The sequence below is a fragment of the Sinohyriopsis cumingii genome, chromosome 15 (genome assembly GCF_028554795.1).
Source record: "Sinohyriopsis cumingii isolate HCF-2022 chromosome 15, ASM2855479v2, whole genome shotgun sequence".
In the NCBI taxonomy this organism is placed as follows: Eukaryota; Metazoa; Mollusca; class Bivalvia; order Unionida; family Unionidae; genus Sinohyriopsis; species Sinohyriopsis cumingii.
The window spans coordinates 114,285,136-114,357,224 of NC_142975.1; the positions used below are offsets into that span (position 1 = coordinate 114,285,136).

A 72,089-nucleotide genomic window follows, 5' to 3' on the forward strand; every position below is an offset into this window, starting at 1 on the left:
AATGATGAATCTGACAGAAAAAACATGAGGTGGACCCACAAGCTCCATGTACAATGAGGTCTAGTGCAGTGATGTACCAAGAGATACGAGCGGTGATGCGACTGCGACAGCAGCGATGCAGCACAATCTTGATGTTGTACTATTAAAAGGGGTACTGTTTGTGTGTCCACACGCACAAATAATTATTGGTACCACATAGCAATGTATGAGAAGTTGGTCATTATTTTATAGACATTGAAAGGGAAGAACTGATAGACCGCATGTTTTCTTTCCCATCGTGCCATATAATGCTATCCGAAAAGCTTGAGCCCATACACAAGGGGGAAAAGCTACAAGTAAAACAAGGGTCATAACTCACTTAGACATAGTGTAAGAAAGGACAATGTATCGACCAACGACTTCACGGTATGTGTTGAATCTAGATATGCTACACAGTATCACTTGCATTGTTTAGCAAAAGTCATCAGACTATTGCAAATATTTTAAGAGAACTGTGGGTTTTTTTAAATAGTTTAACGTTCATGACATGCTTACAAAAAAGAAAGTGATACAGAGTTAAGGACTTTAACGAGTATCTCTGTTTGGTCTAGCATATTATTTTTACGTAAATATTAGCACATTCTTTTATTGTATAACAGATGAATATTCCACAATTTTTCTAAACCATAGTATTGCCATTATTGAGAATTTTGAAGGAGACACAGTTCTTACTCGCTGACTTGATTGTTTAAAAGCAGAGAAGTTGATACAAAACTATATAAGAGTCTGATGTTTTCCTTCTTTATGTGCTTGTTGGCATGTTGTCTTTAGAGAGAAAGCAAAACCCAGTGTAAATAATCATCCAATAATCATCCAAAATAAGGAGGAAAACAAGTTGGATTATCGTATTTATTCAAGATATGATTTGCATCAGGGTTAATAATTGTATGCCAGTGATAAATTAATCGGATAATTTTTAAAACAAAAGGTTAATTGAACTGTATTTTTTTCTTCTAACTAGTCGCATTCTGATATTATTGTTGTTGGAAAAGTCCGTTAGTTATGGATTGTCATGTACAACAGTTACATTCTTTTGTTTTACAAAATAATGCATTAACAAGTTTGTCGTGAATATACGTATACTAATTATTACAATATATGCACACAAAAAACGATGGCGGGTTAGAAGGTGACTGCAGCAAACAATAGCAGCAACTACAAAAGGTATGAGCGAGAACAATAACATCAATATAAAGGTGTCAGTAAATGTGGTGGCTGTCATGGTCAGACCAATTATAATCGCAGTCTTCTTATAATATGTAGATCTGACAGGCACATATATAGATTCATGTTCAGCTGACCTTTGTAATCCCAATCCACCTATTGTTAGTAACCAATCAGAAAAAGTGTTGCATTTCGCGCTGGGAGCAGTATCGTTTGAAACGATATATTTCAAATAAAAATTTTAACTTTAATAAATTTGAAAGCTGTAATTTGATTCGAAAAAGGAACGACCAACATATCATGACCTAATATAAGTGTCCATCACATCTCCGTGATGTTGGAGATCTGGGTTTCAATGATGCTTGAGCACTTGTCAGAACAAAAAGAAGCTGTACAAGTACAGTCTTAATCACGAATGTATATGGTATAAAATCTAATTATATGTGTATACATGAATAGTCTTAATTACGAAACTATATGACATAGAATCTACGTATGTGCATATACAAGTGCAGTATTAATAACAAAACTACGTGTGTATGCAGGAACAGTCTTAATCACGAAACTCTACGGAATAAGATCCAGATACGTGTGTATGCATGAACAGTCTTAATCACGAAACTCTATGGAATAAGATCCAGATACGTGTGTATGCAGGAACATTCTTAATAACGGAACTGCATGTTATAAAATCTACAAATGTGTCTATACAAGCACAGACTTAATCCCTAAACATTGTGATGTAAAATTTTGATCCAATTTAATTATTATATATTATATGCAGTAGGTAGTGGGGAAAATATCTGCATATACATGTATATTCCAATTTATTATTCAGACCTAGACTTATCAGTTTTCCTCATGGCTATACGATTCAGTGTACGAAAGATAATTGCCATATTTTTGTCCATTTCTAACTCACGCCATTGAGTACATTTGTCTTCAACTTTAAATCGAAGTTAAGCTTATTTACCGTTATGACTCAGTACTATATGAACTTGATGGAACTTATCTGAGAACAAAAACAAAGGCAAATATTTGATAGATATTAAGTTAACATTTTCCTCATATGTCAAGTCGATGAACGAACGCAGTATCAGTACAAAGGAGCTGATCAAATTTCAACACTGATGTGGTTGAACATTTTTAACGGCATACAAAACAAGAATTACGAAGGTAGGCCCACTAGTCCTATTTCTAACTCTCGTATTTGTTCAAAATTCTGTGAAAAATGAAATGCTTAAATGTAACTTTTGAATTTAGCTTCTTCATTTATTTGAAAAATTGATTCGATATAAAATAAAGTCAATAACTGCAAATTAGTAAAACATAAATATATCTAGATATATGCAAGCGTAATGAATCCAAATTATATATATATATATATATATATATATATATATATATATATATATATATATATATATATATATATATATATATAAACAGCATATTTACTTTACTTTTAATTACATTAGTTTATCATTATTCGAAACTTTAAATTGCTAACTGCCTTGCTAACTGCCTTGCTAACTGCCTTGCTAACTGCCTTGCTATGAGTGCTTTTCATGCAATTTATTTAGAAAGTTTTACTTCGTAACCGCAGGATACCAAGGTTATTAATTATTAGTTTTCAGTGTTGCAAAGATTATAGTATAAGTCCAGTTATCATGGAACAGAGTCTGTCTTAGACATAACGTTCCTTAAAATATAATTTTAGTTTATTTTATCCATTGCCTCAGAAGAAAAGGTTGCATGACCTGCTTCCGGAACAGGACATCACCAAACTTTGTATCAACATCTAAGGTCATGAAACTATTGGGTAAATACTCAATACGTGAAATACATCGTTATTTGACAATTCCATTAAAAAAAAAATGTAATTGATGTTTTGTATGTTCTTCCTGCTAATGTTTCAAATCTAATGCCATGTAACAACTTTTCATTTGCTCAGCACGTCTGTAAAACTTCCCAAATATGACATCACATCAGTACATCAAGCCAAAACAATTATTTAAAGTGATCTGGCTTGGTTTAGGATGCCATCGCTTTATAACGCTAAGTTCGAAAGGTCTCTGTTTTAAATTTTATCAGAGAAAAGAAGGGAGAATCAGAAGCCCAATCTTTCCAAGATTTTAGGAAACAAAAGAAAATGTTACGTTTTAGTGAGTTTATAAATAAGTATTACATACCTAATCAATCACACCTTTAAACAAACAGGTTCACACCAAATTAATTTACCTACGAAAATGGGTGATTTATTTTCATCAATGTTTTCCGACAGTGAAAAGATTTTTTTTACAGTGCATCTGAAGTGGTTACATTTATAAGAAATATATTTAGGCTAAAAGTTATTAATGTTCGACCTAACCGAAACTGAAACAAATGCAATTTAAATTAACAAATATAATATCTAATTTTAAATGAAAATGACCCATGCTACTACCAATGCTTTTTGAAACAGTATGTATTATTGAGGAACGAGGTTCTCTGCATTTAAGAAACATCAATACGTCTATTGAAACAACAACATATTAAAGGAAAAGAATATACATAATAATAACGTACACCTTAAATCAAAGTACAATTATCAAAATTAATCACCTGGAAAAACACAAGACAAATTTTAAAAATTGAAAGTAACAAATTTGACATAAGTATAAAAAACTACGAGCTATTTAAGTAACATTTGCAACGACGCAAGACAAGTCACATTGTAATAACGCAAAACAAGGCACATTGTAATGTTACAAGACAAGCACATTGTAATGATGTAAGTTATATTGTAATAATGCGAGACAAGTTACATTGTAATGACGCAAGACAAGTCACATTGTAATAACGCAAGACAAGTCACATTGTAATAACGCAAGATAAGTCATATTGTAATAACGCAAGATAAGTCATATTGCAATGATGCAAGGTAAATAACATTTGCAATGATGCAAGACAAATTACATTGTAATGACGCACGACAAGTCACATTGTAATATATCTGACCAGAATTGTAAAATACTTATCATTTCGAATATAACTGGACTTTCTGTTACCAGATGCATCATAATAGCTCAAGTCTTCGTCCAGTCCGAGTCTAGGGTTTGGTTTCTGGACTGTTTTATAATTGGGTTATAGTCTAAATTTGGCTTTAGACTGTCGTGATGGTGTTATATTCTCAATGTGGCTTTGGACTGTGTCATAATGGGGTTATAGTCTCAATTTGGCTTTGGGCTGTGTAATATTGGTGTTATAGTCTCAGTTTGGCTTTGGACTGCGTCCTAATGGGGTTATAGTCTCAATGTGACCTTGGACTGAGTCATAATGGGATTATAGTCTCAGATTGGCTTTGGACTGCGTCCTAATGGGGTTATATTCTCAATGTGGCTTTGGACTGTGTCATAATGGGGTTATAGTCTCAATTTGGCTTTGGACTGTGTAATATTGGTGTTATAGTCTCAATGTGGCCTTGGACTGAGTCATAATGGGATTATATTCTCAGTTTGGCTTTGGACTGCGTCCTAATGGGGTTATAGTCTCAATGTGACCTTGGACTGAGTCATAATGGGATTATAGTCTCAGATTGGCTTTGGACTGCGTCCTAATGGGGTTATATTCTCAATGTGGCTTTGGACTGTGTCATAATGGGGTTATAGTCTCAATTTGGCTTTGGACTGTGTAATATTGGTGTTATAGTCTCAATGTGGCCTTGGACTGAGTCATAATGGGATTATAGTCTCAGTTTGGCTTTGGACTGCGTCCTAATGGGGTTATAGTCTCAATTTGGCTTTGGACTGTGTCATAATGGGGTTATAGTCTCAATAAGGCTTTGGTCTGTGTAATATTGGTGTTATAGTCTCAATGTGGCCTTGGACTGAGTCATAATGGGATTATAGTCTCAGTTTGGCTTTGGACTGCGTCCTAATGGGGTTATAGTCTCAATTTGGCTTTGGACTGTGTCATCATGGGATTATAGTCTCAATTTGCTTTGAATTGTGTCATAATGGGGTTATAGTCGTAAGATGATTAGTAGGTAAATCATTCTCGAAGAATCCATTGATTTGTTGGTTTTGTTTTCGTACTGATAAAAATGACATAAATAAAAATAAAAGAATTTTACACGAGTGCCTACTTCAAATGAAATTATGAAAGTCATTAAATAAATTTTATATTTTGCGTGCCTTGGCAATCAGAATATTGAAATTATTTGATAAGTTTCATACATTTTATTTGAAATGAGCACTAATAAGAGATTTTATTTATCGCAAACAGAAATACTCCTTTAATTTGACCAAGTTGCATAATAGTGTTGTGATGTGGCTTTGAAATAAATTCAGATGCCTCGGTCCTTAGGTCTTTGTCTGCATGACGTAATGACATAATTTGTGACCTCATGATGTGTTATTACACGTGTTACATATATAAAAGATTAAAGTAAATAACACAGTAGTAATATTATCAACTGGTATAAGTGAACAAAGATGATTATGTACAATTCAGTTGTAATGTGTTTGTTTATAGTCACATTTTATCCTAACAATAACTCACTTGTTAGCTGAAACAAAATCTAGCTGTTCCGGAAGGGTAGTGTGAAGCTGGTGCTTGGGGTAAAATCCGTGCAAGTTGTCTAAAAGCCAATGGTTAAGTTTCATTGATACACAATAATACTGGTATAACAGAATAATAGGGATGAGAGAAAAAAAATCTGGTTTGAGCAGCAATGTCAGTAGTGAGTGTGTGTGTGTGTGTGTGTGTGTGTGTGTGTGTGTGATTAGGATTTTTAACGTAGCTTTAACAATTTTTCAGTCATATCGCTACGGTGTCTGCAGTGTTGCAGTTTATAGAGATGTCTAGCACTGGGGCATTATGCCGCAGACATGTAGCATGATGTCCCACTCAGTCACATTATCCTGACACCAGGCCGACCAGTCCTAACACAAACCTCTTAATGCTGAGCGCCAAGCGAGGAACTGTTAGTACCATTTTTGTAAGTTTTTGGTATGACTCGGCCGGGGATCGAACCCACAACCTCCCGCTTCCGAGGCGGACGCTCTAACCACTAGGCCACCGGAGCGGTTCAATGTCAGTAGTAAAATATTGAACCTGCTGGAAGAATATGAAACGTATGACGTGGACAGTTATTATCCTTTCATATTTGTTTGATTGATGTGTGACAGTATAAACAAGTGTCAATCTGACAGAATGTATGTACTGTATAAAGATACATTGCAGAAATAAATTTATAATGGATGGAAAATACATGGCGTATATTTTAAAACATTATCGGAACATGACTTTTCTTTGTTATATATATATATATATATATATATATATATATATATATATATATATATATATATATATATATATATATATATATTCACCAAGAAAAGGGAAACAACTATGAGAAAAATATTGGAGTATGAAAACATAAGAACATTTACATTTTCATCTCCTTTAGAGTATATTTGCTAGAATCGTATTGCAATTAGTCAAATCCAGTGGAACAAGTTCGTCAGACAAGAATTGTCGTACACAGTTTATCTATTATTACCTGTAAGGGTCATACCTCTGACGAAATAGGTAAAAGAGCATAATGAGAGATGATATTCACGAATTCACCTGATCTGAATTAAGTCTGACAGATTTGAGGGCAATTCTGTGGCGGACCCGGAAATATCATGTTTATTGTGGTTTTTATTAAGGGAGGAGTCTAAACAAATAGGGGAGAGCATCGGTTATTTAATACAAAAAAGAAATCTGATCAATACACTGTCATATTCTGCTGACCTTTCGATCCACATACAAACTACAGCTTTCACAGTTATGAAGGTTAAAAACGCCATCTGACCATAACGTTTCTCACAACAAATTTCATTACCACGATATTAAACGCTTTATCTGATAGGCTACTAAAAATAAAACCGGAATTTCTTCTTTGGGTCACTAGAAGATGGACAGTCATCGGTGTTTGTCAGATTTTAATCAGACCGAGGTACAAAATAGCGTTTTCATTTGATCTGAAGTATATACTAATTGGCTACTGAATTTTGTATTGAAATATATCAGTGCGGACACATTGTTTGACATGCCGACTCGCAAGATCTTCGACCAATGCATGAACAATTAGCCCAATGGCATTTTTCAGAAGAACTTCAATAACCCAAACACGAAGCAGATTTTACTGTGTGCTAAAACATCGTGTTTTTTTTTGCAAGTACACTTTATCAGTAAATGTATAGACAACTGTGACTTCTTTTTCTCCAATCATTACAGGCCATTAAAATTTGTTACGAACATTGCCTATGCCGTCTAGACAAAATTTTTCACTGATTGAAGCAAATCTTATAGAGTTCCACTAATTCCAGTAGAAGTGACAGTAGTACCAGCAGCACTCGAACGTTTCTCTGATGGGGAAGAATCTAAATACTTCAAGGTAATCTGAGCACGAGTTCACTTCAAAGCTTTAGTTAAAATTGTTTAAAAAAAACTTATGGGTGAATACAGGATAAAAAAATTTATTTACAGATACAAAGTGAACTTAAATCCGTTCAAGTAAATAATATACTACAGTACACAGAAGATAACCGTGGATGAAACCAAACAGTCGGTAAAGTCCAACTTAAACGAAAATGTGCCTTGAATGAATATACTTAATGAATGGAATTATATACAGAATTTTAACAAAATCAACTTAGCAGTTATCAAGGTAAGGCGGATTAATTTCAAAACTTTGCGTCGACAGTCTCGCCTACGAAAGTAGCCATGATGGATATAGTTCTGACGTCACTAAGTCGCAATTGTTTTAAATGTAAGCAGGGAACATACTGTTTGTAAACAAAGCAATTGATTTCTTTTCCGATATTTACCGAGAACTAATTATAACAAAGCAATACAATTCATTTCAGATAATTACCGAGAACTTTATCCACGCTGTAGAATAAACCAGAATAGAGATATGTGATGTCTCGAGTTTTACATTTATATTAATTAATAATTAATAATAATGTCCTTATTTTTATTTACAACAGAATAACACAACCTGATCAGCTAAAGTTGAATCGTATCATATTGTGTCTATAATGATATTCACATAAACACAGTGAATGTTTACCTATGTCGACAATTAGTATGAAGACATGATGGGTCTTGCAATTACACATTCGTTATTTCAAAAAATGAGTTTGTTATTTACAAGTCATGTTGCTACAATTTAATACATTTTATATTACACATCAGTATTGAAGATTTTGAGTTTGAATGCAATCCGAATAAGCCCGCTTCATTCGTATGGCAGGTTTCTAGAGTTCAAAATTCATCAGCTGTCCCACTCAAGATAAACCATGCTGAAATCAAAGATCCCCCTGCAGTTCTTGAATTAAGTGAAGCACGAACAGTTTCCATCCTTTCAACACATTTTCTGCAATAATAATAATAATAATAATAATAATAACAACAACAATAATGATAAAAACAATAATACTAATAATAAATAAGAGGAAGAAGGATAATAATAATAATAATAATAATAATAATGATGATGATAATAATAATAATAATAATAATAATAATAAATAAGAGAAAGAAGGATAATAATAATAATAATAATAATAATAATAATAATAATAATAATATAATAATATAAATAATAATAATAACAATAATAATAATAATAATAACTCGGCATTATAAATAGGTAGTCTTCATCTTTATCAATGCAATTGTTTCATTTTCATAATGTTTGACTTGCAGAAACATTTTGTTATCAAAGTATTAGAACCAAATTTAATATCCAAAAAATATTGAACAGAGGCTTTTATCTTTTTCTTGGATGAAATTCGTTAATCTTTTAAACATTTAAATCTATGTATGAAATAGTACAGTGTGTAACAGAAAATTAACACTTTAAAATTTTCTGAATGACATACAACAAATGATTTTCGCCATCACAAGTTTTAGTAGACAGTGCAAAGGTAAATTAGATTTGTGTTTCGGAAACATGTATACCTTCCACGCAGGCTACATAGTCCAATTTCAAAATATGAGAGAGAGAGAGAGAGATGTTAGAAAATTCATATTCTACTGAGATTCGAACCAGTGTTGCGACACCTTTCCTGCGCTCACCAACCTCCATACCCTCTCAACCAAGCACACGTGCCCAAAATAAAGTGCCACAACGTCGCTGATATATGCGATTGGGAGTAGCAGACACATCCACTTATCGACCCAGTGACTAAATCTCATTTAAGTAAACAGTCATTCCTGATTCGTAGGACAGTGTCACGTTTGCTCAGCCCCAATTCGTAAGTCGTATATAGACTAAGGTATTATTACAAACCATGGTTTGATATCTAAATATTGCCGCACGCTAGAGTTAATCTCTTACGCAAGGTTACCTTCCAGAAAGAAGACCGGCATCTTGGATCGGCACAAGCGTTATATCGAGCGACTCCCCACCTATGTGTTACAGCTTAATCCTAAGATCAGGGAAACAAGCGAGGAAACGGGGCGTGTTCCAAATCCGTCCCCACGTGGACAGACAGCGAGAAGGACATTGTCCGCTAAGTTTGATTGGATCGGGTCACAGCGAACCCCCCCCCCCCATCGGAATTGAGATAGAGGGTGTGATAACAATTTCGATCCGAATTATAACTTCTAACTAGCAAGCGAAAATTTAGTCTCGCCTAGGAAGATTGCTGAGAAATATAGGGTTACTCCGAGAGAACCACTCGTAATCTGGCGGTACAACTTAGAGAGGAGATTCTAAGGAAAGACAAAGCTTCGTAAAGGTCAGTAAGTTATTTGCTCAATATTTGCAGAATATTACGGCATTGTAATTGTAATTATGTGTAGTATGTATACTTAATTACGCAGAAAGTTAGTACGTAGAATTACCTTTGTAGTGTTCATTTACAGGCGTATTTGAGTATTATGTAGAGAATTATGTAGATTGTTAGCTTGTGGTCAGAATTAATTTTGTCATTCACTAATAGGTTACTTCGTAGTAAACTAGTGCATTTATTCATGTGATATGTTAGAATTTACACCTGCTTGAATCGTGAATTTGGAAAATGGTTGAAGTGTGTAAGATTAGTTAATATGGATGTATGGATATATCAGAGCATGGATATTTGAATACTTGTATATTTTGTATGTGTCTGGTTGTTGTGATATTGGATAGTATAATGGGATTAGGAATATGAACTGATGTGACGTAATTTATTGATGTATGTCTGAGAAGTAAATGATACCGTGCTTTTATTACGACGTTGTTTTACCATACAAGAACGATGAGTATTTCGGTGTGAATGAATGCGTGACCGAATAAATGTAATAGCCGTTATCTGATGATAGGCTGGGTGTAGTGTGAAATAATAGGGCTTAGGAAAATATTGTACCGTCCTTGTGTTTTCAAAGGAAGCTTTTCAGGGGACACAGAACTTCGTGTTCGACTGAGTCCCGAGTCTATACGAGGGGAAACGGAAGTGACACTAGCAGAGCAGTCGGAGTCGACAAGTCTAGTCGGAGGAGGAAAAGGAGTCGAGGAGGAGAAATTGGAGAAGGAGGAAGAGTATAGAGAAGTCGAGGAGGAGAAGGAATTTTGGAGAAAGTCGAGAGGAAGAGGAGAAGGAATTGGAGGAATATGAGAGAAGAATACACAGATGAGTAGAATACAAGGACAGGTGGAAAACTATCTCACACTACTAATCAAATGATGTAATATGCTATTACAGAGTCGAGCGGAAGGGGAGTACTTGGAAAATTTGGAGCACTTGACTTTGAATCGTTCTTAAATTGTTATTCGTTGAATTTCACTTCTTTTGTATATTCAATCATTTAACCGTCGGCATTGCTGACTGGGGGCTACGAGCTTTACATCTATGTTTCACTAATTTAACTTCAACCAAAATTGAGCCTGGGTGGGACTTCTATAATAATCTAAATAAAATATTGGGAGCACCCCGCCTGAACCATTACACACCTACCACAGTGGCGGCATAACAACCCATCATGTTACAGACAGAATTCAAGGTATGTAGAGGGAAACCACTAAATTAATCTCGTTTCGTTTTGGAGATGTGTGCTTCGCAGTCAGTTTACTCGGGTTCCCATCTCGGTAGAGTATGAGTTAAAAAGTCTCTAACTTCTATGATTCTCCAAAACTATAAAATTCAGTTCATATTATAAAGCATCCTGTTGTAGGAGGCAGGGATAGCACTTTTCACCCTATATGGCCGCCTGTTTTCTCTCTGTATCTCTCGCTCTCACTCTCTTATATATATATATATATATATATATATATATATATATATATATATATATATATATATATATATATATATATATATATATATATATATATATATATATATATATATATATATAACACATACATAAAAAGCATGGCTTTTAAAGTGTTGGTATAAAGCAATTTGATATACCAATACTATTGGTATATCAAATTGTGATCCTCCCATGGCGCAATAATACCCATATATAAACATTTTCGCGTCCCGTCTGCAGTTGACTCTTGATCAATGATGAATTTCCACACATTAATCATCAGTGACGTATGAAAATAACGATAAAAGGTATTAATGATCCCCGTTTTCTAAATGAATTTCATATAGTACACATTTTCTTCGCAATCCTTTCTGCCTCCCCCCCCCCCCGCTCGCATGCATAAATGACAACTACGCAGAAATGTGAAGTGAGAGAGAAAAGGAATTTGGGCTGGATTGAAACCATGAAATAGAAATTACAACAGTAACCTACAAGAATATGGTTTCTCGTAATGATATGTGTGCACTTTCCTTAGGATTTATCAACAGTGTTTATCAATGATACAAAGTTGCAAACCATGTCGACATTACACGGTAAATTTCTCCATTTCTTGGTACATATACTGTGACGTATTTAACGTTTTGTTATTTTTCTTGTTTCTTAAAAATATTATAATGTTCTAAAAATCGATTATTGTTAATTAATTATGAAAATGTCTAAAGGCCGCTCTCTCTCTCTCTCTCTCTCTGGACCATCGTAACAAGATACGGGCTAAAAGCTATGAAATGACGAGAGTAGAGGATTTTCGTTTGTGTCATCCCATGATGTCTCTGGATTTATGAATGATAATAAAAGTTAAGCAAAACCGACCAAAGGATGTGTGTGTGAGAGAGAGAGAGAGAGAGAGAGAGAGAGAGAGAGAGAGAGAGAGTTGTATGGTCAGTGGTACTGTTATTAAAGCAGAATAATGACTTAGGTCTACTGTAAATATATTAATTGCCTCTTGTTGGTTCGTCATTTCGCTTAGTTTCTATTCCGCGTTAATTTCCATGTGCCGGTACGTGATGGCTAAGCCTTCGTGTGAATGGCACAGCTAACCAAGCGTTTGAATTGCTCATCTTTCATGTTTAAATCATAAGTGTGTATTATATTGATTTAATCAATGTCAAGAAAAATAGAAACTTAAGAGAGAAAACAATCAACTTATCAATATGCAAAAGTGATTGTGATAGCCACAAAAGGCACATGACTATAGCTTGTAGCGGACACACTCGGATGATGTGAGGAGTTCATTTACTCGACCAAAATACAGCTACCTGTACTAAATCTTAACTCGTTGTATGTATGTATGTATGTATGTATGTATGTATCTATGTATGTATGTATATTTAATGGCATCAGTAACGTGCAATTTATAATCTAAATATGCATAAATGACTGTCTCCATCAGCAGCAGAGAGGGCCAACAGACCATAGAATTCCGACAAACAAATAAAACAAACAAAAATAAAACCATCTCGTAGAAAGGTCCAGATTTTTACAAATAAACGTTTCCTTGAGATGTTTTATTTCTGTAATGGCCGATTATACTAATAAAACCTTAGTTCGAAATAGCAGCTGAAAAAAATAAAGTAATCTACGTGTTTATTTTTTTTTTTTTTGTTTATGTTTTTGACGACCAACATTAGTAGGTGCCCTCTCTGCTGCTATTAATTTTAATTTTTTTTGCATTTATTTCTTGTTCCTTGACGCAGCCACGTACAATTGTGCATATCTGTTTAATTAAATTTATTAAGTAAAAAATTGTTATATTAAAAAATAATGGTATATCCAGAATCTCATACTGCAAGAATAGCACGAGAGAGATTAGAAGCAATTAAAAAATTTCTTCCCGTGAGAGACTCATTCAGAAAAAATCTACAAGAGCAGCAAGAAGCACAAGTTGAGTACGAAGAAGAAACTAAAAAACTGTTTAAACCCGTCACTGCAGCTACTGAACAAGTTACAGCTGTCATCAAAGAAGATCTTCTTCCGCTATCAAAACAAACAGCAGAACAAACCGAAAAAATACCAAGAAGAACGAAACAGACAAAGAAGATTTTACGAGATCTTCCAATTGATATAGCTGCGGCTCAGCCTCCACCTGTTGGTGAGGAAATACTTGAAAGTATTGGAAAACTTCGTACTGAAGTCGCCGACGTGAGAAAAGAACATACACCTGAACCCGAATCAATAGAAGAAAACTTAGAATTGACTGCAAAATTTAAGAAAGGGTTTGTCGAAGAGATTAGAAATACTGAAAGAGAAACATTACCCGAAATAATATTAAATAGTATATTTAATAAATCTAATATTTTTAAACCCCGTCATGAAAAAGTAAATGATGATAATCTTATTAGATGGATATATCGCGTATATTACAACAAAACACAAGCTAAAGGTCAAGAATACAAAAATCTTGATAAAGAAGTAAAAAGACTTCATAGAGAGAAACCGAAACAACTAGAACAAGAACAACTCTCCCAGCAGAAACTTCCTTCACCTCTGCAACAAATAGAACAACAGCAATTGATGTTAAAACCATCTAGAGAGAAAAGGAAGCAGATGGCAAAGGAAATGAAGCGAAAAGCAGAAGAAAAATGGAAACAAGAAGAAGAAATATTTAGAGATATAGAAACTAAACAACAGGAGAAATTACGTTCACTGGGTAAAGAAAGAGATCCTGACGATGATCCTCCAAGCGCTGTAGGAAGTGGGTTCCTGACTACATCGGGAGAAAACAATTTTGTTTGTCCTGATAATATCATTAATGATGTGTCACGGTTAGAAGTTCTCATAGGAGGAAAACGTGCCGGAAATAATTCACCAGAAATAATTAATGAAGCAGCTGATATTTGTCGGCGATTATTTCAAGGTGGTATCATGGATGTCGGTGTTTACCGAGAACTTATCGATGAACATGCTGATGATTATAGTGACTAATTGTTAGATAAATAGGAAATAAAATAAGATGATCATACATAATAATCATCTTAAATTTGTACAGGTCAGAGCGGTAAACTCACGATTACCAATTTATAGAGCTACTTACAGAGATGGACTTGGTGATGTTATTCAGGGATTATTTACAAGGATAGCTCCAAAAGTAGCACCCGTTGCAAAACAATTATCGATGAAAGCTATTGATATTGTTCGTGATAAAGCTCCTGGAGCAATTGTCAATGTTACTGGTAAGGGGTTCTCGGCGATCAAAGATAGACTAGCACGATTATTGCGACGAAAACAACAACACCCAGTAAAATTACAAAGTACTGAAATTATGCCAGCAGACGTAAGTAGAATAATAAATCAGGCTGCAAATCAAAAACTAGCGGCGTTAGCAGATCAAGGACTCGGAGAACCGGGGAATAATATTTCAAGTTTAATATCAGGGAGTGGAGTTTCCAAACCCGGTTTTCGTGTTAAACGAAAATAATTATAATAAAATGTTCAAGCGCGTATCCGATGAAGCATTTGATATGGAGGCACCTGTCCTTACAGATGAATCGGTACGTGATTATCAGTTTTACTCTTATGAAGCACGAGTACCAGATCAACGTGGAAGAATTGAACTACAAGTTCATGACACAAGTAGATACTTTTTACCCGCTGAGGCTTTTCTTGAGGTAGAAGGTACAATTGTGAGAACAACTAATGCTAATTACGCAGATGCAGTAAAAGTTGGTTTTGTCAACAACGGGATCATGGCACTGTTTGAGAGCGCCACTTACATGATCGATGGAAAAAATATCGAATCGATTCAGAAAGATGCAGACGTTGCTACGACAATAATAGGATTAGCAAGATATTCTGATGATTATACAAGATCAGCAGGTCCCACGATGATGTTTGTGAAAGATAATAATGGTCACCCTGAAAATATTCAATATGCAACAGGACGACCAAGAAATCATGCCAATAACGCTGATGCTGATGTGGAGTCAGTGGTTAAAAGTGTTAATGAAAATTTCAAGTTGGGATTTGCAGAGCGTAAAAGTATGTTGCTAGGAGTTAATAGAAGTTTTTCATGTGCAATTCCGCTATCGCATATTTTTGGATTTTGTAGGAATGTTAGGAAGGTTATTTTTGGAGCTAGACACACGGTTGTTCTTGTGCGAAAAGGTGATGATAACGATGCTCTGTGGAGACCTGCTGGTGATGCTGGTAAAGTAGTACTATCGAAACTTTTACTGTGGATGCCGGTAATGACTCCACCGATCGCAGAAGAACAGAAATTAATTTCTTTCATGGACACTGATGGTAAATCCTTGTTGTCATGGTTAATAACAAGCACAGATAGTATACAAACTAACGTTAACGGTCAGTTTACATGGCATATAGCATCACAACAGGGTGTTTCTGCACCGCGGCATATTCTTATTGCGTTTCAGAACATCGATCGTTTAGGTAATCAAGAACGTACTCATAGGATATTTGATAAACTAGGTGTCACAGATATTTCTTTGCGGATAAACGGACAGCAAGAACCAACAGAGGATATACAACTAAATTATGAACAGAATCATATAGGACGTGTATATCATCGATTGATGTCATTCATGGGACGTGATCAAAATGTTGATACTGGATTGCAAATATCGCAATATGATTTTACAAAACTATATCCGATTTATTATTTTTCATTGGAGCATCTTGATCTATCAAAACAATCTGTCGTTGATATACATCTTAAAGCAACATTAAATACAGGTGGTGTTGATTATAGAGCAATCGCGGTCATACTCGGTGATAAAGCCATGTTACTTGAAGGTGGTAGTGGTCGAATGAGAGTCGTTGATGCAACAGTGGAAAATCTTTGATCATGTTATTTAGAAAAATATATTTTATATAAAAATGTCGTATGGTCATGTTAATGTTACTCTGACTCCCGGTCAGGTCAAAAAGCTTCAATCAAAAACCACCAGCAAATGCGGAACTAAAATATCACTGAAACGAAATCAGATTGGTGGTGGTCCAAATAAATTATCGTTGACAAATAATCAGATTAAACATTTCAATAAAGCCCTATAATCAAAAACCGGAGTTCAATTTCATCTTTCTCCGAGCGCCATCAAGGACATGGTTAAAGTGGGTGGTATATTTCCACTTCTTGCGGCTATTGCAGTGTTAATAGCTGCTGCTGCTTCAGCCGTAGCAAAAGCAGCCGCGTTAGGTGCTGTTGGAACAGCTGCTGGAATGGCTCTAAAGAAAGCAGTAGGAAAGGGGTACAAAAAAAAGGGACGCGGCCTAAGATTACCGGAATCTCGTTGGGGAAGAGGTCTGACGCTTCCACGTTAGATGTTCCAGCATCAAATTTTGATTTACTTGATGCTGTTAAAAGATTAAAAATAAAAGCCTTTAGAGGTGTTTTTATGCGAGATCAATTATCGAAACAACCGAACAAACTCGAAACAGTTATTAATCTCGACTCAAATTCAAGACCCGGTACTCATTGGGTATCATACGCGGTTGATCCACGTGGAATCGTTTATTTTGATTCATACGGGTTAGCTCCACCTGTTGAATTTATCAAGTATGTTGCACCACTTCACGCAAGAACCTCTGGTTCCAAAGTTTGGTATTCAACGCTACCCACACAAACAATGACAGATCCACCAATATGGGGCCGTGAAGTAATTAATGTACTCAACGCTATATCAAAATCATCCAAACCGCCACATAAAGTCGTGCATGATTATACAAGCAACCGATTCGTTTTAAACAGATCTTAAAATATAATGGTTGATATTTACGGAAGAAGATCTTCTTCACGCGTTGAAAAAAAGTCCGGCGACGTTGATCTGTCAAAGTACGCGACTAAGGATGATCTCGCTGATATTATGAACCTGGCTGGAGTTGACCCAGATGAGATTATTATTTTTCACGACCGATACGGATAACTAAAAACTAGCAATATCAAATGGAATGATATAATTCGACGAGTACTTGGTGCAGTTACGGATAATATTCCTGTGTTTACTAACGGCGGCAGAATCAAAGATTCAAGTATATCGTTTACAACCATCAGAGATGAAATTACAAGAAGCGTTGCTAATCGTGTAAGAAACACCGGCGACACAATGACAGGTGAACTTAGCATGAACGGAAACAAGATAGTAGTGTTAAGAGATCCAACATCCGACGAAGACGCAGCAACAAAAAAAATACGTCGACGTCAACTACAACACCGTAGATGGTAAATTATCCACGTTGCGGGCCGAGTATGACGTTCACGTGGGCGTTTTGGAAGATTTCGAAGAAATTTTCAAAACACCGATGAATCCATAGATAAATTCTTCGGCACTCTGCACTCCGTTGACATAAATCTCGCTGATATCAATACGAACATCGACACGATCAAACGAACACAGCAAGACATCGTAGCGGGGATTCCCGAAATCGTTAATAAAACCAATTTGATTAAAATCCCAGCCGGAATAACTCCCGGGCATATTAACAACATCGTATGCACTATATCATCGGGATTCGCAACATGGTCGCAGCAAAATAAAACTATTAAATATACCGCAACAGTCACTGGGGTGTATAGGTTGTCTGTGTTTAGTGCTGCAAAATTTGAAATATTTACAACGTATCCATGGCGCCATTCAACTGATAAATTTTCCGGGGTTGTATCTGTTATATTAATAGCGGAACCGAAGAAATTTATATTCTGGAAGCAGCTGATAAGAAATTAACCGCAACATCTTACTGGTGGTGTTTGGAATTTGTAGCTGAAACACCTCAGTTGGTTACTGCATAAAACATATGTGGATGGTGAACAATACAGGTACAATCAAGCGCGTGAATGGCAGGCAGCATTAAAAGATCGGGTCGAACAGTATACAGTAAAAGTAAAAAAATATCGACGACGATTAGTTATCGTTGATGTGATTGTTTATTCAGTATCCGCTGTTGTTGCTGGAACGGGTGTTATATTATCAGCGGTGACAATGATGGCACCAGTAGCCGTACCTATTTGTATTTCAGCAGCAACAACTATTGCAGGTGTGCTTAATATCATCGCAAAAAATATGTACATGTACGAATGAAAAATTATCCGATTATATAATAAAATTACACACAACGACGGTCGCATACTCCAAATTGTCCTCGTTGTTATCAGCGAGTCTCAGTGATGGAATTATATCTGATTTCGAGTTTTCGATGATGACTAAAATATATGACGAAGGTATCGGTATTAAAGATACAAATACTAATAATGACGGAATTACTGCAGCAGATCGTGACTAATACAACTCCATCAAAGATAACGATGATCTCGGTAAGTTCATCTAATCCTGAATTTAGTATTAACTTTCCTACCGCAATTCCAGTAAAAGAAATAGCACTAGCTCAGTTACGGGTATATTACAGCTGGCTAAATATCAGATCAAAATCATTTAATGGTACACCAGCAAATAATTTACTTGTATTTGCTAACAAGAACAAACCAGATGGTACTCCTGACTGGATAGATGTTGGAATACCCACTGGTAGTTATGAGATTGAACAAATTAATGAGGAATTTCAACGTAGAATAAAATCAATAACCGGAAAAGAAGCGAAAATATCAATTAACGTTCATGAGCCGACTCTATCTTCGACGATTGAAATACATTCTCCTGATTACGTCGTCGATATTTATCAATCCACGATAAGATCCGTACTAGGTTGGCCGGATGTTTCCCCAGTGCATGAAGGACTACCTGAACCAAAACGAGCTGATTTTACGTCAACAAATAGCTATCGTCACGAAGTTACAATGACAGGTATCTGGTGGTGGTGGCGTGGAGAACGAACTTGGGATATTAGTTTGGATGATTTAATTGGTTATGGTGGTGACATATTTTCAGGTTTACCAGAAGGTAAACTTCGTAATCATATTAATGAAGAAGAAATTAAAAAAACTATCGACGCTTCCAATCTTGATCATAAAGATCAACAAAATAAACTACGTGAACGCCTCACTGAGTATCTTTTCGATATAAGATCTCACGAGACACGAGGGGAAATTATCAAACAAATAGAAATTCTGAATTATATCGCAGAAGCTATGGAACGCAGTCACAACAAAATCATAGATCTAATTTTAAAATCATCTCCTGCTTCAAAAAAGTTTTTAATTGATAAATATAAAATCAAGGAATCTGATATACCGACGTTCAAATTTCCCGATTATAACCCGGACGCTCGGAGAAAATCTGTCAATGACATCATTAATGAGTTTTTTCCTAAAATACTCGATGCGTGGAAAAAACTAACACAACCCGAGCCTATCCTCAGATATAATAATGATCCACACGGCGGTGGCAGGCACGTATCTCCCGGAATCGTTAATATAACCAGCACGATCGTGGTCAATCTGGTTTGTGACGTAGTCGATGGCAGCTATCAAATAGATCTCGGAAAATCAAATCAAGCTCAACAGGGATATATTTTATATACATTTACACCACAGGTATCCCCTGGAAGTTTAATCGTGCAAGAATCAACTAATCCTGTGTATCTGCGGTGTCACAATATATGTTAACACGAATAAATTTTAAGCTCACAGACCACCTTAATCGTTTAATTGACATACGTGGAGAAGAACTTGTAATAAATCTGTATGTGAAATCTTAATTAATCAGGTAAATATTATATAATGTACCAGCACGTGAAGGTTTTTATACATGACAAAGAAGTACTTGAAAACGCCATCAAAACAGCCTTTTCACAAAACACAAAGCAATTTAACGTTAATTTAGTTATTGATGAGTACGGAAACGAGGATTTCTTATTAACACAAGAACAGTTAGATGAGCTCCGTCGAGAACATATTATCGAGATCATTTGTAGCAGAGATCAGATTCTAAATTATACACACTCCTGTATTAAACTCGATCAACTTAAAAAAAATAATATTTCAGAATAAATAAATGTGGGGTTAATTAATCACTGATGGGGTAAATTATACAAATTAATCAGTTTTGTTTAATCTGAAATGAATCAGTCTGATGGGGTGGTTGGTACAAATCAGTCAGATGGGGTAATTGGTACAAATTAATTCTGATGGGGTGATTGGTACTCAAATTCGTGTAAATTAATCAGTTTTGTAATTCTGATGGGATGGTTATCTTTGATCTTAATATTTTATTTTATTTTATCAGAAATATTTATTTTATTTTATCAGAAATATTTTATTTTATCAGAAATATTTCAACATTTTTAGTCAAATTTATTATTTTTTTCAGCTATTTTAGTCGATTTGTCAAGGAAAATTTGTCAAATTACAGTTTTTCGTCAGGTCAAACCTCAAGCGGTTCTCTAATTGTTTCATCGATAAATCGTTAAAAATCCTCATTTTTTTCGAAAATTACCAGAAAAATTAACAAAAATAGCATGAAAAATCTCATTTTTTGAGCTAATTTTACTGATTTTTGACGATTTATCGATGAAACAGTTAGAGAACCGCTTGAGGTTTGACCTGACAAAAAACTGTAATTTATCAATTTTCTTTGACAAATCGACTAAATTATAGCTAAAAAAAATAATAAATTTGACTAAAAATATTGAAATATTTCAGAAAAAAAATATTTCAGAATAAATATATAATATTTCTGATAAAATAAAATATTTCTGATAAAATAAAATATTTCAGACACGGTTGCTTTGGTCGTTACCCGAAGACATAATTTTTCTTAAGTATCTTATGCGGGTACTAATTGATTTTTTCGTTTCGTACTCGTTGGATAATCCCGATCTGACCTTTTCTATTGCAGCAGAAAGAGGAATAAATTCATTTACTTGATCATCGTTCACCATAACTAGCGACTGAAACATAGCTGCCTGAATCCGCTTTATGAACTTATACTGAGATGATAGAACATACTTATTTTCATTTTTAAGTTCTTCTAACGTTTCAAAATCAGATATTATTTTTTCAGGATTTAGTTCATCAGATATATTAATTCCGTTTTCTTCTAGTTTTTTAATAGCAAAAATAATGTCTTTGATATTTTCATGGTTCATTATATAACATATAAATCTTTAAAATAAAAAAATATATCCCTGTAGAACCCTTATCGAGTGTTTAGCAAGTTCGGCAGGATGTTTCAAGGACGGCACAACATATTTACAGCCTCATTAAACTCGCAGACTGCCATCACATTCTACTAAGTTTAGAGGATATACACAGAACATTCAATGAATGACGAGCCCCTATCTAGTGTTTTAGCGAGCTCAGATTATGCATGGAACGGCACAACATATATTATGAATGACGAGCCCCTATCGAGTGTTTTAGCGAGCTCATTAAGTATATACAATGAATGAATGACGGCACAACATATATTATGAATGATGAGCCCTTATCGAGTGTTTTAGCGAGTTCATTAAGTATGAAATGAAATATATACAATGAAATGGGTATATACAATGAATGGATATATACAATGAATGTATATACAATGAATGGATATACATAATGAATGAAGGATAGTGCATGTACGCTCAGCAACCCCCCCCCCATAATCAATCCGTGGGTGATACGAAAAAATGTATCAACTACCAGTTGATTATTGGGAGTGTTCTACTGAGCGGAGGGGTTTTGTATTGCCCCCCAATTATTATAAAAATCGCAATTATGCGTAAACCACCGACAGTTGTCAGCCATGGGGATTCGATCCTGGACCGCGAGCGTCACAGTCCAATACGTTACCGATTAAGCTATCGAATCTTCTTACAAACATATGCTTTAGAAATTAATATATAGTTACGGTACATATATATATACACTAAAACAACGGTTTATGTGTTAAAATAATGATTTCTACATTTAAATAACTGTTTCTACATTAAAATAACGGTTTCTGAATATATCTATATTATAACAACGGTTTCTGAATATATCTGTATTATAATAGCGTTTTTCGTAACAGACTGCAAATACAAACCTGCGAAATCAATAGCGGATTGTGAATACACCTGCAGATCGATTTGTGCCATAACAACGGTTCCTAAGCTGATTGTAAATGCAGCGTGTTCTGCCCACACACAACTACCTTGCGGATCAATAACAACGGTTCCAAACAGATTGTAAATTACCCTGATTTCTCGTAATAGATCCGCTATGTTGCATGATAGGAATATTTAAAAACCATAAATATACTTCTACAAATAATTTATACACAGAGCTGATATATGACGTAAATGGTCAAACTGACTAATTACGACCATAAAAAATCAGAAATCTACGAATACAGAAGTAATCTCCCTTTCGTGAGTCAAAAATAAGTAATGTATGGAGGAAATACTCTGATATAAATTTAAAAATTAATTTGAGGTAGTGATGATAGTTGATCTCATTAACAATATTGGAAGGTGATTTTCTGCTTATATTTGCTGGAAAAAGTAGTTTTGGTCATATTTTCTGCGACGTATTTTACCACACGCGAGTTAATTTCAAAGTATTTCGCAGCCGAATACATTGATGGAAATATAATTTCTTCACCCGTCTCTATGTTTGTAGATTTTACCGCCCTCCTCACAATTGTTCTGTCATATTTACCAGTACCCGCCCCCCCCCCCCCCGTGCAGAGTTCTTGCTTTGTGTAACAGCTCGAAGATTGGATAAAATATTGTCAATTTTCACGCCGTTAATGTGATCGATCACAAGACCGTCTTTGATCATCCCATTATGACATTCATACACGAATCTATGACAGAGATAGCTTTTCTTATTCCCAACAGTGAACGCTAGATAACCAGTATTAATGACATGACCAACCGGTTTCTTCAACCTGTAATTTCTAATAACACCATTATGATCCGATTCATAGTTTGTTATTGTAGGATGTGGGACAAATTTATTTTGCTCCATATATACAATAATAATATTTGTTTAATCATTGATTGTCTGAAATCTTGATATATAATCCTCCACGGATTTTATGGCGTTTTCACTATTATCTTTTTTTGTCATAATATATTTTAAGTTCTCTGAATCGTTTTCCACCGCGCTTTCCACATAATTCTGTTTTTCCTCGCACTCCAACACCACATCGCATACACGGTATTGGTCCTAGACTTCCTCGCCGTATATTTTGTAAGTGCATCCAACAAAATTCCTTTCTGCAGGATTTGTTGCAGCGAGTTACTGAGCCGATCATCAACCAACTGCATTGAGACATTGTACAATATTCTTTATTTAAATACTTGTTTTAATTATATGAACGAATTCGAGAGATTATCCCAAACTAGGCCTTCTAAATATAAATTTAATCTCGACAGATTATCTCCTGACTTACCAGTACGAGATTTGGTTGATCCGAAAAATAAAAGTTTGATCTAAAAAATTCATGACGCCAAGAAAGAATTTTACACAGATGGTGCATCTCATGTATGGTCAACGTTCAAGATTATTCGCAACACTGTCAAGGACGCTACAATGAATGACAAACGAGCGGCAACTATCATTAACTACATCACTGAATACGAGGGCAATCAAAAATATTTCTTCAGAGTAAAATTTATTGTACTAACAGAAACAGGTAGTTGGATTATCCGTGATAAATATGATCCTGTCCTTGGTAATAATAAAACTATCATATTAAGTAAGAATTCCAAACCGGGTCTGTTGACTGGTATTGATAAACCGTATTATGAGCGAGCGTACCCTGTAACAGCAGTTATTTATGGAATCTATGAGATAAATAAAAAACCCAACGTTGATAAACTGGCACCTATGAAATTTTCAAGATTAAATTGTGTAGCCGAACGAGTAATAGAACACTTTACAAACGCGATGCGTGGAAACGGATTAACTGATTTAAGACGTGAAAAAATAAACGCGTGGGCTGATTCAGTTAAGGATACCGGTGCTACAATAAAATATGTTGCTGAACTAGGAAAAATATTAAAATTTCCAATAACAATATCAACGATAACGGGAGAAGTACTGCACGCATCAAAATATAAATCGAAAGGAGCTCCAATAAATATTATTGATCATAACGCGCATGCATGGACTAGCGCAGTAACAATATTTCCACGTAATCGAACTGTTAGATTTTACCCCTCAGATACGGGGGGAGGCATGTTTGATTTTATTAACGAAATAAGTAAAAACGATCCTGTATCGGTATGGTTATTTAAAAGTGATGAGGAGGGTGGATTTGATCAGTTTGTTAGACCGAATGGTGAAATATATCGAGCAGAATCTCTCCATGACTAGATGAAAAATCTCGCTAAGAAGTTTTTAGAGTGCAAGCACGCGGAAAATACTAACAAATTACTAACTAATTGTTTTACCGTTCCATCTGTTGCGGCTCATTTTGCTAGAGAAAAAAATTTATGGAAACCAACACGATTTGATTTACTCGAGGATGTACGCGCAAGTTGCGTCGAATACGGACACGGTGGATTGTGGAATACCAAATATAATTACAATGATGTTATTTCGGTTGATATGGTTGCATGTTATCTGGGACGTTTTCTAGGACACGGAGATAGTTCTGTGTACTTTAAAAGATTCGGTCACCCTACAAACGAGAGGACGCGAGTGGCAATTAATGGATCATTACCTGATTTTGATCTAACTGGATTCGCTTGTGTTGAATCATTCGAGTTTAATGAAAATCTTCACAAGATTTGTTATGTTTGGTTTGGCAGACATTTCTGTGAAAAACGTTGGGTACCTATAGTTTTATTACGATATATGCTAGACTGTGCGATACTGACATCGTTGGTTGTCAGTGAGGCAATTATATCATATCACGCGCAGACCGAAGTTTGGTTGCCCATGCCAGATTCCATCGGTCTCGATGAAGTTATTGAGGAATTTAAAGAAAAATGTCCTGGTGTTTCCGAAGATGATATTATCAAAGAAGCTCCTAAAATTCTTGACATTAAACTTAAAACCGCAAAAGATCTCGGTAGAAGAATAATAGGTAAATTTACTCAAGGTGGTGCATATGATCATAAAAGACATCACACACGATTAATTCTAGATGATGCCGAGTACGATTTTATAATTGCTGATACAACAGCGAGAAATATATTTGTAAATCGAGAAAGTGTTTATTTATCCGACGGAACAAAATTAGGCACGATCGTTAGTTATATAAATGATGTATCCCCACAGTATACTCATCTAAGATCTTCTATGTTGGCTTATGTTTCTATAAATTTATTATCGATGATTAATAGATTTCCTGAAACCGCAGTAAGAGTCGCAACAGATTCGTTTTATATTTCGAGTAAATATTTAGAGTCTGTTATGAAATTTACAAGTAATGATGAACGATGGAGTTCGTGGAGAATAAAAAGGAAATATTACACAATTATACAGAATCAGCAGATGTTTCGATGAGAAATTTTTATCGTAGGTGTAATAAAATATCAGAAATGTCGAAAGCGCCGTCAGTGAGTGATCCAATAACTAGATATAAGACAGTATATCTCAATGGACCTGGTGGATGCGGCAAGACGACTCGAGCAATTAATGTTTTCAGAAATTCAGATATGATCGTGCTGACACCCACACATAGACTTGCACGGGAGATGAAACAACGACAAGTACAATCGTGTACGTATCATAGTTTCTTTCGGTGGCGCGGGGATACATGGACTCCTGAGCGAATGGGAGAAAAATATATACCTAAAATAATTATTTGGGACGAGATATGTACGGCGTCATTGAATACATTAAAAAATGTTCTTGATTGGTTATTGACGAAAAATACCGCTATAATAATGTGTGGCGATCATGGTCAGCCACCGCCTTTTGTTGGACCATCTCCACATGATTGGTTAAAAAATTTCGTTGATTATTACGAAGAAATAGATGATGATCATAGAGCACTTGATGCAAATTTAAAGGAGTTTAAGAAATTAATCAGATTACAATCAAACAAAATTCAGTGTGAAATAATACGCGGAGTGATCTCAGAGACCTCAATGAGTAATTTTTAGAATTTGTGGAGACCCAACGATCTGATAGTAGCAAGCAGAAATATAATCAGAGACGATTTACAACAGCAGTTATTTCAGCTGCATAAAGAAAAATACTCAGAACTACCCGTACCGTTGTGTTATAGACCATCAGATACACGAAAACAGAATATTAATGTTGATGTTCCAGGACTGACTGAGAAGCAAAATCTCGTATTAAATGATATTGTCGTTGTTGATATCAGTGTTGTCGAAGATGCATTACGCGCTGACAAATCTCCATGGGTGTTGGGATACGCTATGACGATCCACTCGTCTCAGGGATTAACTATTTCTGATACACAAGTTTGGATTGTAGACGATCGTATTGAGTGGTCAAATTTAGTCTATTTAGCGGTATCAAGGGTCAGAAAAATATCTCAATTACGTAGAATTATAATTCCTGAAATCGTTAATAAATTTAACATCATCGATGATGATATAATAAGAAAAAAATTAATCGGATACAAACAATCTGATAAAAAAATAAAAGCGACTTTTATCTTGATGTTGAATTTATTATTGAGTTAAAACAGCAGCAGAATAATCATTGCGCAAGTTGTAATTGTATAATGCTGTGGAGGTATTCAAGTAATGATTCAAGACAATTTACCGTAGACAGAAAAGATAGTAGTCGCGGTCATACACGAGAAAATGTGATGTTGACCTGTCTCGAGTGTAATCGACGTCGCGGCTCTAGTTAAGTGATCGCGGTGGTAATTGTGTATCCTCGGGAATTACTTGTAATTGTTCACGTACAAATCCACGTTGAGGAGCAGCCGAATCTAATCTGTAGATTGCAGGTCTACCTGAGGATCTTGTCACAGTGGATATCTTGTGCGTCGTAATACTCCAAATAGGATCAGTCGCTCTTTTTTTACCACCTTCAAGTTCACCCGGTTCATATAAATATCTAACAGTAATATTACCTAGCACTGGCTGTGCTGAAAGATCATGTCGTTGTATTTGTACATTTTTTTTGTGATTGCATTAATAGGTTTCATATTGGTCGTTCGCGTAATCTCATTATTTAATGCAGTTATCACGCTTGGTAATCCTGAAACCCATTCGCGAGATCTTTTATCCTGAATTAATTCCATCGCGTATTGATATCCAAATAACCGCTCAGCGAGTGTTCGATTAAATCGTTCAACAATTGCCTGATCACGATGAATTTCAGTATGTCCTTGTCGTATTTTGGTATTATGTTGCTTCATCAACGATGATACTGGACCAAGAAATTACTTGCCAGGATCAACCTGTAACAGATTTGGCCATCGCAGACCACCTCGTTGATAAATTCGTTTAAACGCATCGGCTACTTCAGATGATGTTTTCGTTGATAACGGTTCTGCATCTTTATACCTACTTGCAACATCAACAACAGTCAACGCGTACTTGTATGTTTTTCTACGCACAGTATCATATGGTAAAAACAGAATATCAGCTTGATGAACTTCATTAGGAACACTAACATCGAAATACGCGTACTGAATTCGTTTCGGTGGTGGTAGGTAAATTTGCCATATTGCTTGTTTGGATAACCACGCTTTAGCAGTAGAATGTTTAACTGCTGCTGCATCAGCAAGTTTACTAATTGCTGCTTTACCTTTCCAGTATCCTCTTGGTGAATAATAAATCGATTCCATTATATATTACCAGCCCCAAACGCTAATTTACCTTTCATCGCAGATCTTACTACCCAATTAGCTAATGATTCTCTCATATTTTTATTTTTTATAGAATTTAACGCATGAATTAATTTCACATCTGCAATATGCCTGTCTTGTAGATTTTTACTCTTATACGCAACATCATGAACATGACAAGCTCGATCAATAGCGTTTACTGGTTCCTCGCCTGGTTTTGGTTGATCTTGATTATCGAGCCTGATATCAAGTCTGGTACCAGGACCACAATAATTATATCCTGGTAGATGTTTTTCTCCTGGGTATTTAGACCATGGAGCGCCTGGAAACTTTGACATCAAATTATCAATATCACCACCGCGCTTATTAGGTAAAAATGAAAATTTCTTTCTACCGCATACAGCACATTTTCCACCATAAGCTTTTTTTTTATTTTTTGTTGTAACCGTAACTAAATCAGTATTTGAAGTTTTAGTTCTGCAGCGTAAACAATATAAATTCATGTTATAAAATATATGGATATAATTGATTTCTCAGCAACTCGGCGACGAGAGCCAGTTAAACACCATCCTGCGTTACCGAATTCCATCAGAATGATTATCATAGGACCATCTGGATCGGGTAAGACACAATTATTACTTAATTTGATAATGAGATGGTTGAAATGGGATAGATTATATTTGGTAGCACCATCCGTTGATGATCAGAGGTGTTATGAAGTATTAAAAGATTTTAACGAAAATGCAGGATTAATAAATAACGGTGAAAATATTATTAATTTTGTAACAGATATCGAAGAAGCACCGTCCGTAGATGCTTTAGACGGATTTATTAATAATTTAGTTGTATACGACGATGTGATGCTGCATAAACAAGCAAACCCAGCTAGAATATTTTCTCGAGGTAGACATAAAAATACAGATGTGATCTATGTTACTTAGCGGTATACACAAATTCCGAAAGTAATTAGAGACAATTGCAATATTTTAGTTGTGTTTAATGGAGTTGATACACATACGTTGCGAAATATTCATCAAACCTGGTGCAACGGTGACATGGATTAATTAAATTTAAAAACTTCTTTTCACGAGCGCAAGCTACTCCGCATGGATTTATAACAATAAATTTGCACGTTCCTAGAACAAGATATCGTGTAGGTGTTGATAAAATCTTTTAACGTTTCTGATTTTTAAAACAAAATTAAAATTAATAGCAGCAGAGAGGGCACCTACCAATGTTGGTCGTCAAAAACATATAAAAAAAAATAAACACGTAGATTACTTTATTTTTTCAGCTACTATTTCGAACTAAGGTTTTATTAGTATAATCGGCCATTACAGAAATAAAACATCTCAAGGAAAAGTTTATTTGTAAAATTCTGGACCTTTCTACGAGATGGTTTTATTTTTGTTTGTTTTATTTGTTTGTCGGAATTATATGGTCTGTTGGCCCTCTCTGCTGATCCATCAAGTAGATTTTGCGCAGTTATGATAATACGCTTCTAATGGCAGTCACAAGTTGCTTCAAGACAAACCAAGTGGTTAGATCGCCAGCTTCGGATGTTGGAGGTCGCGGTTTCGATCCACGACCGAGTCGTACCAAAGACATATAAAAATGGTACTAGAGGCTGCCTCGCTAGGCGATCAGCATTAACAGATATAGTGTTAGGACCGGTACGATTGGTGTCAGGATAATGTGACTGGGTGCGACATGATGCTGCTTGTCTGCAGAATGATGCCCCAGTGGTAGACATCACTATAAACTGCCACACTGCAGACATCGTAGCGATATGAATGAAGAATAGTTAAAGCTACGTTGAAAATCCAATTCACACACACACACACACACACACACACACACACACACACACACACACTAAATTAAACATGAGATACTTTCTTGAAGATGTAGCGAACGTTCGAAGCTTCTGGAATGACTAAAATTGAAAAATACAAGTTAGTAACTATTTGTATAAAACATGCATCTTCATAATTAAAATAAAATGGCGAAAGAAGAGAAAAACTTACATGTGAGCTTGGTGGTTTCCATACACTTTTACAGGTTCACCGATTCTAATGGCGGGATAGAAATTCCAGAATCCAGAGCTGAGGCTGAAGCAAATTGGAAGAGACGCCGTACTTTATCGTATCTGGATGGATCATCTAGGTAAGAGGAAATTTTTGGTAGCTCATAGATAACCGCTTCAGACAATGAAATCCTCGGGGTGAGCGATTCAATATATGCGAACTTTAAAAGGTATTCTAATCTGCGTAGTTCCTGACCAAGATCTTCCCAGAAGTGCTCCGCATGGAAGCCCCGATACCGATCTTGATCCAATAAGTTCCGATATTTAGAGAGTGAATTCATCGCTGTGTGGATGCATTAGACTGAATATGAATTTGGACAAATCGTTCAATATTAAGCAAGCAGGACAAATACTTGATCCTTGTTCTTATAGAATTTAGCTCATCCAATGATGCGAGAGGTTCAGTCTCCAGGCAACGTATTAGTCTTTCTTTATCGCTGTCGTTACAGCCAATGGAAGACAATTTTGATATCTTTGACTTAAGTTCCACTATTGTTATTCGCCTCTCATGGTCAGTGCCGTATGTCTGTTTATATGTTTCGTGTAATGCCAAGAAAGACTTCTTGATAACATCTTTGTACCGTCGACTTTTCAGTACTGACCTCCTGCACTTAGGGCAAGACAGTAGAAACCCTCTTCCTGGGCTCGTTTTCATCCATTCGTCCATGCCAGAAATTTCAAGAATGCAATGGCAGTCAGAGAGGCGAATAAAGATAGATTCTTGTGAAATACCAGTATCAAACACGTCAGAAAATTTCTGCTTGTCGCAAAGTATGCACAAGCATTCCTCTCCACAAAGACCTTTGCAAAGATGTCCACATTTTAAATTTTTGAGACATGGCTGATCGCATCTAAAATCGCAAGCTTCGTGGCATAATTTGGAACATGATCCATGTTTGCATCTGATGGCACACGATTCATTACAATCTGTGCACTTCTCGCCACACTTCTTGTTGCAATTCAAATCATGGAGACAAGTAAATCTACAAAGCTTTGAACATGGTGGACAAATGCTATTACATTTTGATTCGCATCTATGTCCACAAGAATGAAAGCGATCACATTTTACATCACACCCATGATGCAGTTTGCCTCCAAAGCATTTACCACAGGTGCCTGCGCACTGATGGGAACATGGAAGTTCTTTGCCACATGGCACCGAACAGGAAATAACATCTCCGGACTTGTGGCACGGGATTTTGACGACGTGTCCACACCCTAAAATCGTCTCTATATCTTCTAGGCATGGCTGCTGGTGGGAACGTCGCTCTGTACATAAATAGCAAACCCCTTTGCAAGCATGGCCGCAAGCTAGACGGTTTTTGCAGCGTGCCTTGCATTTCCAAGTGAACGGATCTTTGTGGCACGGAATAAGTTCCTTATGTTTACACATTGGAATGACTCTCTCTACCTTTTCCTCACATTTCCCACATATTTGGTAGCATTGTTTCTTGCATTTGTGACCGAATTCACACATATTGTTACATGCTTGAAAGCATTTGTAGGACTTGTGATCCAGATCTATGATATGACAGTATCGTTTGCATCTATGTTGGCAGTTTGGTAGTTCTGAATTACATGGGAGCTTACAACCACCATCAGGTGACTTACTGAAGTCTTCTTCACAGGCAACATTAATCGTTGTCCCATGGATTTGACATCCAAGTGAAAGATGAGATCCAATCTCGTGTGTACCTTGCATCGTGGTCACAATTTTCCTCCACAGGTCACTATACTTCAACAACAACTGAAAATTACCAATGACATAGAAACCCATCTTCGCTCTAGACAACGCAACGCAGACTCGGTTATCTATGCTAAGAAATCCAGTTGGGTTCTTCTTACCTTCATTTTTAGCAAGCTTATTCGAACTTGTGACCAGGGAAAGAAGGATTATATCATTTTCTTCTCCTTGAAAGTTGTCGACTGCCGTAACCCTGAGGCCCTCGAATTCCTTCTTTGGCAAAAGCCTTCTGATGGTTAATACCTGACCAACGTATGGAGTAAGAATTGTGATCTGCGATCTCATATAGCCTTGTTTCAGAAGATGCTTTGCAAGCGCTGCGATAAAATTGGCTTCGTGGTCATTAGAATAGCTTCTGGATTCACCATTATATGATTCTTCTTTCCTGTGTTCGATGAAAAAAATATTTCGTTTAAAGCCTTTGACATCTCCATATTGGCTCACAAGACTATGGTCCCTCAAATTAGGGTAGATATGTCTTACAAGAGCTGAAATTTCAGGCCTCATTCGGTGTTGCTCAAGCAGAGTCACACAATTAATTCCATTCTTCACAAGCCTCTAGAACAAAGAAATATCCAGATGGTACTTCTTGGCCAATTCATAGACACATGGAGTAGGACGCAGTTGTTGGTGGTCTCTTATTAAAATCAAGTGTTGGCATTCAGGGTTCAGCGTTGTCACTATGTGTGACTCCAGAACTTCAGCTGCCTCCTCTACGATAATGATTTTGGGTTTTACAGACTGGATCAAATGTCTATATTTAGCAGCTCCTGTAGTCGTCATTCCGATCACCTTGCATGATTTCAAAACTGACAAACATTCATCATTGTTCACTTCTTGGACCTTGTTTATTTCCATTGAGTACTCGTTTTCGTACACACGAACCGCTTCTTTGAGATCTTGTCTGTATCGATTGAGCCAATACCTGTATAGCTCATGCCGTTTATTTGTGGGAAGCGACCAAACATCTGTCACCATCTTCGCCTCGGCTTCGGACATACTTGAACCTGAGGTTAGTACTTTTTGAACCCTTCGCTTAACCTTGTTCCTCTCCGATACAATTTGCCAAGAGTTTTTTGCATCATCGGAGTGATTTTCATTCTCCTTCTTGATCGTGAATGTTAAAGCAAGATCCTCTGTTAGTCTTTGATTGAGTTGCCATGTGTTAGTCCTGTTGGATGCATTATTCTCCACGGAAAAGATATCTTCGTCATCATCGTCTAATGCACGATCTTCTTCAACATCCGACCCTTCACTTTCCGTTTCTTCTCGATTAGCCTCTGGATCTATTTCTTTTAGAGCGTACTCGATGACAGCTTCATCCTTTAATGTTTCCCCCAGGCACAGCCAGTCTTTGATAAAGTCTTTGCCATTAGAAAGGTTATCATTTGGAACTTCACAGAGGCTCCTAATTTGTCTTTGGTTTTTCTTTTGTAAGAACGTCTTCAGTACCTGCTCGTTGACGATCGATTTTTGACAATCTGACTCTATCATTTCCAAATCTTTGAGTAACTGGAGATCCTGAGATGAAACGCCATGTGAGGTCATGTTTATGCGTAGTTCATCCATATGATTCTTTACAACATCCGAAATTTGCTGCACCCACAACTTATACATCCTCACCCGATCTACTAGCGGCAAATTCCAGACGTTTATGTGCTTCTCTGCTTCCTGCGTATCCATGCAAACCTGTGTTCGTATTATGGCTGTTTCCCATCGTTTATGCAGGGAATCCTTGAAATCGTCTATATCACATTTAGCTCCTACGGCAGGTGTAACTTCGAGCCACAACAGAAGACATTTGTCTGTATCGTCATGGAATCCTTTTTTCAGCGACTGAAACTAGCTATGAGTCATCAAATGTTGCAACTTCTTCGCCGACATAATACCAAGCAAACATGCCTGGAGTCTCACGCCAATAGATTCAATATTTTCTTTAAGTTTTTTTAAATGGTCTCTACACTGGGCTTGGGCTCGGTAGATATTTACAGGAACTAAGTGTTCTTTTCGTCTTGCCATTTTTAACTCTCGAAGAAGAAAAGGTTTGAGGGTTTCATTGTTGCACCTTCCTCCGATTCGTACAATATGCTCGGGACAAAAACGAAGAATACCTTCTAAAAACTGATCTAAAGCATGGTTTGTGTAGCAAACAACGAGCAACGGGTTGATTGCATCGCTTGGTTTCCAGACGCTGTGATTATGAAGCAAGAACTCTGTGATTTTCAATCCGACAAACGTTTTGCCAGTTCCCGGAGGTCCTTGAATGGCAGCCAGTTCTTTTGTCAGAGCTGTTTGGATAGCCATGTATTGACTAGAATCCAATCCAAGTTCGTCTGATGTTGACCATCTCGTAGTAGTTAACACCCTTATTTGTGTACAGTTGTCGGTTACAGTCTTTTGCTTCAATAACGGTTTAAAGTCGTACATTCTCACACCACCCAACAGGTACCTCGGTGGAGAAATTTCCATTTGACACTGAACAAAATATTTCTGGAAGGGCATCGAATTTTGAATTTTCTGCAAGCCTTTCAATATGTGTCTATAAGCTTCAAAGTATGCCGGTGTCTCAACCATGACAAATATTTCATTTGGCGTTATATTGATGACTCTGTCTAACTGATTCTCAAAACGAACTTGAACGAAACCCTTTTCAAATTCTCGTGCATCTCTGTTGGTTATCGTAGCAAAAAGAATAGTTTCAAAGTCATCATGTGTCAAAGCAACAACGGATCCTTGAAGAAGTCGTCTTGATAAATGCCAATTCATATTTTTAAACTTCTTCACATTAAACTGAAGAATATACACAAGGCCTGAACTTGAACATTGAAGGCTACAAATATTCACGTCGCGATACAAGCGAAGATTATGGGATTTTTTGGATGTGTCTCCTTGACCCAAATTCAGGCGGTATTCTTCGACTCCATCACGCAACGGTTTCACGTAATCCTCTCGGAGAAGGCGAAACTGAATGTCCAAATAATCGTCAAGATTTTCATATTTTCTCTCTGCCTTGTTTGCTCTCAAGAAAGGTTTTTCATTCCACTGAAGATCTTTCATTTCAGGGAGGATGGAAATTTCTCTGAAATTGTCCGGTGGTGGTAAATCTTCCATTTTTAGTCTCCTTTTGCCAAAATTTTGTGCTTCCTTTTGTTCTCTTTATCTCTTTCTTGACGAATCGCTTCTTTCATTTCTTCTAGCATGCGCAAATTTTGCACAAGATCATGTCTAAGATCTCCGATGTTAAATATTTTAACTATTTCATTCAAGTGCATAATAATGCTGTTGCACTTCACCAAAGAATCCGGAATCAGTTCTAATTCCTTCCTCAATACACACAGTAATGACTCTAGGAAGTTAGAAAGCTGTAGCGTCTCTGCCCAAATTCCTTTCGTTGCCATGGATTTTAGTTGAACTTCGCTAAGAACATTTCCAACCTTATCAAGAAAACTCGATGTATGTGATAGATAAAGCGCATCTAGAACATATGTGTGCTTGTGGGATAAGCAAGCTTTCTGGAAAATACAGACAATCAGTACGATCAAATCCGGTTTTAGGACCTGTTTGAGACAGTCGGGAAAACCACCTCTGACACTGGATAATTTGAGAACAAGTTCTTCTACATCTTTCATTTCCAAAATGTCCTTCAAGGCTCTATATCCAAGCTTCCGAATGGAACTTCTTGCCGAATCAGCTCCATCGCATTTTTCCTTTCTAGCGGTGGGTATGCTTGATTGTGTTGTTTTTTCGTATTCCAACATCAGATTTCCCTGTCTTGATGGGGATGATTCTTTAAATGTTCGGTTAATCGCTCCATGATCTATGTTTACCACTCTTGTTCTACGATTAAAGCATCTTCCATCAAAGTTTTTTCTTTCTCTCTCGCACTCTCTCGAATATAATTCATTGCGTTTAGATGTATCATGGAAATTCAAATCTACGTCACTTTCCTGGTTTTCTGTTCTAGATTTACTCGTCTGATCTCTGCTTGCACTGTGCCCACTGATATGGTATCCCCTGAATTTAGGATTTATATAAAGATAATTACTGCATCCAGGATTATGTGCGATTTCACTTCTAGACGCATCCTGCGGATTCCCTATCGTGTCTGTTTGCATGCGTTCGTCTCTTGGCTCTGATATTTCTTTTCGTCTCGTGCTATGTGGTCTACGATGACGGCCTCTATAACTTTCATTTGAATAACCAAAGCTACCACCTGTTTGACATCTTTGTGGCGTAGTTCGCTGGACATCACATAAATGCGATCTCTGATTTCCTCTTTGTTCAGTTTGTTTGACATTATGGCTCTTGTCGTTGGCACAAGATTCCGTTATGTAAATTCGAATGGGGTACTTTTCCCCATCTTCTTTGTCTTCACTCTCCATGTGTGACAGATTCGAGGTTCTGAATTAAGGACCCAAACGATGTCTCTAAAAATCTGAAACACAGAGGCAAACGTAAATATCAGAACTAAAAATGTATTCAGAAGCTCCAAAAATATAGGGTCTGATATCATTATTCAGAAGCAAACCGAATATTTCAATAAATAAGAGGAATTTACACATTTATTCCTAGTAAATGGAAGGAGTATATGCCAGTATGGATATCATTATTCACAAATCTATACATTCATTATTAAATTAATTCATTCATAAATAAAATGAAAACAGTTTTTAGTTCATTATAGATATGGTTCAGATATGGTTCGTTTTGCTGCAATTTTGCTTACGACAATTAGATCCCACTGTGAGTCGAATTTATAGACTTGTGATTAATGAAGATTGCACTGTTTATAACTTTATAAATCGCTTCGAATTTAAAGACTAAAAGACATTCGAGTATCATATCTCCCAATATTGCTATTGGAAACAGAGTCAAACTGAATTTTCTCATGGTCTTTCAATATTTGATTCGCTCTCGATGACTACCATGGCGCAGGGATATTTTAGGAAAGGTAGGATTTAACTAACATCTTATATATATATATATATATATATATATATATATATATATATATATATATATATATATATATATATATAGTGTCTTCAAACATATTCAAACATTGTCTTGCTAGAGTGAGAGAGGTTCAAAGGCCAGTGCTACGGTAATGCGCTGTTGGTGAAGAGAGGAGAGAGTTACTTCGCCATACTCTTAAACGAGGTCAGAGTTGGTGTTAAACTATGGTTTTCTTGTTCTGGAAGATTATGACATTTTCTGTTTGAGTTTGAAAACGGCAAAATGTAATTACATTGCTTTTGTGCAATTAGATCGTTTTTACAAGCTGACCGAAGATTCGTATCATTTTTGCTCAAAATTTTGTTCTTCATTTTTTCAGAATTTGCTAGGCGACATTTATTTGTGCCAAAGCATCTCTGTCTCTCTGTCTCTCTCTCTCTCAGGAAAAACAAATGTTGGTTGTGCAATATGTTGTTATATTTTAAAGATTTTTCAGTCACTATGCCATGAATTAAAAAAATATACTTCTTGTAAAAATATCACTGTCTGAGCAAAACGCATTGGTATGAGATCAAGGTTGAACGAAGGCTGCATGTTCTAAAACTTGTTTGTAATATTTTCAAAAATATATAATACCCCGTCTCTATCTCTCTCTCTCTGTCTCTGTCTCTCTCTCGCGACTGCGATGGAGGTATATCATACCGAGATCAATCATGCGCTGTCACTACTTGAATAAATATCTGATTTGATTATATTGGTGAAATAGCCTATCAATTCTGAAGTAGGTTAGAAGATTCTGAATGACGGAAAACTTGAGTGATATTGCTAAATTGTTTCATACATTTTACCAGAGTATATTAATAGGGACGGGAGTCAGCCATGTAAGTAGCATACGATCGAACCATATATAAAATTTAAACAAACGGCAAATGATAACAACAATATCGAACGCATACAGTTCACATTTTGTTTGACCATAAAAATGCAAGTGACTCTAGTCCCGTAAAATGATTGCAATGGTTGTGAAGTTTTACAGTATGTATACATAACAAAGTTAAGATGAAGTGTTTCCCATTTTATATATAGAATACGTCGATAGTCATAGAATACATTTTGTAACCTGTTCCGTCTCTTCAGTGTTATCTCAAACTTACATCTTTATAATCAAAAAGTTGTAAAATTATTTCAATTATTAGTTTCTTGAAATGATGAACTCAAGACTTAAGTGTTCTGGTCAGGGAAGCACGCCAAAGTGTACACTTCCTTGTAACTTTATTTTGTATACAAGAAAGCAAAGAAACGATTGAACGAGAGACACGAAAGGGCATATAATAAGATTTTTGTTTCAACAAAACATCACAAATCAACCAAAACCATTTTAATGATGCCCCTCTAAATAAAACATCAACAAAGAAAGAATGAAGAGAGAAATTATAGCCAGTTCCTCCTTCTTTATGTACAACCTAATTTCAAAATGACAAATACCAAACGCTCCTAAACAGGTTGACAACGCTGATGAGTAAGACTGGACTTCCAGTGATCGAGAACAGGGTCAATTTCTAATCGATGGAGGTCCAAAACAAGTTAGTCAATGTTCTAATAGGAATCAAAGAGTGACTTGATGAAAATATGCACATAATTTTCCACACACTATCGAATCAAATCCTTGTAATCTCATATGATTGTGATTTATTGTCACACAGAAAATGTTTTGGTGGCCATGACTCTGAAATCACTGAAATTATATCCACAACAAAAGATCTGCCGGCAAAACAAATCCAAGAAAGTGAGTCACCAACACACACACACACACACACACACACACACATGACAAATCACTTTAAATTCAAAATAGTCGTATCGTATTTTGACATGAGTTCATCTAAAATCAGTTGGTAATCCCCTAAGTCTTGAATAGTTTTATTTATTCTCCCACGGAATTAGGGGCAAGACTGATGACAGACATTGTGGCATCGCCCGTAGTTCGTCAGTTCGACAATATTTACTAAATAGTATCTTCTAAACGTTCCTTTTAAATGAATGTCTTTTTGATGGAATGATGAACCATATTCCATAGGTCGTTCGCTGGTAACCATACCCCCAAAAAAGAGTCATCAACGTACACTCAACTTGTCATAAAGGAGCAATTCCTCTTTTAAAAGCACTTTAAATTCATGCAAATTTGAAACTTTTTTTGTTGACGTCCTCCGATGGGATTCGGTGGATCACTGCAATACTGCAGAGTGATGGGTGGCATGACAAATCGTACAATGTACTGGATATTGATCACTGTCTGACCATTTCTACATTTTCAAGGTGATCAACTTTGTACTTTTTCAGATACCAATGATTAAAATGGCTATGCCATTTAGGATGCAACTGTTCTTTGCTTTTCACTTGAATATGTTCAGCATCCCTGCAATTGCGTTCCCTCAGCTCCAAGGATATATTCTGAATGCACTCCTCTATAATGTCCATGATGATGGTCAAGAGTTATTGCATTCTCCACCGACTAAATGAATGTATTGACAGCTGGAAGACCAATCAGCATAATCTCCGCAGGGTAAATCTTTATATTCACATTGCTTGAGCTTCGCACCATAGCTAAAACAATTATACTTTGTCATTTTGCCCCCAAGTAGACAAATCCGCCTATCGTTAAAGATTTGGGAGTAGGTTCTGTTCTTCCAGACATTTAAGCAATTTTCCTTTAAACATCAAGATTGGACTGGCAAAGTCACTATTGCAGGCAAAACCACATGAAATGTATATTCTTCATTGATTCATGATTCTCGATGCGCATATGGTGACTACAGTGTCTTATTAGCGCATGAATGACATTCATAGATGGTCATACATCAACACTTTTGTCGCAAGTTACAGCAGCCAATTCTACTTTATCGAACTTGGGGTCTCCTTGGATACATCCCATGGTTTATGTGTCCAATTCATCTTTACCGAATTCATCGGTGAACCTCTTTGCTCATTTTTCTTCTTGGAACTTAAGATATAGTATTGCCTTTGGGACGTTAACACTCGTTGTTTGTAGACAATCTGACAACACTCGTTGTTTGTAGACAATCTGATAACACTCGTTGTTTATAGACAATATGATACACTTTTTTCGAGGGACGACTGACTATAATGATAATAGGTCAGCAGATAATCTTGTGACGATCGACCGTTTTGACAAGAAATTCTTTATCTTGGCCTCACTTTCAGGCTTCGTTTAATACGACAAAAGCTCACCACTTTACAAACATGATAGCTGTGGGTTTGTCTTTCCACTTGGCACTTGACATAAAGTTTTCAGTTCTTATCTCGGTACTGGTAACCGTACGTTTTGGGTCCCCCGCCACTATAAAACCACAGGTTGGTATCTTTGGGAAGTTCGTTGGTCCACGTTCCGAAATGTTTGTCTCCGATGCGAGGGTGGTAGTCCGCAGTCGAATGGTTTACACAGCAAAGGACGCCAGCTCCTAAAGCTTCCAACCTCCTTGAAGTTATAATGAAATTTTAGTTAAGAATTTAATCCTTGCATTGTATTACGGTGATACATCAAAAGATTGTTGGCACATCTCCTCAACACAGGCCACCACGGGCACATGATTACTAACAGCATTGAATTTAGTTTGGTTATCCACTAAAGTTTATGCAAATCTGTAATCATTATTACTTTAGTCTGTATTTCTAGGATTATCTGAGATTTATTTCGCAATAATGTAAGCTCCTATTTTTACATTTTCACTTTGTATTATAGAGAAATAAATTATTTGTTGAATTTTACAAAGCTGGTTGCTTCTCATTCTTTTATATTACTTGTTTTAAGACCATAGAGTCGTAAGAACCCAAGGATACAACAATCTGTGTATTTGTTCACATTGACAACGTCGTAAAATGTCCACCTCGGACTGACAATATTTCAACATCTGTTCTTTTAACTAAAAAAAATCTGATGATCGAATTCGTTACCAGGAATCCAAAGCATCTTGTTGTTCTAGTCGCATACCAGCGGGATCGTCGTCATAAACTTCAGACAAATGCGGAAGGACGACGTGTTGATTTTCTTTGTCATCGATAAAGTATGGAAAATATTCTTTTGCCATTCCTGTTATACCAAACGTTTTAGGCATATTACCCGATACTTTGCATAGCCAAACAATTTCAATTGCACATATCCTACTGTCATGTAAATGGTTTTGGCTCCCATCAAGGTCACGTCTGGAGACTATAAAAGGAAACTGTGAGTCGTAGCGAGAAATAGTAAGCAATAACTATAGCGATTAGATGATTGTGACCGTAATGATAATTACCTCTTCGTTATGTGTTTCGTTGGGGTCTAAAATCCACACGGCGATTAGATGATTGTGGCCGTAATGATAATTGCCTCTTTGTTCCATGTGTTTCTGTGGGGTCTAAAATCCACAAAGCTAAATCAGAAAGACTATGAAAGCAACTAAATATCTGTTCACGTACCCCTGGACACTCAACATTACCAACAACGCTAAATAAACATTCCTGAATACAGTCATGCCATACGATGACCCATACGAAAATTAGGCCTGTGAATCTCCGTCTATTCATAACACTGAAAGTAAAGACTGATAATATCTACATCATAGCCCCGTGTCTTTTTCTTGTTCGGGTCATTACATAATTCATCGGGTTCGTTATCATATCTCTGAATATAAAATTGATGATCCAACTCGACGACTGGACCACAACTACAACATGTTATCCACAGGTTGGTGACACTGTAAATAATTCACAAGCACTTTTCGTTTTCTGGAATTGTTTCATGCGATGTCGCTCGTAACATGATGGATTCATGAATGATTTTCTATAGATAAAGCCTCGATACCTTACTTGTGCTTCAAGAAGTCCGGATAGCAATTACATCTCTCTCCGCAACAAATATATTGATCCCAATTGCTATGCTATATCCGTGGTCGCTTTTGGCACAATGGTATTTGTATCCTAAAGGTCATCCTGTGATGCTACTTAAGGCATCGAACGATTTTCTTGATGATGGATGTGAATGTATGGAAAAAGGTGCCTTCGAAACAAATGACCTCCACGAATAACTTCTGGCTACATTTTCAATATATAACGAGGAGCTAGCATGTCTTGAAGTTTCTGCATTTCAGGAACTCCACCCTTTCAAAATTCATGCTTATTCCAAATATTTTATCTGCTTCTCTACGTTGTTGTTGTTAGTGTGATCTTCTATTTTTCCAGCATAATATTTTTCATTCCGTTGCATCGGTTTATCTGCATAATCTCCAGCCACCACGATCGCACGGCTAAACACATCTAATCTTAGTCCTTATTAGTACGGACGATACTTCGTTTAATAGACTTGAGTTGTTCCAACGATAAATCTTTGCATCATCCGCAAACCGTTGGAGATGAAACGTGCTTCATACGAAGGCTGAATTTTCCACCCATCTTGTCAAACTCATTATTCCATTGTTGTGCGTGCTAAATTTTGTCAAAGAGTTTGTTAGGAATTAAATCCGCCGGTGAACTAAAGTCGATCCAACCGGCAGATTTGAAAATTTCGTGAGACAATGACCATCTCAAACGGTCGTGATCGTTAGCTTGTCACTGCCGTTTCAACTTGTCTAACATAGAGACTTCAATCACTCCTTAACAAAAGCAGTTGCTTAATCTTTAACGATTTGAGAAATGTGATTAAAGTATCTTAAAATATAATTATATTTATAATATTCAAAATTAATTTGCGCCAAATACAACTGCCTTGTAAAAATGAAATACTATTGTGTTGGAATTATTTTGTTATGACAAATGAAAACATGCTATTAATATAATTAAATTCGTAACAAGATTACACGATAATTCCGGTAAATTTTACTGACATAAACTACCGAAGTACCGATACGGTGAACACTACTGTAGTATGTACCAACATAAATGAATGCTTCTACTATTGTGATGCCTGTGTTTTTTCCAACATACTGTTTGGAGACACTGTTTAGGAAATTCGTGGCTTTAAAACGTCCTTCAAACATGTTTAATACTTCCTTTCTTCATACTTGGTACATCACCGAGTTACCAATCCTACACCCAAGTGTGAAATTATATATGTATTTGAAAGCATGTTTGTGCGCAAGTGTGAGCGTTCCTACTATTTTCTCTCGTAAATTCCACTTCGTTGTCCTTTCCCCCAAAGAACCATTCTTGTACTCAGCAGTGAAACAAGAAAAAAAAAGTATGAATACAAAGGCAAATGTCATGTTAAGGACAAATGTTTAATTCTCCTTGTAGCTCAAATGTCATATTTCAAAATGCAGCCGTACTGTTAATTTCCTCGTGTACCCCAAGTGACAAATGTATACTCCTAGTGACATCATACACTACCATTGTGCATGACTGATGCGCATTAGGTAATATACATCACGCAAGGAAGATTCGTGCACACAAATACCCATTTGTCAAGGAAAGGTGTCACTGACATATCAGTCTGGTCCACCTAAATGGTACAAACTTAGCATACAGTGAAGTGTAGTTTCTGGATTTGTATCGGGCAAATTCATGGTATGTTTAAACAACCTAGCTATGATGAGTTGACGCAATTGGTTGGTTTGTACTGGCACTTTCATCACATTATTTACATGTCGAGGAAACGGCAGCTAAGTGTATTTCCCTATGACACACCTAAGCAGCCTACTCGAGTTGGCCTGGACTGGTATCGAGCCTACAACTATTGGACTCTGTAGCAAATAAGCTACAAAAGCTCTCCAAGTAGGTCTCGCTTTAAAGAATTGTTCTTCAGGTATGCACACTAGTTTAGCATAGAAGGGAGCAATAATGTACACTTAAATAAGGTTAATAATACAACCCCTTCATTATCAATGACTGACAGATTCGTTATCTGTTCGCGTTAAACCAGGAAGATTGTTTTATGACATGAGTGATTACAGGGTAACATTTTCAACGTGATTTTAGTAATCAAGAAAGCTGTCGAATCATTAAAAGACTAAATGAACGATAAACCTATTCTTAAATTCGATGTGGTCTTAGATATGAATTGTACAACTTCTTTAGAAAGATAAAGAAACGGTAATCAAGGGTATTAAAAAACGTGTCATCAAGAAATCAAGATGAAAATTAGAAATGTATTAAAATTGCTGGTGATTCAAAGTATATATTACCAAGAAATGAATTTATTGGGAGCATACCCCTATGAGTTATATAACATTAGTATACATAAGGTTGATTTGTCGCTATAATTCGACAATATATCTTGAGCTGATAAAGTCTAATCTATACAATATGGCCATGTAAAATGTTGTAACGTTACTAAAAATTTCAATCTTCAACTTTGTAATCAAGTAGATACTCATATCGCATCCGTAGCCTTGTATGTTTAGTTTCCTTTACATTTGCTACAATTAATATTTCATTCTTTTCTGATATTAAATGATTTCTGTCACAGATGCACTGTGCAGCATTTTTGTCTCTACCATAAATCATAACAAGAACTAAAATATACCCACGGAACTCTTAACAAATTGCATGACTTCCTTTACTATTACCAAAATTGTTTTAAAAATACCAACAATTAATCTAGCTGTTTATCTAGTGTATTACCAGGATCATATTCACTTCAAAAGGTTGACAAAGCAGAGTTAAAAAAAGAACGTATACTCATTTTCTGTCAAATTTAGCAGGACCTTTTCTTCCCATGATTGTCAACACCACAAACGATCAGGTTATTAAGTTCTTTTAAATATATTATTTAAACTTCAGGTGACAGTTCTGGCAAAATATGCCTCTTCCATTAAAGAATTCCATTTAATTAAAACATTATAGATTGAATTTGGGTGTTTTTTTAAAGATTTGTTTACTAATCTGAAACAAAGTAAATATACATATTTTGTCTTTATCTACAGGTATATATCGTTGACCGTTAGTTAGTTAATTTTTAACAGCTACTCTGGAATTTACCGTCTAAATTTCTGAATCCAATATATTCAATAATTCGATTGCTTGCTATTCAAAGCCTCTTTTTTATCGATTTCCTGTTTCAGTCTTAGAATTCTGTCCCCCAGCATAATATTCGTTACGCCCATTTCCGTGTTTCATTTATCTTGAATGATGCGTCTTTCGTATGTTTGCGTTTTAACTGTATCAATGTAGCCACTTAATACATGAACCTTTTTGTCTACCTCCGTTTTGAATAAAACAGTATTCGTTGTCAACTTTGGTCCCCAATCGTATAATATGATTTAAATTATTTTAGCCTTTCGTCAACGTCTTCAATACTATCTTGTACCACACAATAGCATTAATAGATTTTCAATCCACACATTTTGTCATCTGTCTTTTATAGTTATATTCCACGTTAAACTCACATTTGGGAGCTGGTTAAGTCTGTCATTTCGTTTTTGTCGTTGAAATCAGTGATTCATAAATAATAATTTTCATTATCTATCTTATCGTCATTTCATTATATTTATTTTCTTTCATTTTGTTCTATTTTTGATGTTGTCCTCTTTCGTTTGGTTATCTCGGTTAAATCAGTCTTCTTTAACAACTGTGGCAAAGAAATAGTTTTAGAAACGACCATGTTGTTCAAGTTAGTAATGCTGGGCTAAAACCATTCATTAGTCATTTTTAATTAGTTATCGAGTTATCGTTTTGTTTAACTTCTTGTTAAAGACATTTTGTAACTGTTCCATCTTTGGATTCTAAAGTGAGATAATCTTCCACACACACACACACATGTACACACAAACACACACACACACACACATATATATATATATATATATATATATATATATATATATATATATATATATATATATATATATATATATATATAGCTTTTCATGCTATTGTTCTTCGTCTTCGTCAAGAAAGGAATATACACTTCTAAGAAACTCCTTGCAATATCGGAAACACGTAGCAAGAGTCGAGGGAAAACCCGGACTATCTGCATGTTTGAACGACGGGAGCATTATACAAAAAGAGCTATACAATGAACAATAAAACCCATGTGAAAACAGTATCAAAGTTTTTAAACTACTTGCCTAGTTTGTGCTTAGGTCACAACATTAATTATGGACGTATATATGTGTGTATGTATGTGTGTGAGAGAGAGATAGATTATGTCACTCTGTCATGTGATTATCTACGAACGTATGTCTGAGAGGTACATGATGGAGCAAGGACGTTTGATATATGTAATAATTTATACGGTATTTTTGTTGACAGCAATCTAAATCTGATAGGTATCGCTGATAAACTGATATATCTGTCCCTTCTTGACATTCGCTGATAAACTGATATATCTGTACCTTCTTGACATTCACCGGGAAGGCATCACTGCATACTCGACAAACCGTATGTGCTGATAGTGAGAACTCCTTGTTGAATACATTAAATCGACATGAATCAGCAGTAGTTATTACACTGTTTGTATACATTGTTCATATGTATGAGGATTACTTAAAAAAGATATAACGTTGACCATATGCAGTTGATTGGTATGCACTTTTACACGTAACAATTACAAGCAGTGCTGAAGATATCTGATAACATATCAACTGCATATGGTCGACATTATGTTTTAAAAGCAATACTCATAAGAATGAACGGTGTAAACGTTCTTTAACAACAACAACACAATAAGACCAAGGCAAACTTAATTATGTGCAATAATTGAAATCGCAAACAAATTTTGAAGTGAATTATTTATTTAAAATGTTGACGTTTGGATTAATATATTACTTTGGATTTTTGTGACCTCATTCAAAGACATTCTGGAATACATATTTATGTCATATACTTTAAATGTATGTATGTAACCCCATGGCCATCAAAGTTTGCATATCGATTGTACAGCTGTGGTCGGTAGTGTGGGTAACTAAGAAATGTTCCGAAACACGTGCGAAATTGATATTATCTACTGAGTTGAGGACCGACAAGGGGGGGGGGGGGGGGCAACCGGGTATATATATATATATATATATATATATATATATATATATATATATATATATATATATATATATATATATATATATATATATATATATATATATCCCTGGAACCATGGCCTGTAAGGGGGCTCGGGCCGAACAACACTTTTTAATTTTATAAAGAAAAAATTGTTTTTGGACCAACAACCATGAGAGGCCCGGGTGTTTCTTCCTCCAGGGCCCGTAATCGCTCTCTACAGCCCTGACTGAGTTATTCCATGATTTACATTTTATACTTGATATCTTCTATCAGTCAGTCAATCACAAATCCGGTTTAATGATAATGCAGACTACACTAAATTTGTTACATATTGTCGAGATGTATTATATTTCTCTATAAACGGTACATATGTTCATTTTCCTTGCGAGTATGAGAACTATGTAGATATAGGATGCGTTGCCGCTAGTGTGTGAGATGGTCTCTCCCGCAAGGCAACAAATGGTATGAGAAGAAAGTCGTTAAGAAAAATCGAAAACTAGATCCAGTAAGATACACGAGAAATTGCCTACTTTATAAGTATGTCATTCCGTTAGATCTGTTGTATGTCACGATGGTCATGAATCATGAATTTTTAACGAAATGTAGCGTAACACAGAGAATGCGTTTTAAACATAGATAATATACATGAATATATGTTATCGTGTTCTTCTACAGCGACATCTACGGTGTGTCAAAAAGGTCATACGTAGTGAAAGAATTTAAACGTATTTTTCGATTTACTTTTATACCTGTTATTGACATTTCTAGTGTTCGTGTTAAATATTGATTGTTTTTGTTTTGTGTGTAATATTAGACGACTTTGGGTCAGTCAGTTGGTATCGTTTTACAGTGTAGTTATTTGCGAAGACATGGGGTGCTTTAAACAGAAGAATTAAAACAGCCTATTTTATACCACTTGTGATCGACATAATTGAAAAATATAGCTATGTTTGTTTTGGTATTGCAATACTTAACACCAGTTTTCAGCTCACGAAAGGCTTTATATTACGGCCAGTATATTTGGTGGAAGAAGAATAGAGAAAATCCAGAGAAGAACTACTGACCTAAGATAAGCTATTGGCAAAACTTCAAATGATGGTCGAGCCGAGACTCGAACTCATCCGTGCACAGGTGACATGTATTAGTGATCTCTAAAAGAGAGCGTCTTAGACTATTCGGCCTTCAGGCGTCCCAAACATATAGTCAATCAATAAAAGAACTGTGTGTATCAAGAGATGATAATGTGGAACGGTATGACAAGATGATACCATATGACTTGATAAAGGTGTGTGTGTGTGTGTGTGTGTGTGTGTGTGTGTGTGTGTGATTTGGATTTTTAACGTAGCTTTAAAAAATTTCAGTCTTCAGTGTGACAGGTTATAGTGATGTCTAGCACTGGGGCATCATGCCGCTGACATGTAGCTTGATGTCCCACCCAGTCACATTATCCTGACACCAGGCCGACCAGTCATAACACTAACCACTTAATGCTGAGCGCCAAGCGAGGCAGCTGTTAGTACCATTTTTCTAAGTCTTTGGTATGACACGGCCGTGGATCGAACCCACGACCTCCCGCATCCGAGGCGGATTCTCTAACCACTAGGCCACCGGGGCGGTATAAAGATAAAGGGATACTCACTGGAAAGAAAGTTGACAACATTGTTGTGCCCTACATTTTCAATTCAGCCTAAATGGAAGCTGCATGTGTTTCATTAAGACATAAAAAATGTTACATTTAAGAAATGAACGGTCGTTTGGGTTGGTTACAAAATGATGAACCTACAGTGTTTGAAAGGGCATGTCATTGACACCTAAAGCCGCTCTACTTTATTAAAGGGAGCCCTGAAGATGGAAGAGTATGGTGGCAGTCCTTTAACCTCTGCTACAACTCTATGGCCCTAAACTAATCATCAGAAAGACGCAATGCCAAAAATGTTGTAAATTTCAGTAAATAATAGATTTCCTAAGAAATAAAAAATCCAAATGTAAAAGGAACTTACAGTGTTGTCAATTAGTTGCCATGTACTAATAAAAGCTTTATCATAAATCCAAAAGTATAGAATGATCCGAATGAATTCCAACATTGAATGTGCTGATGAACCAATAGTCTTCTATAGGTTGATGTACAGAAATTCTGTATTGATGTATCACAATGATAAAATACATAATGTCTTTCAATGAATTCATAATAACCCCAAGGTAGAGTTTTATTCCAAACGTCAGTGAGCACTTGGATATTACAATGAATAATTTAAAAAAATGATTCTTCTCAAATTATACCTGAACACAATTAAAAGTGATTCGACCTCAACCTTATATAAAACTTTAAGACACAATAAAATGGCCAGGATGCGTGTCACACGTTCTCATCCAAATAATTCTAAGTTTGTAAATGAGGCTAGATGTTGAATTAAAATATCAAAAAAAAAACTTATTTATAATTTACCAATATTACACAAATGTGAGAATAATCAGGTCGGACACACTTCTACCCTGAATTACGGCAAAGTTCAAGCACACAAGACAAATTAAATATACATAACCTTGCATAACGAAAGTCATTTTATGGAGTATCTACCATAGTCGAAGTACAAAAATTAAAACTGAATGCAGCTTGGTATGCACAGAGATGGATAGAAAGATTACAGAATGTAGAGAAAAAAAAAACTATAAACTGAGACTATTTAAGCGTTCGAAACTGTTCAGCTTGGGGATCTTCATTATTGGTGTCACTGACATTATTGTTATCATTTATTACCAGCAGACATGTACAATTGGGCCATTGTATTTTTCATAAAATGCTGTTAATAGTCAGTACAGGCCTCCATAACTTTTGTTTTGATCTACTTTCCAGATTTAAAAGACTTGCTGAAATGTTTCTTGTTTTCAAATAGCATGTCAGAAGAACTGATTATGCTTAAAGTTTTAAACAAAATCCACTTCTACTTACCAACCTGGATTATTAATATATCAGTGACATTTGTGTTTCATTATATGCAAGCTCCAAATTGATTTACACCGCCTCAAAGTCCGTGGACAAAGAGGTATGGAAATATTTTGTGAAAGTTATTTTATACACAGTCGTTGCGGAGTGTTACATGATACTTATTCGAAGGAAACAGAATATCAATATTAACAAACTTTATAGAAATTTCTTCATAACGATAGTGCCATTCCCACTCACCAGTACTTTACTGTGCATTACCAAAAGCCATTAAATGTATATGACCGTTATGGTACGCTAGGGCTTCAATGCGGACAAAATGGGCATTATTATTCCACACAAGAGAAATTCATTGTTCAGTGGATTTCTTATGTTCAAAACAACAATGTTACTATTTAAAGACCACTTTCATAAACAAATGAAACTAATCAAGTACAGACAAATATATCCTTACGTAATATATACATACCGAAAGGTTTTGTCTTTCCACCACTTCAATATGGTTCTGTATTTCACGTCAATATGACCACTTCTCCGCCACATGTCTTAAATGATACAGGGAAAACGGATCTGATATGCAAAGCATAGCCACCACACGTTTTCTGAAAATCAATACATGCCCAGGAAGTACCGCAAAACTGGTTAGACTTTGTGATCTTATCGTTGGATCGTTAGGATTAGTAATCGAGTTCAAATACATCATGTATATAATTATAAAATAAATATTTAAAGAGATAGATTGCTCCAAGATAAGGACAAATAAGGTAAATTGTAGATCGTCTCGTTTCCTGAAAATCATTCTTTCAATCTGGCGATGAATATATAGATCGATGACGTACTTATTCCGCTTGCGTACAACGATATTTTCTCAAGTTGGTGAAAAAGAGGTTAACAAAATCATTATGTTGCTCATTTCTTATTCCTACGTGTTAAAAAGGCGTCGGAAATATTCTATAATCATCTATTTGTTCCTTCGTCCGTTTGTTAGAATATATCTTGGCAACTGAAATTCACTTGGTTCTATACTTGCTACCATTGTAGTCAAGTGAACGAAGGGTAGGCATATTATTTCTTCTTCTTTTCCCTTAGATGGGGTTGGATTGGTTCAGAAAAGTAACATTTATATGGTTCGTTGTTAAAACTTCAAAAAGAAGCCATTACTGGAAGAAAGGTAATACAATTATCACAATTTGGTTCAGTCCAGCTTAAGCAAGGCTATAGGTAATTTCTATCTCTTAGGAAGCAGCAATGGGTGGGGGGCAAACCGAAAATAGAATGACTGCAGATGTTTGGGGGAGCCCCTCATCAAGGCCACCTTTTTGCAAAACGGAGCTAAAAAAGTATTGTTTTAGCCAAGTAGTGTTGACTTATTAAACTGCCCAAAGGCCAATCCGAGGCTTGTATGCATCTGACCTAAAACAAAATAGCAAAAGGAAGGTTCCGCGAGCAGGTTAAATGACGCTGGGTATCTCTTAAATCTTGCGTAATTGCTATATTTTCTTTTTCCGTTGCAATTGCTGGATCGCTAAGTGCGAAATTTGAGAGATTCAGAGAATTTTTCTATTTTCATTTTCATTTTTCTTTTTCCATTACAATTGTTGCATCGTTAGTGCGAAAGGGAGGGTCCAGATAATTTGCACCTGGTTAGTTCTTTTCTTTAATAAGTTTACAATTACCCATTTAAATATATCTCGTCTTTTTACGATGCGTCTCGGGTTCCCCCCACTATAATAGCATTTATCTCTCACGCTTACAATATGTCTATATCGCGTTTTTCGTTCTTTGGACTCGAACCCATGAAGTCGTTTTCATTAGTCGATCGAAAGTTTGTGTGTACGCTTTAATCACTTTTGCCACTGTCTCACTTAAGAATATACGATGAAATAATGTATATGAGCATACGATTACTGAACAGATAGACACATTAAATATCAGCGAGTTAACGTGTTGAACCACGTGTCCTAAATTGGGAATTCCTGCGTGTTATTAATAGTGCACAAGTATTTTTAGCGCAATTACGTGACATGGGCCCGGTATCACTAAACATCTTAAGTGTGTTTTTCGACTCAAATTTTGAGATTTTCCTCAATATTTGAGATTTTTCTCAAATCCGGTTTCACAAAGAGCTATATTTTCTTTTTCCGTTGCAATTGCTGGATCGCTAAGTGCGAAATTTGAGAGATTCAGAGGATTTTTCTATTTTCATTTTCATTTTTCTTTTTCCATTACAATTGTTGCATCGTTAAGTGCGAAAGAGGATTTTGGTCTTGTTAATTAACAATCAAGCACGCTCTCGCCCCTTAAGGGAACCCCGGGCGCTTTAAATGAATGCCCTTTGGAGATAAGGGAGGGTCCAGATAATTTGCACCTGGTTAGTTCTTTTCTTTAATAAGTTTACAATTATCCATTTAAATATATCTCGTCTTTTTACGATGCGTCTCGGGTTCCCCCACTATAATAGCATTTATCTCTCACGCTTACAATATGTCTACATCGCCTTTTTCGTTCTTTGGATTCGAACCCATGAAGTCGTTTTCATTAGTCGATCGAAAGTTTGTGTGTACGCTTTAATCACTTTTGCCACTGTCTCACTTAAGAATATACGATGAAATAATGTATATGAGCATACGATTACTGAACAGATAGACACATTAAATATCAGCGAGTTAGCGTGTTGAACCACGTGTCCTAAATTGGGAATTCCAGCGTGTTATTAATAGTGCATAAGTATTTTTAGCGCAATTACGTGACATGGGCCCGGTATCACTACACATCTTAAGTGTGTTTTTCGACTCAAATTTTGAGATTTTCCTCAATATTTGAGATTTTTCTCAAATCCGGTTTCACAAAGAGCAAATGAGAAAAATCTAAACTCAAAGTTGAGAACTGTCCTCATTTATCTGAGGTTATGGTTATGCTCCCTTAAGTGGAGACGCCCAAATATGGCGCTTGAACGACGTTATCGTCGACGTCATCAAAGGATTCGATTAGAAAGGAGAATTATAAGGGACATAGGTAACCCAATGGACGCCGATGACACTGTTTTGTTCGCTCGCTATAGATTTACCAGACTTACCGTTTTATTCATCGTAAATACTGTTACTGAAAAACTTGATTCGACTTTTACGAAGCGGAGCATGGCGTTACCACCCCTCCACAAGGTGCTTGTGGCCTTTTTCGCCACTGGCGCTCACTTCAGGCTCATCGGAGAGTCGTTGGGTGTGAGTGTAGCCAGCGTAAGCAGATGCATATTTGAAGTGGCAAGAGCATTAGTGAGACAGGCTAAGAAGTTCATACAATTTGCCAGACAAGAGGCAGCATCACTTGTCAATTAGGGGTTTTACAGGATTTCTGGTAAGGTATTTTCCATTTATTTTATTTTACCCAAAGTATTTTTAAAAAATATTCGTGTTGAATATTAGCAACATCCACTCCTTATACGTCATATGGCCATGACCCCTAGTAAAAACAGTTGATGATGTCGGATAATGCAGTGTCGTCAAACATGCTGCCCGAGGGCTGATTTTAAATGGCCCGCCAGAGCTCTAACAGCTATATAGTCGTTGCTTTTCAGTTTTCTGCTGCAGCTCTCGGCTTCAAGAAACAAAATTCAGCCACCAATGGTATAAAATAGGTTGGACAGCACTGTGATAGAGTCTGCACGGAAGGAAACATGCTGTATTATTTATTCATAGTTTTTACTACGAAGCCTGCAATATGTGTTATTCTGTTACAAAGTAAACGAATTGACTGAAGGTAGGACTGTGCGATTAAAAAATAAATTATGTTAATAAGTCTATATGGGCTTGACGGTATTGTTGTTAATATTATTATTAATAATTAAATTAATTGTTTATAAAATGTCAACATAGGATCCCGGATAATGAAAAATTCCTAGCACTTACACCAGAATAGAAACACTACATGTATACAAACATACAGGCTACACACTGTCCTTTTCTGGTTTCTTTACTAGTCAATATTAAAAAATGCAGCCTGTATAATTTTAATATTTCTACAATAAATTGAACAAACGGTACCTGAGAAAAATCTCAGCTCGGCCAAAACTCAACGGATCTGAGGTTGATAATATCCTCAAACTTAAGATGTTTAGTAAAACCGGGGCCAGGGCAATGCCTAAACTGTGAGTATAGTTGAGATCAGGTAATTTATTGCATTTGGAGAAAAAAATCACGTTACGTTACTGTAATACAGTAAACCTCTGTATATCTGCTGACCACCTAGTGATCTGTAATTAAATCGTTTTTGTAATATTAATAATGAGTGATTCTGCTCTTACTAAGGAATCTTCTACGGCAAAATTAGCTCGACAATGCCTAGATGCAGTTAAGAAGTATCTTCCAGTCCGTGATTCTGTAAAACATCAGCTACAACAACGTCAGGATGCTCATGTGGAATTTAAAGAGGGTACGGAACAGATATTTAAATCAGTCACAAAAGCCACTAAAGATGTTTCTCCGTCGGTGGAACAAACCGCTAAATCAACCGAAACATAGCAGGAAGAACTAAAGAAAACCCAAACAGATTCTCAAAGAGCTTCCAGCTGAAATAGTTGCTGCTCAACCAAAATTAAAGAAAGAAATACAGCTAGCAATAGATTGCATCGATCAAGCCCGCGCTGAGATTGGTGATGTAATGGATCTTCTTGTTGAACCAGAACCAGAATCTGTTATAAAACCACATTCCCGATTTACAGAAGAAGGTTCTGCAAAACTTCATCAGAAGCCTATAGCATAGTGAACTATTAGATCCATCAACCGCCGATGTTTCAGAATCAAGCTGGGTTCCTTTTCTGTTTGGAAAATACCAGGGTATAAATAAAATCACAAAACTTATAAGTCTTTATTTGAAGAATTTGAGAAACAGGTCAAAGAAGCTTGAAAATCTCCATTGCTTGGAGATGTATTATCACCCAAAAGATCACAATTTTTACCGCCTCGTTTAGAGGAAGAAGAACCACCTGAAGGAGCAGTCGGAAGTGGCTTTGTCATTCGCGGTCGACGTTGTAAAAATATAAGTGATAATATAATAGCTGAGTTGGCGGTGATTCAAGATAAACTTTGTCTAAATAACGTGCTCGCTCATGTTGATCGACTAGAACTTTTGATTAGTGGAAGATGAGCCGGCAACAATTTCCATTAAATCATCCAAGAAGCAGTTGATATTTGTCAGCGTTTATTTACCGGTGGCGTCATAGATAGTGGCGTTTATCGCCCTCTGATCGATGAAATTACCGACGATTACCACAGTGAGTGATCAATTAGATTGGTGATAAGAAAATACCATGATTATATACAATGCTCAACCTGGACCCGGAAACATCAAGGTGATAAATTCACGATTACCGATTTATACAATGATCGGCTCGGAGATGTTGTTCAAGGTTTATTGAGAATGATTTCCTCAAAAGCTATTCCGATTGCAATGCAATTGGGTATGAAAACTATCAAAGTTGTTCGTGATAAGGCTACTGGCACTGCTGGTAATCTTACTGGTAATACATACTTAGCGGTCACAGACAGACTAGCACGATTAATACTACAAAAACCACCGCCAGAAAAACCGCCCAGCACCGAAGTGACGTCACTAAGTGTCAGCAAAATAAAAATCAAACCGCAGATGAGCGGTTGAAAGAATGAGCTGGCGTGCCGTCATTGGCAAAACTAGCCACCGCCAAGATAAAAAAAAACCTACCGCAAATCTAATTTCGGGAAGTGGTCTGGCTATAATATAATTAAAAATGTTCAAGCATGTATTTGATCCAGTATTTGACATGGACGCACCAGTCCTCAAAGATAAATCAGTGCGTGATTATGAGTGTTATTCTTATGATGCACGTGTATCTGACGCACGTGGACGAATCGAGCTACAAGTGCAGGATAAAAGCAGATATTTCCAGCCCGCCGAGGCATTCATTGAGATTGAAAAAAGACTTCTGAAAACAGACGATACAGCATAAACAACAGCTGAAGTTCGAGTTGGATTTGTTAAGAATGGTGTTATGGCATTATTTGACAGTGCCACATATATGATCGATGGAACAAAACATTGAATCGTGTTTATAAAATGTTGATGTTGCCACGACAATACTAGGTCTGGCAAGATATTCCGATGATTATTTACTGTCCGCTAGACCTTCAATTATGTTCGCCAAGGACATTACTGACTACCCTGACGATAGACAGCATCTCATGGTACAATTAGCACAGGCTAGTTCCGATGTTTCAGCATCTGGAACGATACCACCACCTGCCGTTGATTTTGCGACACTGCAGAGCCTAAATCCAGAATTCAACCTGGGATTTGCAGCACGGCGATCAATGTTAAAGGGTAATAACAGAGCATTTTCATGTGTAATTCCACTGTATCACGTCTTTGGGTTCTGCAGAATGTCAGAAAAGATATTTTTGGTGCTAAACACACAGTTGTGCTTGTCAGAAAATTCAAAGAACAACAATGCAATCTGGCGCCCTGTTGGTGATGATGGTAAGGTAATACGGACAAAACTTTCGTTATGGATGCCTACAGTGACACTATCACTTGTTGAAGGACACGGCTGCTCACTTTCATGGACAGTGGCGGCGAAGTCAACGTTGTCGTGGCTAACGATGACCACATGCAGTGTCCAGAGTATCAATGCTGAGTTATTCACATGGCAGATAACATCACAGCAGAGAGTGCCGGCGCCAAGACATATTCTTAGCGTAACAACATTAACACAGACAATAATGATTCCATCTATATGCGGTCCAGAGGTACGTGCTATACTTAACCCCGTGTCAAGATCATCAGCACCGCCGCATAAAGTTGTGCATGACTATACCACCATATGGCATAGCCGTCCAACGTCGTTTGAAACAGGTTAATAATTTATAATGGTAGATATTTACGGGAAATCTGCTAAAAGCAAGTCCCAGGGTGACATTGATTTATCAAAATATGCAACTCGAGATGAACTTGCTGATCTTTTGCGTCTTGTCGGGATTGCTCCGGATGATGTTGTTGTTTTTCAGGATCAAAGTATGTATATCGACCCCGTTAAAGTAACCAAACTATTGCAGTTATCTCTGATCACTTTGGGAATCTGAGTATACCGCTTAGTAATGTAAATGACATCCGTGTTTTTATGTCTGCACTGTGAAAACATTTTGTCTGGTTTCGCTTGTTTGTCAAGCATGATATCATCGTAAACCACTAGATTGTTGATATTCCTTGACGGACTACGCTTCATCGATGTCTGTTATCACATCAATAACATTTTCAGCAGCTGCAGAATCATTACATTCCTTAAGAACATTGTAGCATCGTTGGCCATCCACTACTAAATAAACTTTGTCCCATTTGACCCACCTCATTTTCAGGTTGAGCAACAACTGAGTTTTATCCGACAAGATGAACCAATTATAATGGAATTTGGTAACACTGGATGCTGCTTGGTCGGTGCTTGCTCACGTGTTGCTGAAAAGTCAACCACGTTCATATTGTACAAATATAATATTATTTATAATCATGAGTTTATATTGTGTTCGTTGCAAGACTGTAATTGGTAGAAATATTTTTAGAGCAATCACGTTGAAAGATAACAATTTGGCACATACAGGTAAATACGTAAAATGCGGCACATAAAAATATAATTTTGTGAGTATTCGTGTTGCAATAAAGGTGGCGATACTGCTAAGGCATTCGGGAAACACATGGAACGCCATGGGCTAAGGACCCTGGGAAGAACATCTTCCAGGATATAATTATTGTGATCTGGAACTCGCCTTGACATTAGATTTGACGAAAAGAATCAACCAAAAGCAGGCAAATTTCTGGTAAATGTGACTGATCAAGCGTGCCATGTACATGATGTCGCGTATAAAAATCTAGATCTACAACAATGACATATCGCAGATGTCAAGTTAATTCACACGCTGAGTTCGATAAAAAAATAAAAACATCCGAGAATCACTCGTGAAATGGATGATAAGATCGGCGATGAAAAGTAAAATAGTGTTGGGAGCCGGTAATTAAACTCCAACAATTACATAATGGAGCGCATTTTTTATAGGAGAGGCACAGCAGCATTTAAAGAACTCGCCGACGCAACAGGTGTCACACGTGCTGTAGCTGCAGATTGGTTGTCACGACAGGCCATATAGCAAACTGATCTTCCACGTTCCAAAACGATTCAACATGGATGGTTGAATGTCAGCACACCAAACGAAGTTCATTAGGCAGATATCTTGTTTTTATCGCATGACTTACATAAACGGCGCACATACAAATACGCGTTGACTATCGTAGATGTTGCAAGTAGAATAAAGAGGCTAAACCGCTATCGTGGAAAACAGCAACTGAAGTCTCAGCAGCGTTTGAACGAATTTATTCGCGTGGAACCCGGCCGCCTGCGTTGGCCACAATTGCTACCAGTTGATCCTGGAAAAAAAATTATCGGTGCAGTAACGACACTGATGCAAGAACAACACGTTAAGATTATACGTGGACACACCGCGATAGATCGCGATCAGGCAATCGTTGAACGATTTATTCAAACAATTGCACAGCGACTCTTTGGACATCAACATACCCAAGAACTACTGAGAGGAAGGCGGAGCGTTCAGATAGGTCTCGTGAATGGGTTACTGGACTACCTCATGTGGTGGCCCCGTATAAACAACGAGGTCACGGGTGGAATTAACATGAAACCTTTAGAGGCAATTGCGAAAAAAACATAAAATATGACGAAAATCACCAGATCAGATACAACAACCTGTATTGGGTAGTAAAGTAACAATGAGGTATTTATATGATCTCGATGAACTTTACAGTGGTGCAACAAGAGCACATGGAATGTAAAAACACGTACAATTTTCAACGTGGTAAGATCTACTTCGCAGACACCAGTCTATGGATTACTTTGTATGTGAACAATTACAAGTAGTTCCTAAAAACACTCAGTTACCACCAGATTGGATAAGGCGTCGCAGACGGTATTGGGGGGGGGGGGCACTAAAAACGCTAACAATAATCACACGCGTTGAGGAACGAAGCTTCCCTGCGTCTGTTACATTCAAGACATGTCACAGAGACTACTATCGATTCTGTTCGTGGTAAGTTGTCTTACGTCATTAGCAAAATATTGCCACAACAGGCGCAATGACTATTTTGTCATTGTCTTAGCATTATGACAAATTTCATATCCAGATCAAACTGGCGTGATTTTTTTGTAATCTCGCGTATAATTTGTCATTTTGTTTTTTTCACTGCGTTCATGATTCCTGGTGACCCTAGTGTTGTTTGTGACGCTGTTGGCAACTCCAGCGCGTAGACAACCATGCGTAACTGACATATTTTTGTTACTCTAGACACAGCCAGATAAACTAAATTTGACCATTCTGTGCTATCATCAATAATACAGATATTGGTATCTAATATTGTCAATCCCTTAGACGAATGAATTGTTATTGTCTATCACAGAGTCCAGCACGATGGGTTTAACGACAACACCTGCTATAAAGCCACTGTTGGAACCTCGACGATATCATTAAGAACGATTTTTTTTTGTTATTATTTTTTTGCGGTCACCTCCAATGTCTACCGCTGAAATATCAACAAGAATATTTTGTCTGCGTGTATCTGTTGGTCGATAACATAACGGAATTAGTTGATCAGGAAATGTTTCCTTGTGAAGCTCAAGCAATTTATGCTGAAGTGAATCACGGACGTTTTTCTGGATACAACTATAAGATCATTAGGACGCCAGAAGTTCCAGAAATCTGACATTGGATTCTCTGAAATTACGGTACGCAGTATTTCCCACTGAATATTTTCAGGTTGTAATCTTATTAATGATTTCAGTTTTGTCGTAGTTGTTCATCGTGTGATCGATGTTCGTACAAAACTTCTTCATAGCGCCTAACATAGTTGATCAACCATTCGTGTGGTGATTCAGTTTTAAATGGCGGAGGCTGTCCATCATCGCCACACATGATAATTACAGTAGATTTTGTTAATAACAAATCAAGAAATGTCTGTAATGTTTCCTTGGTTACTGTACAAATCTCATCCAAGATAATTATTATCGGGATATATTTTTCTCTCATTCTTTCTGGTGTCCATGCATCATCTCGTATCTAAAGAAACTATGATACGTGCATGCACTGACACCACGTTGTCTCATTTCTCTGACAAGCCGGTAAGTTGGCGTCAACACAATCGTATCAGAGTTTTTAAATAATTCTATTGCACGGGTTGTTTTGCCAGAACTACCTGAAACATTCAGATAGACCGTGTTAAATCTCGTGATTGGAAAGTTTACTGACGGTAATGATGATGGTTCTGATAAATTAACGTTGCAATAATAAACATAGGTATTTTAACGTCAGCGGATTCAAAATATTTATGTATGTATTCGTGTTTTATTTGCCACGAGCCCCAGTTGACAACGGTGGTGTGTTCTTCGATAAATGGTTCAAGAAGGTCCATTTTACAAAGACTAATATTTAAAAATCCGTGGCGATTCTAACAACCTCATTGGGAAATAGGTTGACTCTCGATAATAGGTTTATATATGAGTAGGAGAGCATTGATGATTTCAAATTAGTAAACTGAGAAGAATTGCCGTCGCATTAGCTAATGATCGTGCCAATAATTATTTCATCTGGTGTTGTTGCATTTATATGTGACACCAATATATCTTTTGATGACAAAATCTAATTCTGCTGGATCCATAATTAATCTTGTACAAAGATGTGATGAACACTGAGTAAATTTTCCAATACTTTTTCTGCAAATATCTTTGTTGTCTTGTCTTAACCAAACTTGCTTTTGCTGTTTGTACAAAATTATCACAGAGGTTGCCGTTAACGACGTTAAAATTTTGGTATCTAACATATATCGTAATAACACTATTGGAGCCCAACCACACTCATTGTTTGCGCAGCAGTCGTTGAGATTGACATTGTATCAGGTTTATTAAAGTGCCTAGCTGACCAAATTGGTATAACCGGATGAATACTTGCAAACAATTCGAATGATTCAATCACCGCAAATCCAGTAAGATCGATATTTGGTAGTGGCCCTTTATTGCGACTCTAGTCATTTCGTGTATTTGATGCCCTAATCGCTCGAAATAACGATGACACTCGCCAAGTCCAAGAAAAGCCGCCGGATAATCAGCGACATTATCGACAGAAATCATTTTCAGCGTGTTATATTTTGTGTTCCAAAGACCGCCATTGCCAAATTCGACACAAGATTGCAATACATCATCGAGAAATTCTTTTGGAATTGGTCGCCATGAACTTTTTGCTGGGTTATATGCACAACAACATACGACGCCATAAAACGATTTCTGAGTATTTCATCCTTGTCTATGTTATATTGTACCAAAATAGTTTTCAGACTTCGTTGGAGCATTCATTCCGATAAATATCTCCAGATGGTAATATAAACTGTTCAAGTAATACATCGTCGAAGCTATTTATGCAAGCAACTTCGATGCCGCCACTGTATAATAACCAGACTGATAAAGGGTTGTTTTTAATTATGGTGTGAATTTCCTCAAAAATATCTCCGTTGTAAAATCTTATTGTACTTTCTTGTAGAAAGTTTGTCACAGACTCTGTCCACGCATGACAATTATGATCAATTAATGATATTGGAGCACCTTTGCTACGATAATTACCAGTCATATAATGTCTCACTGGTTATTGTTTTTACAATTATTGGAATCTTCAGTGTCTTTTCAAGTGTGGCAAGATCATTTATTTTAGCTTCGTTAATAAGAGAGTTTTCCTACTTATTATTTCTTTTATTCCTTATTTTTATTACTTATTTATTTATTTATTCCACGCTTTGAGATTGCAAAAAATTCTCTGATTCGTTGAGCCACGCAATGTAGTGAGTCTGTTTTCATCCGAGCAAGAGCAGCTATGTATGGTTCATTAAAACGATAAAGCGCATAAACAAGTGAGGAAAGTGCATATGCGTTAATGTAGTATGGTTTGTCAATTCCGGTGAAAATACCTGCTTTAGAATTTGTATCTACTATGACGACATTGTTATGTCGCCGTAATTCCTTAACAGGGTCAAGAATAGTCTAATCATCTTCGCTAACATGTTCGACAATAAAGTTTATTTTGACTTTATCCAATAATATCATATACATCAGACAAAAAAATAGTTGTCAGTGGCTCATGATCGATTCAGTCACACCTTGTAAAAACATTGTCGTGGAGATTACTGTGGATCTCACAAGGCAATTGTTCGCCGTGGCAGTACTGGACCATAACATGTCTGAAGTGTGGGGTGAGGGTCAAGGGACAGACCCAATTATGCATTTCTTGTGGCTAACGAAAATATCGAGCGTTTAAACGATATTATGAGAAACAAAATGCTTCTGATGATATAAAAATAAAAGAAGCCAAAGATTATCTCGAGAAGTATTCCTCTGCTGAAAAATGGTGTTATCTTAGACGAAGAGAAATTTATATATGAAGCAAACTGAAAAAATATTGATCTTGATGAATTTAGATGTCATCCAATCTATAATAAAGATGAAGCAAACAAACTCTTGGAAATGTCAGTGTAGAAATAATAAAAAAATGTTATTCCCTTAGATTTATTTATGAATGCTTCATTGGTGTGACAGACGATTATTTTGTTATGGACCATATAAACTCCGATAGAAAAGATAACCATCTTGGAAATCTTCGACCAATCACAGAAAGTAAAAATAGTAAACGTGGAAAAACGGAAATCACAAATATACACCTAAGCCGATGAAATCAATTAAACTAGAAACCTGTGAAATAAAAGAATTCAAATATATTACAGCTGCCGGAAAATAGTTTCATATTCATCCAAATTCAATCCAGCTTGTCGAAAATTGTGTAACTAACTGAGCTACATCAAAATTGTTTAATCGAAACATAAAAGTTCAGTATATCCAGTAATGTAAGGTAATTTTTCGGCTACAATGAATTACCTGATCTCAGTTATAGTCACAGTTTAGACATTGCCCTGTTCACGTAACTGCGCTAAAAATACATATGCGCTATTAATAACATGCAGGGATTCCCGATTGAGGTAACGTGGTTCAACATGCTACCTCGCTGAAATTTACATGTAAAATTGATTATTGTACACTCGCTAGAGAACTATATCTGTTACATTAAACAAAAAACGATTTAAATATGTGTGTATGTTTAATATCTGTCTGTCTGTTCATTCAGCGTATGCTCATATAAATTATTTCCTCGTATATTCTTAAGTTTTCGGTCTGTACGCTTGACCATACCTTCATATTTATTTATGTGTAAGAATAGGCCAATATATCTAGCTACGACGTCAACGTCGCGGGCTGGATTTGAATCTAGGTACACTACATAGTAATGACGTGCACCCTAAGCCAGCACCATCAGGCCCCTACTGCACAGTGAAGCACCTGATTACCCAAAGACCTAATGCTAATTAAGAAATGATCAATAAGGTAGGCATATACATCAAAGGATAGGATTCAGTAATTCCGTCTCTACGGTACAAACGTAAGGTGGTCCTAGGCACAGACCTTCAGTCCCTGCTAAAACAAGGCAGCAACTACTAGACAAAACATCAACATGACACACTGAACTGACCCACAATCAGTCAAACACAGGAGGTGGTCATAAACCCAGTCAATGAGGCCCCTTCTGCGCAATGCAATAAAGCAAACCCAAAGTGCATATGCATTAAAGTAATAAAACCTGATTAAAATAATAATTACCCAACTCCTCAGAAAGAACTGAATGCAAATTACAATTACCTTCCCTCTCTCTAAACACTCCTAATAACCCTTTTCTAAGTAACCGCTTGTCACCGTAACCATAGGCACGGAGTTTTCAAATATTGATCAAAATACTTCAGATAAGAATGTAAGACAATAATGCAATTCCAGAAGAAAGATTGGGTCTGTATATAAGTGGGGAAAAAAGCTGCAAGAAAAGCTGTTTAATTATGTGTAAGAATATGCCCATATATCTAGTTATGACTTCAATGTCGCGGGCGGGATTTGAATCTAGATACGCTACATAGTAATGTCTTGCATCAGTACCTTGATTTAGAAACTCCTAAACACTATTGCAGACATTAGAAATGACTTTAGAGTTTAATAGTTTAATTTTTTCATGAAAAACTTCTAACAAAGGAATTAGTTGAGTGTTAAGGAACTTAATGAGTAATTCTGTTATCTTATACAATGTTTCTAAAATGTATTCTTGCCAATACTGGGCATTTGAAGGAGATAAAATCAAAGGTTCTTCTCTTGCTCTACAAAATTCTTTACAAGTACGGAAGCTGGCACTATATTATATAAAAGCGTGGTGTTTTCCTACTTTCTGTGTTCGCATGTTTCATACACAGAGAAAACACAAAACCAAACAACGTATTCGAAATCAAGTGGGAAATATTTTTGTTCAAGTTGCGATTGCTATATGGGTTCAAAATTTGGTGCAAGTTTTAGATGAATCAGATATTTAGAAGAACAAAATCATTAAAAGGATTTTCCTTTCTAAATAATTGCATTAAAAACTCCTTGTTGTTCGAAAGGTCGCTACATTAAAGAACTAAATGTCATGTTCAAAAATAGTAGCCTTGTTTTCAAAATGATGAATTATCAAGATTTTCTTGAATAGACGTATGAATATTATCACAATATATCTTAAAATAATGACAATATGAAATATGATACAAGAAGCAACACCAAAAGGTATGAGGAAGATGGAAGACAATAAAACTAAAATGTAAAGCTACCAGTGTTAGCATTCGTTGTCAGACTGGTTATCATCGAGATCTACTTATAATAAAGAGATCTGACAGACAAAGATGCAAGTTATGTGACCTTTGGAATATCCAATCCACTTATTGTTTTAGAAAACTAGCAGAATGAGGTTGCATTTCTCTTTGAGGGAGTTATCTTTCTGAAACGAAAAATAAAGTTTTACATTTATAAATGTGAAGGCTGTAATTGAATTGGAGAATCAAAGGTCAACAGATCAGGATCCCATTAAAGTATCCATCAGATCTCAGTGTTTATCGTCCTTGGGGTGCGAATTTCTCGAAATTATTTTAAAAAACTTTATTTTTAAATATAAATTCACCTTGGTTGGGAATTATCTAAGTCCCAGGTATTATTTCACACTTTAGAAATCAAAAGTGAAACTAACAAGCTTTTAAATATCATCTAATGCAGAACACTTTATTTTGAATCCTATCCAGGAGAGATTAAAAATTTAAAAAATGGAATTACAGCTAAATAATGTTGGAGTTAAAATTAACGTAAAGACAGGTGCAGTTTCAGATAGAAGTGAAGCAGACGCAAGGAGAGAGGGAATAGAGAGAAAGACAGTGGCATTAGAAATATAGGCAAAAGCAAATGCAAATGCAATAGAGAAAAGGAAGCACGGGAATTTCAATTTGAATTCAAAGAATTATAGCTGGCAACTTTAAACACTTCCGCACTTTACACACAAATTCAGGTTTTGATGTTATCAGAAATATCAAATTAGTACACACACACACACACACACACACATATATATACACACACACACGCGCGCATTACGAAAAAAGGAGTAGATCAATATTTTCTTCATTTTGAAAAAATTGTTGACATTTTTCAATAAACAAGAGAGCACTGGACTTTATTACTACAAATAATACTTATCGGCAAAGCTCATGATATTTACATTTCACTGTCAGTACAACAGAGAGCTGAGTATGATGTAGTTAAGCAATACATCCTGAAGGGTTATGAGTTGGTAACTGAGGGATATCGACAAGGTGTTAGACTCTGTAGAAAATCAACTGCCTACACATATGTCAAATTGTCGAATTTGCATGTGAAAAAAGCAAGACAATTTGCGGCTTTGCTAACGTCCCTTTCCATTGTATAAATTAGTCATCAGACTTAGTCTCACGACCTGCAATATCCGGAACAATGTCGTCTTTACACGTCGAAGATATTCATTTATTACTAGGCAATAAGTTAGTTGGAGATCAGGTTGTAGTTGATCCACTTGTAACTAACAAGCCCTCTTTTGATCAGAAAGTCGATCCTATTGAAAAATAAATCCCTGATTTATACCCAGGTTATGCAGTTACTAGAAATATGACAACGAAAGATGCTGAGAATGACATTGATCAGGAAATTGTTCCCTTTGCCGACACATGTATTGGTCCGACTTTTGATGATGTCAATTTTGCTCCTCATTTGAATCAGTACAAAGGTATTGATCACAGTGATCCTCCTTTTACTATTCAATATCTTTATTCTGATCAGGGTGACAAAAGACAATCACTTGTCGTCGAACAGGTAAATATCATGAGATCTCCTGTTTACTTCAAAGACAATGAACAAAACTGAAGCCAAAGAAGTACCTGCTTATTATTTTGTTACAAATGGTGTCCTTATGAGAAAATGGAGACCACCTGAGGTACCCGCTGGTGACGAGTGGTCAGTGAACTATGAACTTGTAGTTACAAAGTCGTAGAGGCAAGAAATTCTTAGTTTGGCTCATGAAACTCATTTTGGGTGGTCATTTAGGGATCAGTAAGACTTATCACAAGATCTTGAATCACGTGTATTAACCAAATATTAAATGTGATGTTTGTAAATACTGGAGATCTTGTCACACATGTCAAATGGTAGGAAAACCCATCAGACAATACCTAAGGCTCATCTGCAACCTATTCCTGCATTTGACGAACCATTTAGAAGAATAATGGTAGATTGTGTCGGTCCCATACCCAAGACCAAGTCAGGCAATCATTGCTTGTTGATCATAATCTGTGCGTCTACAAGATTGCCTGAGGCAATTCATTTTAGGAATATTAAAACTAAAACGATAGTAAATTCTTGTTACACAATTCCCAAATCTGTCCAATCTCATTAAGTGTCACTTTCATGTCAAGAATGTTTCAGCAAGCTATGTATGAATTTGGCATATAGCAATTCAAGTCAAGCTATAAAATGAACTACAAAACCCAGGTGAAAACAGTATCAAATTTTTAAAACTACTTGCCTATTTTCTGCTGTGGTCACAACATTAAATACAGACATATGTATGTGTGTAAGTGTGTGTGTGAAAGAGAGATAGATTATATCACTCTGTCGTGTGATTGTCTGCGTACATATGTCTGAGAGGTACATGATAGAGTAATGACGTCTGATATACGAAATAATTTATACGGAATTATTGGTGATATAAATCTAAATCTGATAGGTATCAATGATAAACTGATATATCTGTCCCTTCTTGACGTACACCTGGAAGGCGTCATCGACTGCTCGACAAGCCGTATGTGTTGATAATGAGATCACCTTGCTGAATGTATTAAATCAACGTGAATCAACAGTAGTTTTTACAAAGCAATGCTGAAGATAATTTATAATATTTGCGTGTAACATTGCATAACATATCAATTGCATATGATCAACATTATATCTTTTAAAGCAACCATCATAAAAATGAATAATGAAAACGTTTTTAACAACAGACAATAAGATGAAGGCAAATATACTAAGTACAATAACTGATATGAGCAAAACAAATTCGAAGTGAATTTTTTATTTAAACTACTCATTGGAATTACTAAAGTACTCTTTGACGTTTGGATTAATATATTACTTTGGATTTCTATGAGCTCATTCAAAGACATTATGAAATACATCATTATGTTATATACTTTAAAAACTGTCATTGGAATATGCAATTACTGCTATTTGTGGAAAAGTTGTATAGCTAAACAAGGCAATTTTATTTTGCATTTCAGGCGCAAAAGATAACTACGCTCATACAGAATTGCGCGACTGCATTACAATTATCGTGTTGCATGAAGACTAAACAAGGCGCAACGAGTCTAATATTTTGCATACACATTAAGATATTACAAACAGCAGCAGGGAGGGCGAACAGACCGAAACTAAAAGTAGAATAAATAGATAAAAACAGGTTCACAAATACAGGAGGGCCAAACACACAAAAAACAGTTCCCTGGCGATGCTAGCATCGCTCGCGGGGTCCGTCATTGAAAAATCCATGATCGGCCCCCGCTGTGAGAAATCTTCGAGTTTCCAAGGAAACATTTTTATGTTAACCATACAATGTATCAAGTCCGATACGGTATCGTGTCCGTGGGTCGTGTAAATTTATTGTCACAAATCCGTGCGGGTTTCTTTGAGCGCGACTAAAGAAATTCTTAAACTTATTAATATCCATATCGCCGCTACACCAGGTTTGATGAATATTTCTCAACGTGTGAACATCAACTCCATTAAACACAGCAAGAAGATTACAGTTATCCCTGATTACTTTTGGTATTTGTGTGTAACGTTGAGTAACATAAATCACATCAGTGTTTTTATGACGACCTCGTGAAAATATTCTTGCAGGATTTTTTTGCTTGTCCAGCATCACATCATCATACACTACTAGGTTATTTATTTCCCCGTTAAGGTCTTCAACGCTGGGAGCTTCTTCGATATCAGTGATAAATTCAACTACTTCGTCGCCGTCTTCACTCAGCGCTTTTGCACTCTCATTAAAATCTTTTATAACATCATAACAACGTTGATCATCCACAGACGGAGCTATCAAGTATAGTTTGTCCCATTTCATCCACTTCATTATCATGTTCAGTAGCAGTTGCGTTTTACCTGATCCTGACGGTCCTATGATGATCATTCTGATAGAATTTGGTAGCACGGAATTATGCTTGACTGGTTCTTTCCTTCGCGTCGCAGAAAAATCAGTGATCTCCATTTGTATATAAGGAATAATAATTATGGATTTATATTGTGTAAAGTGCAAGGCACGAACCCCTACAAACGACATAACAACCATTACAACAAAAAATAACAGACAAGCACTCTCTGGTAAGTGTGCGCGATGTGGCACAAAAAAATTTAGATTTCAAAAAAAAAGCCTGACAAAGTCAGCGGAGGTGACATCGCAGCAACCCTCGGACGACTTCCAGGTACCCCTTGGGCTAAATATCCCGGAGAAAAACATCTTCCGGGATACAATTACTGCGGTCCAGGGACCCGACTAGATATCAGACTTGATGAACAATCTAAACCAAAACCGGGAGAGTATCCGATAAACGCTATCGACGCAGCGTGTCACATACATGATGTTGCTTATCGAAGTAAAGATCTACAAGACAGGCATATCGCGGATGTGAAATTAATTCATGCACTAAGCTCCATAAAAAATAAATCATTTAAGGAGTCACTCGCTAATTGGTTAGTAAGATCAGCGATGAAATCTAAATTAGTATTAGGCGCTGGATAATTAAATAAAATTGGAAGCGATTTATTATTCCCCGGCCGGATACTGGAGAGGTAACTCAGCAATTAATAAACTCGCCAGCGCAGCAAAAGTAACACGCAAGGTTGCCAAAAAATGGCTGTCAAAACAAGCAATATGGCAAATCTACCTACCACCACCTCGACAAATCAATTTTGCACATTTTGATGTTAGTACCCCCAATGAAGTTCATCAGGCTGACATACTATTCCTGCCTCATGATACTGTCCGTAGAAAAACATACAAATATGCGCTAACAGTAGTTGATGTTGCTAGTAGATACAAAGAAGCAGAACCGTTAGCGACTAAAACAGCGTCCGAAGTCGCCTCTGCGTTTAAACGAATTTATCAACGAGGACCTCTAAGCTGGCCCCGATTATTACAAGTTGATCCTGGTAAAGAATTTCAGGGCGCGGTATCATCACTGACAAAGCAGCATAACGTTATCATACGACGAGGGCATACTGAAATTCATCGGGATCAGGCAATTGTTGAGCGATTTAATAGAACACTCGCTGAGAGATTATTCGGATACCAGTACGCGAGGGAATTCATTTACGATACGAGATCTCGTGAATGGGTTGCAAGACTGCCAAACGTGATAGCCGCGCTGAATAATGAAATTACCAGAACAACAAACATGAGACCTGTAAATGCAATCACAAAAAAATATATACCCGGCGTCGAACGTGGACATATTTCAACGCAGCCACGGACGCTAGCGTTCCCACTGCTGGGTAATGTCACCGTTAGGTATTTATACGAACCAGGCGAACTAGAAGGAGGAAAAAAAAGAGCAACCGATCCCACATGGAGTGTTACTACACATAAGATATCCAGCATAACCAGATCAACTGGGAGAAACGCAATCTACAGATTAGATTCAACTGCTCCTCAGCGTGGATTCACACGCGAGCAACTTCAGGTGATTCCCACGGATACACAATTACCACCTCGATCACTTAAATAACTGCAGCAACACCTCTGCGTCGATTACACTCAAGACAGGTCAGCATTACATTTTCACGCGTATGACCGCGATTACTATCTATTCTATCTACGGTAAATTGCCTTGGATTATTTTTCGAATACTGCCACAGCAATAAACAATTACAACTCGCGCAGTGATTATTCTGCTGTTGTTGTAATTGTATAATAAATGCTTCGTCGAGATCAAACTCTCTGCCATTTTTTTTGTCGCTCTGTTTGTAACCGGCTAATTTCTTTCTTATTGTATCATCAGCGATTGATCTGTTGATGCTGTCGTTGATAACATCATCTAATACAATTCTTTGTAACTGAGCTATCCTTCTTACTCTTGACACGGCTAAATAAACTAAATTTGACCACTCGATGCGATCATCAACAATCCAAACTGTTGTATCTGAAATAGTTAGTCCCTGCGAACTGTGGATGGTCATAGCGTATCCTAGCGTCCACGGGGATTTGCTCATTTTCAGTGCCTGTTCAACAGCATCAACATCAACGATAACAATATCATTTAATACTAAATTTTGTTTTTCCGATTTTCCTGGAATATCAACGTCAATATTCTGCAATCGCGTATCAGCTGGTCTATAACACAACGGCACTGCCAGCATGGGAAATTTCTTCTGATGTAACTGAAATAACTGCTGCTGAAGCGTGTCCCTGACTATCTTTCTACTTGCCACAATTAAATCACCTGGTTTCCACGTTTCCCAAAAGTCGCTCAGCTCCGTCTCTGGAATTATTTTACGCATTATCTCACACTGGACTTTATTGGTTTGTAGCCTGATCAACGCCTTAAACTCTTTCAGCGTTTCATCGAGTGATCTGTGATCGTTAGTTATTTCCTCATAATAATCTACAAAAGTTTTCAGCCACGTGTGTGGAGATTCACCTGTAAATGGGGGTGGTTGACCATGATCGCCGCACATCACCACTGCGGTATTTTTTTTTAGCAGCCAATCCAGAAACTGTTTTAATATATCTAACGGCACAGTGTCTATCTCATCCCAGATTATTTTCTCGGGAATATATTTCGTACCCATTCGTTCAGGTGTCCACGTGCCGCCGCTGTATTTGAAAAAACTGTGATACGTGCACGCGTTAACATCCCGTTGTCTCATCTCCCTGGCAAGTCTGTGTGTGGGAGTCAGCACGACCAAGTCAGAACCGCGAAATAATTCAATCGCCCGAGTTGTCTTACCAGAACCACCAGGCCCGTTCAGATAAACTGTTTTGTGTCTTGTAACAGGATCGTGCACCGGCGGCAACAACGAAGTTGTCCCCGACGAAGACATTTCTGCGCTGCGATACTCATCCTTAATTTCAACGTCAGCTGATTCACAATATCCTTGTAACATTTCATTCTTTATTCTCCACGAGCCCCACGATGGATCATCCGATATAACATTATCCAACAGCGCTGAGTGTTTTTTATCGATATAAAATGAATCCGTTGCAACTCTCACTGCGATAACAGGGAATCTATTAATCATCGACAACAAATTTATGGATACATAAGCTAGCATCGAAGATCTCAAATGTGTGTACTGAGATGATTCTCCGTCGATATAACTAAAAACAGTCCCTAATTTTTCCCCGTTTGACAGAAACACATCTTCGCGATTACAGAACATGTTGTTCGTGGCTGCATCAGCAACAACAAGATCCAATTCAGTCTTGTCCATGATTAATCGACTGTGATGTTGTTTATGATCATACGCTCCACCTTGAGTGAATTTCCCTATTATTCTTCGTCCTAGATCTTTTGCTGTGCTTTCATCATTTCCAAGTTTGCTTTTAAGTACTTCAGGAGCTTTCTTGATAATATCGTCGATAGAAGTTTCTGGATATTCTCGTGACCAATCTTCGATGACTTCTTCTAACG

General features: G+C 36.5%; 1 protein-coding gene and 1 pseudogene across 2 annotated transcripts; both read right to left on the reverse strand.

Moving 5' to 3' along the window:
• Positions 1-6,612: 6,612 nt before the first annotated feature.
• Positions 6,613-35,083, reverse strand: LOC149782523 (NFX1-type zinc finger-containing protein 1-like; annotated as a pseudogene). The gene is made up of 3 exons (XR_016414645.1): positions 33,839-35,083; positions 30,170-33,808; positions 6,613-8,617 (listed from the first exon to the last, which is right to left on the reverse strand). The product of XR_016414645.1 is annotated as an NFX1-type zinc finger-containing protein 1-like (transcript).
• Positions 35,084-35,085: 2 nt separating this feature from the next.
• Positions 35,086-50,414, reverse strand: LOC149782524 (uncharacterized). The gene is made up of 2 exons (XM_089935150.1): positions 50,332-50,414; positions 35,086-36,407 (listed from the first exon to the last, which is right to left on the reverse strand). The coding sequence occupies exon 2, from the start codon at positions 36,352-36,354 to the stop codon at positions 35,086-35,088; it is 1,269 nt and encodes a 422-aa protein (XP_089791276.1). The 5' UTR covers positions 36,355-36,407; positions 50,332-50,414.
• Positions 50,415-72,089: the final 21,675 nt, after the last annotated feature.

Excerpts from the sequence above, each read along its gene's own strand:
- LOC149782524 (XM_089935150.1), bottom strand. The coding sequence starts at position 36,354 with ATGGAGAGTGAAGACAAAGAAGATGGGGAAAAGTACCCCATTCGAATT.